This window comes from Balaenoptera ricei, chromosome 5 (genome assembly GCF_028023285.1).
Source record: "Balaenoptera ricei isolate mBalRic1 chromosome 5, mBalRic1.hap2, whole genome shotgun sequence".
NCBI classification, from domain to species: Eukaryota; Metazoa; Chordata; class Mammalia; order Artiodactyla; family Balaenopteridae; genus Balaenoptera; species Balaenoptera ricei.
Window position 1 is genome coordinate 103934399 of NC_082643.1, and position 72089 is coordinate 104006487.

The following is a 72089-nucleotide window of genomic DNA, read 5'->3' on the forward strand; positions in this document are numbered from 1 at the left end:
TTCTTTACCAAACAAATGACAGCAGAGAGATCTTTTACTCCTGCCAAAAACCTAAAGGAAAGGGGGAAAAACACAGGTCATGAGCATCTCAGTGAGATTAGAGAATCTGAGATTAAAAATTAGATTGGGTGATAAAAAGCACATTCTTCATAAATATTTAACCTCCGTCAGCATGACAGTAATTAGAGAGCTGAGTGGAGTACACTGCTTGCAATGGGCTGTCCTGATTTCTGAAAGGAAAATCCTCTTTTTGCAGCTGTATAATCCTTCTAGGAGAAATAAATGATTGAAATCCAAGGAAATGAAATACTGCATTGGCCACCAACATTTTATTTGAAATGCCCCCAAAATGATGCTTTTTAAATTGCTGAACTCTTCGCAAATCTGCCTTCCATTTTCAAGCTATAATGGACCTGAAAGCTGTATATAGTCAGCTCAAACAGTTATCCCACTTCATTCTTCTGCATTCATTCGCTATTCCTCTTGTGGTGGATTGATCATTAATGGTCCTGATTTGTTCAAGCCTCCCTGAATGCACACCCCTTGGTAATGCCCTTCAATACTGACTCTGACTCCAGTCTTGGCCATATGCCCTGCTTTGGTCAAAAAGTAGTAACAAACAAGACTTGAAAAGTGCTTGCACATTAGGGCTTGCCCTCTTCCCTTTCTTAGAATCCTGAGTGTGGCAAGCTTGGACAAGCCTATTAGATGATAAAAAGCATGTAGTCCAGTTGTCCTATCAACCTAGATGGCAGCAAGCCAACTGGCACACATGAAATGTGGCCATCTTACACTATCCAGACCCAGAAAACGAGAAGCTGCCTGCTGACCATTGATATATGAGTGAGACCAGCCCAGCCTAGCCGAATCATCTGGTTGAACCCAACCCAAATTGCCAATCTGCAGAATCAGGAATGGAAAAAAATATATATTGCTTTAAGTCACTAAGCTTAGCTCGACTTGTTATGCAGGAAAGCAAAACTAATATACTTCGCATCAGTAGTCAAGCATGCTCTTGGGTCTTCACTATTAATTTAGCACAATAAAATAATACAAGCAAAAGGAAACAAACCCACAGCTCATCCTTGCAAGGCAGCTGCTTCAAGTAACAAATCTACACCATTGAAGGGGAACAGCTTTGCTTGGGGGTCACTAGATGTCTCTAATTTACTACTTAGACATTAGCTCTGCCCCAGCATCACTTATACAGCTTCACTTGTACATTTCTTGCTTACTCTTGCTATTCTTTAGTTTCAGGTAACTCTTTATTCACTTCAGTCTGGTTTCCAGTCCTAACACTTCACTGAAACTGTTCTTATTGAGGATTGGTTAGGACTCTATAATTTAGTGACAAGCAACAGAAACCCAAATTGGATAACTCACAAACTAAAAAGGAAAGTTATAATTAGGGCATAGAGTATCTTGAAGAACCCAAGAATGGGGTCCACCAACACCTCAGCCACCACTGGAACCAAGTCTTGCTCTCTTTGGGTCTCCCCTTTGGGCCTCTCCACATGTTTCCTTTTTTATTCTCTCTTGCTGCAAGCTAATTGGCTCTGTTCCTGAATCTGTAAAACAGAAAAAAACCCCAAAACGGTAGCAGCCAAAATCCTCTGGGTTGCATCACTCAAGTTCAAGAGAGTAGCCAGGCCTAATTGTCATCTCTTAGATGGATTTCATCTTCCCTGAGTATCTTTCTATTAACCCAACTTGAGGGAGACACCAATTTATGAAATGACTTGTTGTGTCTAGGGTTTGGGGTCATACTGTGTAATCACACAGAATCTCTTATGACGACCATGCAGCTATAAATGAGGGAGGGAGGGACAGATCTCAGAAAAGGAGAAGTTCCCAGAAATGTGGTAGAACTAGGCAGACAAAGCAATTTTTGTTCACTAGAGCTTACCTCTTGGTTTCCAATCATGTATTCTATCAATACACACATTTTTAAAACTTTCCTACCCTAAATGAGCAAACATCTTCACACTGTGGGTCTTAATATCAGCTCTCAGAGTTGTAGTTTTATTCTTTTTTTTGTACAATTATGTGATTCGTGTCTATTTTCCCCACTAGTTTATATCTTCATTAAAGCAGAGTCCAGTTTGTTGTTTAGCTCAGGATCTGGCTCTAATGGTAGGAACCTAATAAATGTTTGGGAATGGCCCAAGGAACACCGAGTCATTTTTAGGTTTGGCATCTAGAAATAACATCATGGGATACTATGTTCTGATCCACGTTACCTGTATTGTCAGGTGAGCAAAATAAGACATCAAAATATTAGATAATTTACCCAGGTTCATGCAGCTAGTCTATGATAGACCCTAGACTTTGATCCTTACATTTTTGCTTCAGAATCCACACTTTTAACCATTCTTTTCTGTGGATTCTCAAACATACTAATATACAATAGTGGAGGAAAAGCAGGATAATGGCAATAAACTTTACCAGGAGAAAACAAGGAGGAAAGGTGACGGAGCATATGCTGATCATTGATCCAGACCACAAATCACATTTGGTTGGACAAATATAGTAAGGTCATTGAGAGGATGAATGGAGCTCATGGAGATAAATTTTCTGAATTACCTCTTCGATCAGGGAGTGAGATTCGTGGTCAGCCATATGGCTTCATCTAATTCTGTCAGTTGGGAGGATTTCTCTTGCATATAAACTTTTACTGGAAGTCTTTATCATCTACTGTAGAATGTTGTCCCTGCTTTGAATCACATTCTAACTGAGTACTTAAGGAAGAAGACTTCACCACCATAGAAAGAAGACTTTAACACATTAGTCCCACAGGATAAGGGAGGGGCATAAGCAGGAGTCCTTTGGAGAGGCATGCTGGTTCAGATTGTCAAGTCATCTGACTCCTCCCACATATCCCCAATCCACATTTCCATTATCATACACAGTGACCTGGGCTCTCAGATCTCTAGGAACATTAATAAATTGATGTTCCTGTCCTGACACTCAATTCCTTGTCTTAAGGTAAAACAGCTTGAATTGGAGAGTATTTCTCTTATAGTATCTCACAGAATGCCATCAATAACTGCACACACACAGTATAACGACCTGATAAATTACTTTTAAGCTTTAGTCTCAATGCACACATCCAAGACTAAAAATCAACAGATAATAGTTTATCCAGTTAGTTCACTAGAACACAACAAGAATGGCAAGCTTCCTAGTCCAGAGTGAATATGTTGTCATTGTTTCCATACCCACTTTTCTTCCAGTTCTGAGCATCTGCTACTTATAATTCTGCTTGTGGTGAACGTATGAGGTAGTGGTTAAAATATATGAAATGTGGATATAGAGTATATGTGTTAAGTCCTAGCTCTGCTACCCACTGGCTGCATGACTTTAGACAAGTTACTTGACCTCTACATGCCTCGTTTTCCCTGTTATGATGAGTTAAGAATAGGGTTATTGTGAGAGTTTAGACATATTAAATAGCATGTGACTGTTTCATAATATTCCTTAACTATCATAGTATAAATTTATTTATTTGTTCAAAATATTATTTTTATTAATAACAAAGTCATACTTGAAATAACTGAGGCAAAAATGACATGAGGTTTGTGGAAACTAAGGCCAGAATGAAGCTAGAAATTTGGGAAAGCTGGGTATATAAACTCATACACTATCATACATTCTTGGTGAGAACAGGTTTTCTCTTTTCTATAGTCTGGATGCAGCAAAAATGGCCACAGTCAATGCTTTCTTGGTTTACTTCTCTTCAATTCAAAATATCAGTCAAGCTTAGCTTAAATATTAATTTAATTCCCAATTGCCAGCTAAGTATTCTTATTGGCATGTTTTGGGCCAAGTGTCCTTCCTTGACTCAAACAACTGTGGCTTGGAGATGGGATGAAGTTATACTAGCGGGCATCTGCCAGAGTAACCATATAGGTTGAGTAGGGAGGAAAGGAGATGTTTCACAAAGGGGAAAAGGTGAAGAGAACAGTTGTCAGTAAAGACGAGTAGTAAAGACAAGTACTGTGTGAGGAAAAGGATAATCATTTTCTACCACAGACTCTGATAACAAGGTTGTGGCAAAAATCTGAGAAACAGGGACTTCCCTGGTGGTGCAGTGGTTAAGAATCCGCCTGCCAATGCAGGGGACACGGGTTCGAGCCCTGGTCCGGGAAGATCCCACATGCCACAGAGCAACTAAGCCCGTGCGCCACAAGTACTGAGCCTGTGCTCTGGAGCCCACAAGCCACAACTACTGAGCCCACGTGCCACAACTACTGAAGCCCGCGCGCCTAGAGCCTGTGCTCCGCAACAAGAGAAGCCACTGCGATGAGAAGCCTGTGCACCGCAATGAAGAGTAGCCCCCGCTGGCCACAACTAGAGAAAGCCCGCATGCAGCAACGAAGACCCAATGCAGCCAAAAATAAATAAATAAAATAAAATAAACTTATAAAAAAAAAAATCTGAGAAGCAGTTTTTAATGTTCTTAGTGCTTGATTTCTCAATAGTTGACTCAATTAACCAAATTCCCTCAAAATGGTGTCTTTCCTTGGAGACTGTGACATACTTATTTTTTGACTCTTTCATCACCCTTTCTATGCCTCTGCTCTATGATCCTTCTCCACCATTCCACAGTTGACTATTGGTACTTTTTTAAGATTTTTTTTCCGGGTATTTTTTGCTTTGTATATTTTCTTCTAGGTAATCTCATCCACTACCAGTTTCAAAAGCCATGTGCTGATGACTCCAGATTTATATGTAGAATTCCGGACTGTCCACTCAACCTCTACATTGGATTTTCTCAGAAGGATCTCAAACTAAACATGTCCAAAGCAGAGCTCAAAAGCTTCCCTTTTGAACTAGCTTCTGATCCATTACTCTGCCATTTGGTATTTTATGCATACTTTCTCCAGAAACAGGCATAACGGAGCATAACTGACAGCATTAGGGCTTCTATTTTATTGAAAGCCCCATTTATAGTAATTCTAGAAAGATGAAAGGGAATTCCTTGAACTCACAGTAATAATATAGTGGAAAAGATCTTATCAAATGTCAAAGAGGTAGTTAATTTAAGGTTATAAATTTGGATTTGTTTCTGCAAAGCTGAGTTGTTGCCTGATAGCTTAAGTAAATATAGGCGATATAGAGCTTAGCTGTTTATATATTGTCCATAAGCTTTCATGAAGATTCTTACATAAATAAAAATTGTTCTGTGATATTCAGGGGTGCTGAGGGACATAAAGCAAATAGCTAATAAAATAACAGAACTGGGATTTGAAGCACCATCCATTCAATACCAAGGGAGATGTGTCAGAAACAAAACAAAATACAACAGTGAGGGAGTTTCAGAGACAGAAATTCACAGAAATGCCTAACCCATACTTGAAAAAGTTCTCCAGCCCGTGCACCTAGGGTAGGGTGTGGTCCTTAGTAGAAGCTAAGTGCTTGTGTATTGACCAAATAGAGAGCCACTGCATCCTAGAAGTCCCTGAAATTCATCATGGAAGCATAGTTACCAAAGAGGCTGGAAACTAGAGAATGGACTTGAGGATATGGGGAGGGGGAAGGGTAAGCTGTGACAAAGTGAGAGAGTGGCATGGACGTATATACACTACCAAAGGTAAAATAGATAGCTAGTGGGAAGCAGCTGCATAGCACAGGGAGATCAGCTCGGTGGTTTGTGACCACCTAGAGGGGTGGGATAAGGAGGGTGGGAGGGAGGGAGACGCAAGAGGGAAGAGATATGGGAACATATGTATATGTATAACTGATTCACTTTGTTATAAAGCAGAAACTAACACACCATTGTAAAGCAATTATACTCCAATAAAGATGTTAAACAAAAAAAAAAAAAAAAAGAGGCTGGAAAAAGAGGATCCTGCAGGTAGCTTCCAGACGGGCATTTGAGATGGAGGGAAAGATGAAGTAACACTCTGAGATACAGCTCTTTCTGTGAAGAAATTCTCTCTCTCTCTCTCTTTTTTTTTTTTTTTTGGCCGCATGGCTTGTGGGATCTTAGTTCCCTGAGCAGGGATTGAACCCAGACCCTCGGCAGTGGAAGCAGGGAGTCCTAACCACTGAACAGCCAGGGAAATCCCTATGATGGAATTTTTAATTTACAGAAAACATAAAGGAAAACATTTTTGCGTAGGAAACCCCAACATTTTCAAAAAGCGTATACTTTTATTGAGGAAAAATAGATATGTGATTATCGGGGCACAAAGTGAATTCTATAGTTGGAAGTTAGCCTAGAAATAATCTAGTTCAGCCACTTCATTTTCCATTTATGGAAACAGGCAAGACAAGTGAGGCATGAGAGGAGTCTGCAGAGAGAGAATTTTTGTGCCTCCTCTGACTCCAAAAGTTACCATGTGAACCTCCCCTCTTCTATCAGCTTGTTAGAGCAAGTTATATATACTTGTTACATCTCCTCAAATGTGTAGCAAAGAAATCCGTTCCAAAAATAATCACATGTGACTGACTTTTTCTTATTTCCTCATAATACAAAATAAACAGTGAAAGCGTATTCATTAAATACAACCTAGAAAATACAAGAAGAGAGAATGATACTGAGGATGATGATAGTATGATGATAATGATATTATTATCAATAATAATAAAATCATTCCTAGTCCTATCCCCCCAAAGATAGTCATTATTATTATCATTATTTGGGTATGTATTTTCTTTTGTTTCTTCTAAAGACATAGATTCAAAGACATAGATTAAGAGTGTGGGCTTTCCTTTGAGGGAAACAAAAGTCAAATCTCAGTCTTCTGCCAGAAGATGTCTGACCTTGGATGTGTGTTCTGATGTCACTATGGTGGTTTCCTCATCTGTGAGCTCCAGGTGCTACCAGCACCTGCCTGATAAGGCTGTGAGGATTTAATTGTGAAGCGTTAGTCCATTCCAGGAAAAAGCATGCAAAGCTCTCAGCTATTGTTATTTTAATATATGCTTTACAACCTATACTTGAAAAATACAGCATACACCAAGAGCTGTATGTTAATACATACATGTCTAACATATATGGGTAATTGTATGTTCTACTTTAAGTTGTCATTTATGATAAGAAATGTTCATGATATAATATTCACATTCAAATATCATTTTATGGCTAAAAATAAAAGAATATGTGAAATCAAACGTCTCTCTTGACATTTAAGGTCTTTCAAAATTTTTGCAATTACAAATAATGCTGTGATGAATATGTTTATATATAGTCTCTTTTTATGGATACATTTCAGAAATGGAGTTATCACAGCAAATATCAGGGGTATTTATAAAACTTATGATGCATCTTGCTGGATTGCCCTCCCAAGGGGTTATACCAAAAATTAGCAACACATGAGATTTTTTTCCATCTTTTGGTACACGTGAAAGCATTCCATTCTGATATTTTAAAAAAACTTTGCAAATTTGATATTTAAGCAATGAGATTTCATTGTGATGATTTCAATTTTGCATGACTCAGACGACTGGTGAGTTTGAATATCTTCCCATTGCTTTTTAAGCAAATGCCTTTCCACCAAGGGAGACATATTATTTTCTCATTTATCTACAGATATACGAGTACATTTCTTATTGATTTGTTTGGGCTATCTGCTTATTATTGATAACAATCCTATTCTGTGTTTCCTAAAAATATGATTTACTAGTAATAAATTTACAATGTCTTTTTATATACTTTAGGTTTATTTGTTCATTACTTTGTTTTAACTTATATGCACTCTGATCTGAGTATTTTGATAAATTTATCAAATAACTAGAAAATTATTATGATTTAGGAATTATGTGTCTGGTATGTATATTTTGTTCCATTCATTTGTTTGTTCAGGCCTGGGTCAGAATCACACCCTTTCAATTTCTGTAGCTTTATAAAATTTTAATTTCTGATTAGATTAATTCTCCCCCATGGACTTCTGTTTTCAAAAAACTTCTCTGCTATTTTTACAAGCTAATTTTTTACAAGATAAATTTGGATTAATCTTTCTTAACTAAGTAGACAATCTGTCATGATTTTGAGAGAAATTACATTCTACTTTAAAGCTACTTGAAAATAAATAATAGTTTAGAATCTTTAGTCTTCTCATCCAGAAATATGATCTATATGCTGATGACTCAGTATTATCTTATATTTTTCAAGAATATTTTGTTGTTTTCCACAAATATCCCTGCATATTTCTCATTGATATTACTTCTAAGTATTTTATTCATTTAGCTATGGTTAATGAGATATTTCCTGATTAAGTATTTTTAAATCCAGTTTTTGCTAAATATATGTTTACCATTCATTCAGTTTACCGAACTCTGATTCCAACAGTTCTTTGGGTGATTCCTTCAGGTAAAAAGTGCCTATGTTAGTTATCTTTTGCTGCGTAGAAAACTTCCCCCAAACTGAGTGGCTTTAGACAACACATTATCTCTCATTTTCTGTGGGTCAAGCATCTACACACAGCTTAGTTGAGTCTTCTGGATTAAGATCCCTCCCAGACCGTAATCAATAAGTTGGGCAAGACAGTCTAAGTCATCTTAAGGCTTGACAGTGGGACGAACCTTTTCTTGCTCACTAACTTGGCTTTTGTCAAGATTCAGTTCTTTGTGGGCCGTTGGGTTGAAGGCCTCATTTACTTGCTGACTCTTAAATAGTGGCTAGCCCTCAGGTTGTTGCAACCCAGATCTTTCCATGGGCAGCTTGCTTCGTAAGAGTGAGAATAGCCAGAGACATAGAGGGATGGAGAAAGTCAGCAAGATGGAAGTCACAATTTTTATCACCACATCCCATCATTCTTGCCATATTGTATTGGTTAGAAGTGAGTCACTAGGTCAGGTCTAGACCACACTCAAGGGGAAGGGGTTACACATGTAGCAAAAACCAGGAAGGTGGGGACCATTGAGAGTCTATTCAGAAGTTGCCTACTGTAGTACCTTTTGAGTGATTTAGCAAATAAATAAGTTCAACTGCAATTTTAATTCCAACTAATCTACTACATCTCCTGCCAATTAATAAGAATAGCAGTTCATTCTCTCAGCCAAGACCACAAAGGTTGGGCCTCTTCATATGAGAGGTCCACAGCTGGTTGTCTGAACTTTGGACTCTCTTGCAGAACTTCTAGACTGGGCTGATCACAATGTCCTCAGACCACGTCAAACCCAGAGGATGGCTAGCCATTAAGTTACCACGTTGGACCAGGGTACTACTCTGTGTTCACAGCTCTGTCCTTTCACACAATCCCAGACAGGAAAAATGGAGTTCAGGGTACATAGTTGAAGAATTATGTATAAAATTGCAGCGTATATTTAGTGGAGAATGGTATTTTTCTCTTCAGTCTCCAAACCAGAGTTAGATTGTACTTTATTAGTGAAGAATTAAGTTGCTATCTCTCATTTCTTTTGAAATAGAGAATCAAAAGTTCAAGGGGTCTTGCCAGCTCCCAGAAGTTTGCAAGCCAGGACTCCAGAAGCACTACACAAAATGATACTAATTGCTTAAGGGAGTTCTTCAAAACTGAGTGCTTTAGTCCGTCTTCAAGGAGAAAGAAATGGAGTCAGTGATTCCCTCTTGCGACAATAGACACTTTCTCCTGCACCCAGTTGAAAGGAGAAAATGAAAGAAGTGTTGAGAATTGACAAGTGCTTGCACAGACTGTCAAAGTAAGATGATAATGAGCTTCAGAGTTTTAAAAATTGTCTCTCCTTATTACCATATTCCTACTATCATGATACATATTTCCTGAACCAAACACAGACAACTAACACCAGATTCTTCCTTTTTTTTTTTCCTTGAAAATTAGGAGGTTGAGTTTAGGAATAATAAAAGTTACTTAAATTGGATTAGAAAGAACCTTGCAATGGAGGGGATACACTGTAGGGTTTGCAATCCAGACCTGGATTTGAATCCAGCCGATCTGCTCTAAATTCACTGTCTATGCAACTTTGGACAATTTTGCCTTTCAGAGCCTGTCCCCATATCCAACAATGATAATGCCTAACTCAGAATTCATTCAACAGACATTTATTGAGAAGCCATTATGTGACAGGCATTCTTCTTTATTCAAGAGGCATGATAGTAAATAACCAAGGTCCTAGTAAAGAGCTATAAGTAAACAGAAGCCTATATAAATTCTGTAGCAATATGTGATAAATTAGGTTAATGTGATAACTCAACTGGTCAGAAAAGGCTTTGCTGAGGAACATAATATATGTAAGATAAGACACATGGTCCTTAGAACATCATAGGGGCTCAAAAATGCAAATTCCAGTTTGTTCCCAGTATCATTGCTCTGTTTATTAAGCAAAGGCACAGCATAGGAGCAGCATTAGCCATCCCATCATACTTTTTATATTGTGTAAAACTCTGAAAATTTTAGAAGCAGCCTTAAAGTTATCCTAGCCTAGCTCTTATAGTTTATAGATAGGGAAACAGAGGTCAGTAGAAGAGACTGAGCTGAGGCAATACGGGTTGATTTTCATCCAGAATACTCCACTGCAGAGTTAACTGAGCTGTTGTGTATCAGTGAATCAGCCTCTTCCCTGGGCAGCTGAAGACATTAAAGTCCTGGCATCTGTGAGATCAGCTTTTCCCAGTTCTGGAAACAAAGAAACCCTGGCCTGAAAGTCTCCTGACCCCTGACTGAGAATTCCTCTATCTTTAGAGTTGTGATAATGCCCACACCCTTCCTAGCTCCAGCCCAGGGCAGTGGGGAGCGGCCAGCGAGGTGAGAGCCGTGGAGCAGTAAGTTGGGGACAGTGGAGCCAGGAACAGGAAGTCCTCCGCCCACAGTCCTGTCCCCTTTCATCCACTCTCCCTACTCAGGTCAGCAGGACATCATTCTGAAGCTCAGATCTGATCTGTCACTTCCCTGCCGGGTGGGTCCTCTTCACTATCAGGATAAAGCCAGATTCCTTCTGGGATGAGATGACTTCACAGTCTGGCTCCTGTATTCTCACCATTCCTTTTATCAGTTTGTCCGTACAAACTGAGCTCACTGCCACTTCAAAAATATACTATTCCCCCTTGTGCCTTTTGCACATGTTCTTCTCTGGCTGCAACATCCCTTTATCCCACTGATGCACCTGAAAAATACCTATTCATCCTTTGAGGTCTGGCTTTGGCATCACCACCCTGGCCAGCCAATGGCACTCCTGCCGCCCAGGCCAGGTGCTTACCGATGTTCTGTGTACTTCCCTTTCACTCCGTGCTTAGCCCCATCACTGTGCCTGTCACCCTGCACCCCTGCCCTGGATTTTGTCTCTTTCCTTGTTTGTCTCTCCCACTAAACCATAGTAAGATCTGCTGAGTTCACTGTGGAACCTCAAGGGCATTGCACTGTGCTTGACACAGAGTGAGACACCAAATACATATTGTTGAATAAGTGGAGGGATGAATGACTGGATGGAAACCATAATCATCACTAGCTCTGATCAATAATTTAAGAATCTGAGGGGTCAGGGAAGAGCATGATTGTGTTATAGTTCTTGGGGTCTGCATTGGTTTTCTCTAGGACTAGACCTTGATCCATGGACCTCTAGCAAAAACTGTGTTGAACTTTTTTTTTTTAAAGTTTTTTTTTTTTTTTTTTTTAATTAATTAATTAATTTATGGCTGCATTGGGTCTTCGTTTCTGTGCGAGGGCTTTCTCTAGTTGCGGCGAGCGGGAGCCACTCTTCATCGCGGTGCGTGGGCCTCTCACTATCGCGGCCTCTCTTGTTGCGGAGCACAGGCTCCAGACGCGCAGGCTCAGTAGTTGTGGCTCACGGGCCTAGGTGCTCCGCGGCATGTGGGATCTTCCTAGACCAGGGCTCGAACCCGTGTCCCCTGCATTGGCAGGCAGATTCTCAACCACTGCGCCACCAGGGAAGCCCTGTGTTGAACTTTTTGATCTAAAATGTAGGCCCATATTAGACCTTGTATTCAATTCTTAGGGCTGATGTAACCCTGCTTAAGGAAAGACCTGGTCATCTCTGTTTCATATGGCTGTCCTCCCCAACCCCTTTCTGGCTCTTTGGCTGACCCCTTCTGTATTAGTTTCTTAGGGCTGCCATAACCAAGTACCACAAACTGAGTGTCTTAACAAAAAGAGATGTATTGTCTCACAGTTTGACCGGCTAGAAGTTCAAGATCAAGGTGTTGGCAGGTTTGGTTCCTTCTGAAGAATCTGAGGGGAGGATCTGTTCCAGGCCTATCTCCTTGGCTTATAGACAGCTGTCTTCTCTTTGTGTCTTCACATTGTCTTCCCTCTATACTTGTTTGTGTCCAAATTTCTTCTTTGTATAAGGATACCAGTCATATTGGATTAGGGCCCCACCGTATTCCAGTACATCTGCAATAAACCTATTTCCAAATAACATTACAATCTGCAGTACTAAAGGTTAAGACTTGAACATATGAATTTTGGGAGGATACAATTTAAACAGTAACAAGGTCCATAGTGGGTTGAATAATGTCCCTCTAAAATTCATGTCTATCCAGAGTCTCAGAATCTGGACTTATGTAGAAATAGTGTTTTTGCAGATATAATGAGTTAAGAACTGTGAGAAAATATGTTTCTGTTATTTAAGTCCCCAGTTTGTGACACTTTGTTAAGCCAGCCCTAAAAGACTAATACAGAATCTAACATGTACCTACATTTTAGATCAGAGAAGTCCAACACAGTTTTCACCAGAGGTCCAAGGAGCAAGATTTAGCCCTAGAGAAAGGGAACATTGGAACTTAAAGATCAGGACTTAAAGATCATCAGACCCAAGAGAACAGAGTGACTAATGGTTACAAGGGTGACTTTGGAGTTAAAGTGCTCTTGTTCATAGCCTAACTCTACCACTTGCTGACTGAGGATAACAGTTCCTCTGTCCCATGACCAAAGTGAGGAATAAAAGAGATAATGCCTGTAAAGTGCTTAGCAAGCACCTGGCTCAAAGTCAGCAAGGTGTAGACAGGGAACTAGGAACCTGCCCAAGATGGACCAACCATAAATGGAGATGCTCAATAGGGCCCTGTACTCTGATACCCACGTGGCCCTCCTGGGCTCGGTCAGTCCTGCACCACTGGCAGAAGGACCCTGGACTCTTTCCAGGCCCCTGAAGGGTGGGGAAGAAGCTCTTCATACGAGCAAGTGGGTCAGACTCTTCTAGCTGTGTTGGTGGGATGGGGTGGGGCTGGGGGTGGACCCAGCCCTTCAGGAGGCTGCCATGTATTCCGCTTCTGGGGAAGGCAGGAGGGGTGCCAACGCTCTCCTTACTGGGCTCCCCACCTTCAACCAACCGACAGAAGAGTAAACAATCCCAACTCTTGCAAAACCAAAACCAATCCTTTTGCCAAATTAATAGTTCTTTTTTTTTGGTTTCTTTGTGTTCTAAACTCCCAGGACACTCTGTTTCTACGTACAGCATTTAACAAAGGCAAACATAAACAAAGGCAGCCTCCATAGCAATGATTGGCCCAAGGCTGAACCCCTTTATCAGAGAGCACTCTGCCTTAGGCAGGATGGGCTCTGACTCCCTCAGGTCTATGTACATTCACCTCCTCTGGCTACGGAGCCCTGGGAGAGTCCAGTGATTCTCAAGAAGCCTCTTTTAATAAGGAAGGTGCTAATGTGTTTATTTTACTGTATTACTTAGAATCCCTTTTTTGGTCTTATTTCCTTGAATTTTTCTTTAACACTACTACCCCCGGTTAGACTTTAGGAGTGACAGGAAATTACTCGAGAGGAAAAGAAGGTTTGGCACCACATTTTACCGTTGAGACATTTAACTAACCATGCATCCCCCACCCAGCTTGTGATAAACAGCTTTAAATCCCCTCCACACTCAGCAGCCTTTGTCACCACCGCAGCAGATGAGTTCTTCAAGGCAAGATGGTGAGAGATGTCATGAGGATGCCCCCTCAGCCCTGGAAAAGGGGATCTGGAGTGAGAAACTCATCCCTAGGCTGTCACATGGCTCTCTCAAGGGCCTTCAAATCATAGTCAAACCAACTTCACCCCTACGTGCTGCGTTACGGTCGGCCTGCCGTTCAAAACCAGGGGCACTGACAGAAAGATGAGAGGAATCAGCATCCCGGGTGGGCAGTCTATGCAGAAGGGAATCCCTGCCTTTGCAGCAGAGCAAAGAACCAGGCCCCAGATGCACCTGAGACCCACTGGTTTCATTCTAGGACTGTGTTGGGTGGTAACTTTTCCATCATAGTCATAATAATAATCATGATAATAAGACTTAACTTTACACATTTACTTATCCAAGACCTACTGTGTGTCAGAGACTGCAAATTCTTTAGCATATGTTTTCTTAAAAGGCATGCAATCTCTGCAGAGTTGATATTGTTATGACCATTTTGTAGCTAGAGAAACTGAACTTGCCCAAGTCACACAGCTGTGTTGATCAGAGGTCAATCCAGGGCCTGCTGATTTAGAGACCTATGATCCCCAAGCCATTGTTTCATCTGAAGGCAGTAAGGAGAATGGTATGTGCTCAGATCTAGGGCCAGACAGTGGACGGCCTTTGAATAACTAGTCCTCTAGTGACTTGCAGAATGACATTGGGCAAATCATTAAATGTTTCTCAGTGTCCTCATATGTGAAAAGGGGGTTCATTGTTCATGCTTCCTATCAACATTTACTGAGTGCCTACTAATGCCAGGTGCTGAAAATATAGGAGAAAACAAGAGACAACAATTCCTGAACTCTACCTTCTGGGAGTTGGAGAAATGGAGGGAAATGAACAAATTCATAAGCAAACAACATTGCATATTACATGGCTGTTAGGGTAATGGGGGAAATAAAACAGGGAAGAATGAATCGGAAGCACAGGGCTAGGAAGGAAGGAGTGGTGTCATTTGTAGTCTCTGGGAATGTCTCCCTGATAGGGTGGCATTTGAGCCAAGTATGGAATAAATCATGTAGATATTTGTGGGACCAGCATTTCCTGCAGAGGGAACAGCAAATTCACAGGAGCATACCTGGCAGATCTGAGAAGAATGGGGTTGGGGGCAGTATGGCTGAAGTTGACTGAGCAAGAAGAAGAGGGAGTAGAGATGGATTCAGAGATGGGGGTGAGATTGCTCAGGACCTGCACAGACCTGTAATGACTGGTTTTTAACTCCAAGAATAGAAAACACTGGAGGGTTTGAAAGGATGACTAACAGGATATGAGATGTTTTCAAAGTATCATCCCGACTTTTAGGCAGAGGATTAACTAGAGGGTAGCAAGATCAGCGGCAGGGAGGTTGCAGCCATAATCCCAGCAACAGATAACGGTGGCTTGGATGAAGGTGAGGTGATGGGGAAGAGGTATGCAGTGGTTAAATTCTGGATACAAGATGATGTTAGTTGAATGCACTGCATAAGCTTACTGTTACAAGGTGTAAATGTGTTGATATAGGTAAAACACTTCCAATAATGTACAAAGTAAGTGTTAACTGTATTTTTCCTTATTGATAGACACAACATTATCGATAATAGCACACTGAGAAGTCATTCTATTATAAAGCGAATAGTTTCTCCTCCCTCCTTCCCTCCCTCCCTCCCTCCCTTCCTTCCTTCCTTCCTTCCTTCCTTCCTTCCTTCCTTCCTTCCTTCCTTTATGTATTTATGTATCCACTCAAGGACCAATATTTATATTGACTAAATTTGTAGGGTCTGGAATCATACAGATTTAAAGCCTTGGTTACGCCATTTTACAGCTGTGTTACCTTGAGTAAAATCGAGATTTTCAACTTCTCTGAGCCTCAGTCCCTTCATCTCTAAGGTAGATATAACAATGGTACCTACAGTAGAGGGTTGATTTGAAGATTGAGCTAATTTGTATAAAACCCTTAGACTAGTTACTTAGACTAGTAAATGCTCAATAAAAGCTGGGTTTTTTAATTTATTGTATTATTAAATTTGTATTAACAGCTAATAAGTACTGTATTATATGTTGAAGGTTAAACATTTATTTACAGAGTCCTAGCTCTCTAACACCTCATATCTAGAGGAAGAAGCCTGGGGAAGAAGCACAGATAAGTTGTACAGAACAGCATAGCAGAGGAAAATATGGTGTGTTGCCAGGGAATTATCCAGTGGTAACTAATCCAACCCATAAATTCAAGGTTGACTTTCTGGAGGAAGTGATGTTTAAACTCAACCCTAAGGGATCAGTAGAAGTTTGCAAGGAAAGTTGGGAGTTGCAAGAGGTTTCTCAACAATATTTAGGCAAAGGAAACATCATGAATAAAGGTCCTGAGGCAGGATATGGCATGTTCATCAGAAATTGTAAGCTGTTCTAAGAGATCAGTAGAGAATCCTTTGTCAATCAGGTGCATGTTAAACTGGTGAAATGAATTAAAAATTTGGAAATTGTGACACTGACTCTTTTCTTCCACAATTATTCTATTTGGTAGAATAGAGTTTCAGAAGGAATTCATGCTTATTTCACCTGTCTTAGCTAGTGTCCAAATAATGATGTCAGTTAAGGGGAAAGAAAAACAAATTTACCCCCCTCTACCCAAAACAGCTTCTCTTTCTGTGTCCCATGCCCCCACCCTTATTTTTGCTAATAGCATCCGTATCACCCAGCAGTGAAACATCTCTCCGAGTCTTCTACCCCTCCTCCCACTACAAGGGCACACATACACATACACACACACACACACACACACAAACATATACATCTTCATTTAACTAAACACAGAATTGTGTCATTTCTACCCCCAGGATGTCTCCTATCTTTTTCCTGTCCTTTCTAAACCCACTGCCATGATCCATGTTCATGCCATGACTCAGCTAGATTGTTGCAGTAGCCTCACAACTCATCTTCCAAACCCTTCTGTTCCTGGGACAGGTCAGGGGTTTGAAGACCATGGCTATCAGATTAGTCTTTAAAACAAGCATCAGCAAACTTTCTCTGTAAAGGGGTCAGAGAGTGAATATCTTATGTTTTGTGGGTCACAGGGTCTGTGTTGCAAGGACTCAACTTTGCCGTTGTAGTGCAAAAGCAGCCATAGACAATACAAAAAAGAATGAGTGTGGCTGTGTAATAAGCAGATGCCAGATTTGACCCTGTTCTAAAGCAAGACTCTTAGCATCACCCCACAACTGCTTCCCATAACTTCCAGAGTAATGTCTGTAGCCTAAAATTAAACACATATAATATATCTTTTCATCTACTGTTTCAATCACTTTCCTCTGGATCCCCCACTCTTTCCTCTCCCTGTAGGTCTTTAGCTTCCTGTCCCACTGAACATTCTCTATCTTCTGAACAGGCTGAATTTTCTGTCTCACTTGGGTGCCCTTTTCTCCAAAATTATCTTGTTAAAATTCCCCTTATCTCTCAGGACCATCTCTGACACTTGTTTCAGTTCCCAGGGGTCTTTTTCACAGTAAGTGTTCATCCCATCCCAAAGGGTCAAGAAGAAACTGTTGAGTGTTAATGCTCCTACTGGTAGTTTTCTGTGAGGAAGAAACTTCTGCCACCTTGAGTGAGACACTAAGACCCTTGCTCTTGCCTGAAAAATCTTTGACAAAAGTCCCATTGAGAACCAGGATCTGTGACCCCTCATCTTGAATCTGGGCAGGCTCTGTGATAACCGTGACCATAGAATATGGCCAATGTGAGTGTCATGTGCTTGATGTATGTCATATGTCATATGTGTGTCAGTGTCAATGCCTAAGTTTAAAAAACTGACATCTTTTACTTTATGCCTTTTAGAATACTCTCTTTGGGAGCCCTAAGCAACCATATAAAGAGTCTGACTACTCTGAGACCATTTACTGTCATACTGGAAATGCCAGATATTAGTGCTTAGATCAATAGTATTAGCTGAACCCGGCCATGCCTCTCAAGGTACCACATAGGTAAGTAAAGCCATCTTGGAACCCCACATTAGCCCATCCAGCAGCCAAATACCTCTATATGACCTCCATCACCACCACATGGGGCAGAAGAATTGTCCAACCAAGCCCTGCCCAAATTCCTCACCCACAAAATCAGGAGATAAAACAAAATGATTGTTTTTTTAAGCCATTAAGTTTTGGGCTGGTTTGTAACAGAGTGATACATGAGAACATAGGCTTCTAGATTAATCACCCTGTTCTCCTCAACTTTTGTGAAGGGGAATGTCCTCAACTCTTTTCCAAGCCAAGAGACTTCACATTCCCGTTTACTTGTGGTTGCTCTTCCTCCTGCTTGGAATGCTTTTCGACTGTGACTTCCTTGTATTCTTTACTTTTTGCCCATTAAAAATCCATTTTTACAGACCCATTTATAATACCACTTCCCTATGAAGACTTTTCTGATTTCTCCAGGCAGTTATTCAGCAAGGCCTTGAAGTTCTCCCGGCACATGGTTTAAAAGCTCATCACTGTAGTGATTTCTTTTGTGAGTTTTCTTTTAATGTGGCTGCCTTCTCCAGTGGGCTGTGACCTCCTCAGAGGCATAAACCATGCCTTACTCTTCTACACAGCTCTGTTTGTCGTATGGTTGCCGACAATTATTAGCCACTTAATAAACATCTATTGAATAAATGAATGCAAGAGCTGGGATATGCACGCTAGTAGTTGCCATGTTGGATTAAAGATGATGAAGGCAATCTGAGAGGAGTAGCCAAGATGGTGGAGCAGGAAGACCTGAACTCACCTCCTCTCACAGGTCCACCCAAATTACAACAATCTACAGAGCAACTATTGATGAGAAAAACTAGAAGATTAGCAGAAAAGATCTACAACTAATGATGTAAAGAAGGAACCACAATGAGACCAGCAGGACAGTAGGAGGGGCAGGGATATGGTATAGTTAAGACCCATACCCTATAGTAGGTGACCCACAAACAGGAGGATAGTTACAATTGCAGAGGTTTTCCCCAAGGAGTGGTCTCAAATCCACATCAGGCTCCCCAGCCAGGGCTCTGGCACCCTGAAGATGAGCCCCCAGCATGTTCAATTTTGAGCTTCAGCAGGGCTTAATCTCAGGAGACCCAGAGGGCTGTGGGAAATACAGACTCCACTCTTACTGGGCACACACAAAATCTACCATGCTCCAGGACATAGGGAAGGAGTAGTAATTTGAAAGGAGCCTCGATTAGACCCACCTATTGATCTTGGAGGGCCTCCGGGAGAGGCAAGAGGGCGACTGGAGCTCCCCCTGGGGACATAGATGCTGGGGGAAGCCATTTTGGGGAGCTCGTTCTACCACGTGGACACTGGTGCTGGCCTCCTTCCAGCTTATTAGCACCGGCCCAGCCCAGCAGCCTTTTAGCACTGGTACTACGTCTCAGGCCAAGGAACTACCTAGGTGGAGACACGGCCCCACTAACCAGTGGGCTGACACCCGCTCCAGGACCCCTAAGACCCTGCAGCTTACCAGACACCCATAGTAGTCAGCCCACCACGACATAAAAATTCACATAGCTCACAAAGGGGACACCCCTAGAGAGTATAGCTCTGGGGATCAGAGAGGAGTGAGCGGCTGGGACACATAGGATGTCTCCTACAAAAGGTCACTTCTCCAAGGTCAGGAAACATAAACAACTTACCAGATACATAGAAATAAAAACAGCAAATTAGGCAAAATGAGGCAACAGAGTGTGAAATAAAATTCATATTTAATGGCAAGATAAAAATTTAAACAAAAATTTTTCTCTGCCGTTTGGCCTCCTCTTTCTCCCCACTGTGCATTGTGTATTTGCATTATGCATTGATCAAACCTCCCCCATCAGCAGAAATACCTGCTCACCCATGAAGAGCAACATTCCCCACCCCCTCATCAACAACTTCTTAAAGATAACATTCCTTCTTGATCTTGTAAAGGGTCACATGGAGCTTAGATCTGGATTGTGTAAACTGTCAATAATACCTCATTTGATGTATAGCCCTCTGTCTCAAAAAACCTGTATGACTGCGACTTGATTTCTAACGTGTGAGACAGTTCTCAGAGCTTTCTGACATGGTCTACCCAGGTTATAATCCTCAAATTTGGCTTGAATAAAATTTTCCATTTCTTTCTTAGATCAGCTGATTAATTTTTTGTTGGCAAGAGGAATATATTCAAAATGAAGGGACAAGATAAAACCCCAGAGGAAGAATGAGCATAGTGTTGTAGGTCAATTACACTTCAAAACAAACAAACAAACAAAATCAAAGAAAAAGAGATCAGATTTGTGGTTACCAGAGACAGGGGGAGGGGTTGAGCTGGAATTGGATGAAGGTGGTCCAAAAGTACAAACTTCCAGTTGTAAGGTAAATAAATACTAGGGGTGCAATGTACAACATGATAACTATCATTATCCCTGCTGTATGTTATATATGAAAATTGTTAAGAAAGTAAATCCTAAGAGTGCTCATCACAAGAAAGAAATTTTTTCTATTTCTTTAATTTTTTATCTATTTGAGATGAAGGGTGTTCATTAAACTTAATATGATAATCATTTCATGATCTACGTAAGTCAAATCACTATGCTGTACACCTTAAACTCATACAGTGCTGTAGGTCAATTATATCTCTATAAAACTGGAAGAAAAAAAAAGATGTTGAAGGGAATCTGCTCATTTACTGACAAATCTAATTCAAACTTTCTCATTACTCATTCCAAAGGAAAGGATAAATGAGTTTAGTTTATTTCTAACATATGTCAGGAATGAAGACTGAGGCTAGGCTGTGCGGTGATCAGAAGTAAATCCTAACTCTCAGTGGGTTAAATGGCAAAGATTTATCCCTCTCTTTATGTCACAGTCCAATGCAGATTAGGCAACTCTCCTGAGCAGGACTCCTCCAACTGAAACTGTGCACCTCAGATTGGGACTTGAACCCACATGGCTGGGACTCGAACCCGGCCAAAACCCAGAGTCTTCCAACTGAGATCATACACCTGGTTTCAGGACTTAATGAAACTCAGGTTCTTGATGTCTCATCGCAGAAAGAATTCAGTGAATTCACAAAGATCTTGTGTGAAATTTCAGTTGAGCTTCTAGTCTGTGCTCTCACACTCTATTTAATAAATACTTGAGATAATTCAGTGCATTACAACAATGTATATTTATGAGTTCCTTTTTTCACAGAATATTCCCAGTGATTTGCAATGGTTCAGACTGTGACATCTGGTATCAAGTTTCCTGGGTTCAAATTCCAGCTTTGTCACTTCCTATTGAACATAGGGTCGGTAGCATAACCTCCGCACTCTGTTTTCTCATCTGTAAATCAAGAATAATAACAATAGTAACTCTTGCTAGGGTTTTGGGGAAGATTCAATGAGGTAATATATGTAAAATGACTGTGAACTCTCCAGAATATAATAATAGCTCACTAAATAGTGCTTAATTACTTGTCGCAGTGCTATTTCTCTGACGTGGGAAGGGGACACCCATGGGTTCTACATCCTTTGTTAGGATGACAGGAGTTTGCTTTTTTCTTTTTTCCTGCTTTTTCTCAGGTAATAGATGAAGAAGTGACAATGACAACTCTTTATTGTTATCTTCTGATAATGCAAGTGTTGAGTCAGCACAACAATTTTCTTTTAAGTCATTGGCGAGCTGGAGAAGAGAAGACAGAAAGGAACCTGCAGGTACCATCAACCATCTGAAAGCCAGTCAAGTGGAAGGGGATTAGAGGTGTGCTCTGTCACCTAAGGACAGAATAGATCTTTGGAAGGGAGTTATAGGAAGTCTAAGTTTTATTGAATGTAAAGAAAAACAATTTACTGAATGTAAGGAAAAATATTCATGGTGTCAAACAATAGATGGGCTGCTCTTGTGTTTTAAGTTGATTTCCCAGAAGCAGCCCCTGATATGATGAGCACAAAAGCAAATCAGAGACATGGGAAGTAAGATGAGGAAGGAGAGGAGGCCAAGGAAGTATATGATATCAAGTATAAGGTATACCCACTCTTGGAGGGTAGCTTTGGCTCAATCCCACAGGGGAGCCTTGGACACAGTGAAGGGCACATTCCAGAGTTCCTGAATCAGGGGCAAGGGAGCTGGAGTATTTACACTCCCACACTCATCATTAGTTAAGCCCTAGGATGACATACATTCCCAGGAACTTCTGGGTCTTTTTGCCATTTGCCTATAGGCAGTGAAGGCTCTGGTAGCCTGAAGGCAGCCCTCCAATTGCTGCTGTTGGTAGCAGAAGCACATGAAAGCTGGTGGACACAAAATTAGTTAAAGGGATCTGAAGGAATATAGATGGAACACTGACATCATCTGCTAAGCTTTGTCTGTAGTGAAATCCCATTTCTGAGGAGATCCAAGCAGAGGCTGACAACTAAAGATATGGTCTCTCGACACCTATTTTAACTCAGAGTCATTTAACAAAGACTTTCCTTAGAATGAAACATTACCATTGCTTGGTTTCATTTGGCACTTTTAAAAACCAAGTGCCTGGAGAAAACCTTCTCCTAAATACATAACCTGGTCTCCAGTTGACCTGCTCTTTGGCTACTCAATGGACTCTAGCTTCAGACAGACTTGGTTTCTCTTTCCTGCTCTACTCTCTTTGGGCTGAATCAGACAAATCACCTAACATCCTTGTTCTTCAGTTACTTCAGCTGTAAAATGGAGGAAATAATACTTACCTCTTAGGTCTAATAACAATATCTCTATATCTGGCTCACACTAGGTGTATATATATATATATATATATATATATATACATATATATATATATGTATGTATGTATATACTACATGCATTCCTTCATTCTCAATTTGAGGCAGTAGAAATTAAAGCAGAAAGATTAAGTCCCATCTCAAGTCTCTTGGAGAGAGTGGAGATTATTCCTATTCTACTGACTCTTTCTCTAGCACAATTTCTAATTTATTGTTTCATATGGAAATAAGGATATGGATAAGGCCAGATAGAGTGTAGAAAAACAATAAATGAAAACCCAGTATCACTTCTGGTGTTGTGGCAGTTTTTATCACCCATATCTTCTATTTACTAGCTATTGGACCTTAAGAAATTACTTATGTTCTCTGTGCCTCAGTTGTCTCTACTCCAAAACATGAACATTGGGCTACATGGACATAAAGTTCCTTTTGGTTCTAACCACCTACGATTCTAGGAGGCAAAGGCGGGACAAAAGCATGCAGGTGCTAGAAGTCTAAGTGTAGTGATATGGATGGAGTTGTATAATATTTCCTCAAGAGGTCAAAAGCTTCTGTTGCCCATAGGGGGAAAATGGTAAAACATAGCCTGCCTATCGATGGAACTTGCATTATCTGATTGCTGGTTGGATTTAGACTTATTTACTTGTTTCTTTTCAAGGCTATTTCCAATCCTGAGGTTAACAATTAACAAAACCGTAATTCTAACAAATTACCTGAGAGGCACTGAGTATATGTATCTAAGAGAGGAAAACTGTCTGCGAATGAAACAGAATATTTGTTCAGTGAGCGCCTCTTCCCACAGATGCTGGGAGGTTACAATGCCGCAACTGAATAGCTCTTTGAAATAGTTCACTAAATTACTCTGTTGGGTACCCCTTATTAAGCAATCTGCTTCAGAAAGTTCTTTTTTTTTTTCTTCTTTCTTTTCTTTTTTCCAGGGCTGGCAAAGTCTTACAATTTCATTATGCTGGGGGGCTTGGTGCTGTCTCTTTTGAGAGATGTGTCTGCCTGGCAAGTGGCCCGAATTACCTTCGTTGTTGGGCCTTGATAAGTGTCTCTGAACGAAGGGAAAACAATTTGTACAACTCTTCCAGTCAATTGGAGGCTGAACTGTGGGACTGAACAAAGCTCTGCTCCATCCCACAGTGCCAATTTGCCCTTATCAGGTGCAGCAGAGAAAATGTGATGGCCGTTGCTGTGAGAATAGGCAAGCACTCCCAACAAAATGAGAAAACAGTTATTGGACCAGTTTTATCAATCCAGAAGTAGCTCTGCAGCAATTTTCATACAATTATGACATGTTAGTATTGCCTCACCATATGGCTAGTCATTGGTCATTTTGCCATGATATTAATTTAATGTGTAGTGTGGATGTCTGCTTGTTCTGTTAATAAAATTTTCATTTTGGTGTCCTGATTCTATCATAGAATGTGTGAGCATTGATAGGCTTTTAAATAAAATTTGTTGACATTTGTAGAATAAAAATCTCTTTCATAAACCTCACACTATTTGAACTTTCATAAGAAAGTTATTGAGTCCCATATACAGAAAGACTGACTGAGGCTGAGAAGTTCCTAATTTGTCCCAAGGTCAAGCCAGTGGTAACTGGAAGGTCAGGGTTCAGTCCATTTTTGTTGTTGCTGTTGTTCAGTGCGATATTCTTTCTGGGCTGGGACACTAGCTTTCTTTAAATAGAATTCCTTTATAGGGATCCTGTTGTGACATATTCAAGACCTCTCCCAACCTACTGGAGAAACATATGTGGAACCAACTGAGTGGCTCTCCCTCTGCCCATGTGTGGAGATCTAGGGGACATATTACGTACTCTGGAAACCAGAGCCCAGCTCAGGCAGACATGAGAAAGCCACCAATGAGGCATCAAGGTTCATATAAAAGGCTGAAAAGCACCTCTGCAATGCTCTAGTTTTGAAATTATGTTTCCCAGAACTTCTAAGATTCTGTGCAGGCATCTCAGAGTCCACTGCAGAGGCCAAGAAGAGGGTTTGAAGCTTTCTGCCCTCTGCCTCAGCCAAAGCTGTTTAAATATAGCACTTTCATGAACACTTTCCTTTGGTAAGAAGGTTCACTATGGGACAAAGTGTTTGAAATAACTGGTCTAATCCAATACACTCTCTTTCTGAAGGTGGGAGAAGCCAGCCCTAGAGAGGCCATGGGTCCAGGAGGAATCTGCATCTTTCAGGAACCCAAGCTACATCCCATCATCTCCCAGCTCCTAGTTCTGTGGACCATTGTTGGCAGGGTCAATCAATAAAAAGACCCCATATCTCAATACTGTTAACGCTTAGACTCACATTTGCCCTACACTGAAGACCACATTTGGAAGCTGGGTTTGTAAGGTTGTTGTGAAATATGTATATTATGAGGAGATAAGAATTTTGGAGTGGTAGGGAGGAATGTCTAAGTACCTATTAAATCTCTAAGGTCTTTCTCTTCAATAACATTTTATTATTAATTCACTTTAAATTATTATTCTATGATTAATTTCCATGCCTCCTCTCCATTCCCACTGTGTTGCATCATCTCTTAACCAGTGTCTCTGTCTCCCCTTTTGCCTACATCAAATGCATCTTGTGCGCAATCACCAAAACATATATTTGCAACATACAAATCCAACTGCGCTACTTTCCTGCTTGGAACCTGCCTCTTTAACAAGATGACATCCTAACATCTTAGCTGTACTGCAGAATGGTTGTTTCTCCCTCCCTTATACTTACTGATTACTTCTCTGGCTTCATCTCACATTGCTGGTCCTCTTGTTCAACAAGTTCCAACCATAACCCTTTACTTTTTCCTCCACACACTCATCACTGTTTCACACATGGACTCCTAGGCACGTTCAGTGCCTCCTGTCTGGAAAACCCTTATGGCACTTGTGTACCTGGAAAACTCAAGCTTCAAGATTTACCCTAAGAATTGCTTGTATTGGGAATCTTTTTTTTTTTTTTGCCTATACCCATCATGTGTTAAATAAATGTTCTATAACATACCTTTATCTAGCAATTGCCTGATTCCAGTGAAATCTGCACATGATGTGATTATATCTCTCATTAGTGAAGCTTTCTAGGGCAGAACCTGCATTATACTTTCTTAATCTCCCCCATAGCACCCAACACAAAGAGTGCTCGATAAATACCTCTTGAATTTAAATGTCTCTATTTCTGATTCCATGTATTAGTTAAGGCTCTTTTGTTAAAGGAAATAAAACCACCTTCTACAAATTCAAACCAAAAAGGGGATTCAGTAGGAGTATGCAGGGGTAATTAATAATATCCTAGGATGTGAAGTTCAGCAGGACTTGATGGGGGTTCGAATGCTAGAGGCATAAAGTCCATTCCTCCATCTCTCTGGGACCTCAAGCTCGGTCATCCCTGCTTCTTTCTGAGGATCTGATGAATTCTTTTCTCATTTTGTCTCTGAGGATTGCTTTTCTCTGCTTCCGAATGCATATGGAGGGAAATGATCACCAGAGCCCTAGCTCAATGTACCATCTGAGCTGGACCTAAAACTTCTGAGTCCTGATTTGAAAGAGGAAGGATAGGACTCTTTCTACTTTTCTAAGCAAGCATTGTCAGATGGGGAAAGCATGGCTACGAAGATTAACATAGAGCCTATAATCACCCATTTGGTTGAGTCTGTTTGAAGAAAAGAGGGTTGCACAAGCATCTCAGAAGTATCCACCTTGAACATGCTATTTGTATCATGATTAGGAAGTCTAGAGTGAGGCTAGTTCCCATTGTGTTTTCCACTGAAAGTTAGTTCCATTGGGTGATGAAAGTTGATATAAGAAAAACAAAAACCTCTAGTCCCATAAGCTTGAGAAAATGCTCAGTTAAACACACTTATCCAGGTTTCTTTTCTTCAAGAGTCCTTAATGGCTTTTACATGCAAATGTGAGTTGTGGACCAGAAAGGAAGGTTATCATTTGTTGCATTCCCTAAACTTATTTGTCCACAGAAACACTTTTTCCCCCAAGAAACATCTTTTAGTATTAAAGTTCCATAGAGTATACTTAGAGAGCACTGGAGTAGTCTAGTGTTAATTATCTCACCCTCCTGGTGGAAATACATACTAACCAATATGTTCTACTCCACCAATTATAGTAGTGGCATTTCCTGGACTGTATTTAGGAGCCTTTGAGAGGCGATGAATTCCTCTTTCTCTCTCCCCTCCTCTCAGCAGGAGTGAGTTGTGATTTCCCTAGTAACCATCCCTCAGGTGGAATCTTCTCTTTCTTTTCAACTTTAGGCCCAATTAAATGTCTGCTATGATTTTAACAGATTCCACTTAGGATGTGAGTACTTGTTCTTCTTGAGAAGTTGTTTCAGCAAGTAGAGATGAGCTGGGAAAACAAAAGCAGCAGTTATTTACAGGGCACAGCAGAGTGCGTTGACATTATGTCTCCAGGTTAATGATTGGTTCAGGTCCATTCATCTCATGTTTATTGAGTGCTTGCTTGATTTTGGGCTCCAGGCTGGGCATTGCTGATACCAAGGTAAATAAGACTAGAGCCTAAACTGTAGCAGCTCTAATTTTAGTAGAAGAGACAGACATGTCACCAGATAACTTCTGAATGTGATAAACACCTTGGTAGAAGAAAGTAAATGATAAAAAGCTAGCACAGAGACTAGGACCATTTACTCCGGAGGAGGCTGCAAGAAAACACTCTCCAGAGGAAATGACACCCATTCCCTATTTTGATGAAAGGGTAAGTGTTTTCTTTTCTTTCTTTTTGTCTGCATTGGGTCTTTGTTGCTGCACGCAGGCTTTCTTTAGTTGGGGTGAGCAGGGGTTACTCTTCGTTGCGGTGCACGGGCTTCTCATTGCGGCGGCTTCTTTTGTTGCAGAGCACTGGCTCTAGGCGTGCAGGCTTCAGTAGTTGTGGCTTGTGGGCTCTAGAACTCAGGCTCAGTAGTTGTGGTGCACGGGCTTAGTTGCTCCGCAGCATGTGAGATCTTCTGGACCAGGGATTGAACCCGTGACGCCTGCATTGGCAGGCAGATTCTTAACCATTGAGCCACCAGGGAAGTCCCGAAAGGGTAAGTGTTTTCAATGAAGATTAAAAAAATAAACCTTTTTATGCATGACTGAGAAGAGAAAAGGGTCAAGGACAGAACCCTGGGTTATACTCACAATTAAGTGGCTGACAGAGGAAGTGAATCCAGGCCAAGGAACTGAGACAGGATGTCCAGAAAGTTTGGAGAATTAGGGAGAAGGGTAGAAAAGAAAGAAGAAAATTTCACGGAAAAAAGAAAACAAAGAAACAAAACCAGAGCATCAAATGCTGCTGCAGAAAATCCAACAAGATTCCAAAATCAGTGGTTTTAAGGTTAATATTCTCAACCTTGAGCTTGAATATATTGGAGCAGTTTGGGCTCCCATCAACTTTTTCCACTCACCCAGTGAAAACCTTAAATGGACCCATGATAAGATAGTATAGACTGTTATTAATGAAATCAATGCAAACTTCAGTTAACAAAGATACAAAACTTGAGAATAAAGAGAAGGGAGGGATGGAAATCAAAGGGGTCTTTGGTGGGTTATGGGTTTGTAAACATTTATATTTGTTAAAAAACATGCATAAGAATAAGGAATCAGGAGACCTGATATTGATACTGGATTCTACCATTAATCAATCATGTGAGCTGGATCTGATAATGACTGACATCTAGTGAAGAGACCAGGCTGCCATGTTGTGAGCTGCCCTGTGGAGAAGCCTATGTGATGAGGAACTGAAATCTCAGCCAATCAGCAGTGAAAACCTGAGACCAGCAAACAGCTGTGTGAGAGACAGTCTGAGTGGAACCTGCCTGTGGAGCCTCAAGGGGACAGTGGTCCCTCCCAGTGACCACCTTGATTCCAGCCCTGGGAGAGACTCTGAATAGAGGTATCAGTTAAGCCACACCTAGACTCCTGATCCACAGACACTGTGAGATAACAAATGTTTGTTATTTTAAGCTGCTACATTTTGGGGTAAGTTGTTACACAGCAATAGATAACTAATACATGTGTTACCCTTACAATGATCTACTTAACACATATGTTTTCAAATCAACTTACTTTTTTTACATGACTATATTTATTTAGATGGAAAACTTTATATAACAAATGTAAGAGAATGGTATCAATTTCCACAGATGGAGGTTGAAAGCATCCCATTTTTATATACCTTGAAGAATAACTAGCTAATCGGAAGAACAAAGGTTTGTGAGAGAGACCCTGGTTTGAATTCCATGTTCACTTCTTGTTAGCTGTGTGATACTAGGAATGTTTTTTATGCTCCAAGACTTAGTTTCTTTGTCTGTACAAGAGGAAATTTACCTCTATATTTTAAGAGGTTTTTGAGGATTAAAAATACAGTATTGTGAAAGTACCCAGTGATGATAATGATGATGATGACAATGATGATAATTGCCATCTTTTTAATCCTTAACTCTGTACCAAGCACTATGTTAAATGATTTATATTCCCCCAAACTTTATTATATCATTATAAACATTTTGCCATCCAAGAAACTCTTCTGGAGAGGTTGGATAACTTGAGGTCACCCAACTAGTATAAGGGTGGGGTAAGAATTCAAACACAAATCATTTTCATTACGAAGCTCCTATTCTTCACCATAATAGATTACAGAATACACACAGTTAAAAATACGCTGCCAGTGTTGGTTGCCTCCTCTTGCTTACGAATGATACTTTTTCAGTTTTCTGCCTCCTACTTTAAAGTAACATTGAATGCTTGTTTTTCTAAGCCAGATTTAACTTCATCTCTTGGATCATCCTCGGTTTTCTGATGGAGCAGTGGTCAGGACCCCATTTTTCTAGGTTCACAGCAGCTCGTCAGACATCACCCAGGGTCAATTGGAGCTGCCTGTAGTAATGACAAAATCCATGCCTTCAATTTCTTAATTAACTAAATACGATGAAGCCTATAAATTGATCAAAACAGGATCTCATATAGAATTAATTAGGAAATTGCAGGGGAAGACTTGGTAATTAATTTAGACTTTATAAATCTTACTGGGAATTTTATGGAAGCCCCAAATAAAACACTGTTTTTAAAAAACATTAATTTAGAATGTGATATTCACTTCAGCATTTTTTCTTTATTTGGGAGCATGAAACATCTCAGCTTCCAGATGCTGTGTTAAGAGGGTGACATTCTGGGGTTACACTGTGCCTTGAAAAATGCCCAGTGGCAGTGCCGTAAGTGGGCAGATGGGAGCCTTTTGTAAATTTCATGATTGCCCTTTCCCAGCAGACGCCTCTAAACATTGCTCTCGACACAATCATTTTAAGCAAGCAGCGCCATTTTTTTCTCATCTTAGAGAAAGTGTAAATAAAAGCATTCTTAGAAGACTTTGCAATGTTTCTCACCTGTTACAAAACAATCTGCAAAACCAGAATGCTTAATATTATGGTTCCAAGAAAAGTCCCCCAGCTTTTCCACCCCAAGCCAATGTGTATGAAAATTCCGGGGCCACCACTCTACTGAAACCCAGGCTTCACTGGTTTCCTCCATCCACAAAGGATCGTACCCATTTGATTCATGGCTCTGTGCCTGACACTTGTAGAAGAGCAATGCATGGGGCACCTGTCTTTGCCTTCAAGGAGCACACAGGTGAGTGGAGGATATGGACGGGAAAATGGGCAAGTTCACAAAAGCGAGTTTGATGGTGGGGCCAGCAACCTTGTGTGGAGCACTGGCGGGGGTGGGGAGCTGAGACTCTACACTGAGGTGCCAGCACTTGAGCTGAGCTTTGAAGGAGGAGAGACTGTCACCAGGCAAGCTCGAGGGAGTGGCATGAACCTGGAGGACTCAGGGACAAGGTCACATCTAGCACATTAAAGGGACTTGGGTCTATGATGGCTGGAGCACTTTATTTTTTGAGGTCCTGACACGTTGGAGGTGATGATTGTTCCGTAATAGCACTTCTGTTGCATTGGCTCAGCCAGAATCTTTCTGATAATGAATTAAAAATGCAATTATTAAAAAAAAAAAAGAAATGCAGTTAGCTATTTTACATTGTGTTCATATATGCAAATTAGAGAAGAGACTTGATATAATTATGTAGAAAATGGAGGTTAATAAATACCTGTTTGGGCTGTAATTATCTGTACATTCCTAGAGGAGGATAGTTTAGAGTCTGATTTAATGGAGTAAGAGAAAGGAAGAACTGTATGTCAGCTGCTGGGCTATTTTTAATTGACTCCTCTGACCATGATGCTGAGAAGGTCACATTATCCCCGGTTTACCAATAGGAAATCAAGACCCAGAAAGGGAAGGCAGGTGTTGAAATTTGCACAGCCATGCCTGACCAGCCTGGATCACGCCTGGCTTGGTCTGACTCTTAAGTTTATGTTCCTTCCTTTTTCCCTCACTTTGTTTTATTATTATTTGAATTTTTCATGATTTTATGGTGTAGTGATAGCTGGATTCAAATGCTAACACCTGAAAATGTATTAATCATTTTTTGTTTCTTTCAGGTAATTTAGCTAACAGTATACTTTGACAATATGACCGTCAATTAATGACATCATAGTATGTGCAACTTATAATATTTGATTTCCACAATCTTAGTTTTTTTTAAGGAAAAAAAAAACCCCAATAAATTCAAAGCATAAAACTAAGCCAGCTTACATTTGCCCTTCAAAATTGGAAACTTTCAAAATGTACAATAAGGAAAATTGAGCAAATTATGTTATACTATTGGGTTGGCCAAAAGATTCGTTCCGGTGATTAAGAGGCCTGATATAGATAACTGGGGAACTGGCAAACAAGCTATAAAGTCTGCTCTGCAATTGGAGAAAGCATTAAACAAACTGCTGCCAGAACTGAAGACCTTGGCTTCTAAGAATAAAGAAACCAATCTCTCACGCTTCATGAAAAAGTTCCTGGATTAACAGACCAGGAATATAAACTATCTGGAATACCAGCTTAACTATCACAAGGAGTTAGAAAAGGCGGACTAGAGTGAAGGACAGCCTGAAAAGGCTGCTGAAGCATCTGAAACACCAAGTAAAGAGACAACATCTGAAGGCAACACAGCAAGTCTTCCCACCCAGCAGGTCCCAAAGTCAGCTACTTAAGAATCTTGATCTTCTCCATTTGACAGAAGTGTGCTTTCCTTTTCACCTCACAAATGAATCTGTTTTGCACTATAAAAGATATCTTATGGAAAAATCCGAACAAACCTTTCGGCCAACCCAATACTTGCGAGGAGTATTAAGTAGCAAATGGAAATATTGTGTTCAAAGACTATAAAATATACACAGAAAAAAAAAAGAATTTGCTCTGTCTGCATTTAAAATTTTTTTTATAATAGGCAAATATTTTAATAGAAAGTTATACTTTATTATTACTTTTAACTGAGCAGACGGGATATAAAGACTCCATGTTGATTTTACGTTCCTTTGAAATAAGGTCCTGTTACTTTAAGAGCAAAGTACAATAAATATCTCTAAATAATAATATCAATGCATGATTAATTAGCCCTCTGATTTATACAAGCAAGGTGAATAAATTCCAGGATATTTGTAGTAAGAGCAACAAAGCAGGCGTCGGAATGAGTCCCAAAGCCAGCAATTACTCCCAGACACCTCTTATTTTCAGCCACTGTTTCTGCATTTACTTTTGTCACTTTTTTTGTCCTTTTGGGTTCATCCTTTTTTTGCACGGACTTGCGCTATGCCCCATCTGCTGTGACTCACCCTGTTCTAATTATACAGCACACATCCTGTCTCTATGAACCAGAATTTTATCAGGTTTTTAAAAAATAATTAATCAGGGCCTCCCAGGTGAAAGATAGGAATGCAACATTTTTAAAAGAGATGTTATTGCTGGAAGTAACTTGCACAGGCCTGAGCACATTTGATACTTGTGATTATTTGGGACAGAGGGAGAACATATATTGTAAGTAACTCAGTTTCCTGGAAGGCTGCCTGGTCCAAGGCAGAATAGTGGCCTGAGAGGAAGGACCCCTGACAGCTTGCCACAGTTCTGCCTGTTACTAGCTATGACACTTTGGCCACTTAACCCCCTACCTCTCAACTTTCTCCTCTTTTGAGATGAGGGATAATCTCTGATCTTCCTTCCAGGTCTGATCTTTCTTCCAGACCTGACCCTTCCTTCTTAATTGAATCACTTTTCCCCACTCATTTGTTCAACAGATATTACTGGAGCACCTATTTATATGAGACCCCAGGTTCAGAGACTTGGAATCCACTTGTAGTTCTGTCGGGAAATAGCTAAGTCAGGCCTGAAAATTCATTTCTATATGTTTCTACTTTATTTACTTAGAGAACATTTCTATCACATCTACTAGGTGTCAGGCACTGTTCTAAGCACTTTATAAACAACTTATCCTCTCCATTTTACAGATTAGGAAGGTTCAGTAACCCAGTGCTGTTGGCTGAATTGTGTCCCCCCCAAAGTCATGTGTTGAAACCCTAACCCCCAGAATGTGACTGTAATAAGAGATAGGACCTTCAAAGTGCAGATTAGGTTAAATGAAGCTGTTAAGGTGGACCCTAGTCCAATATGACTGGTGTCCTTATAAGAAAAGGATATTTGGACATACAAAAAGATGCCAGGGATACGTGCAAACCGGGCCAAGACTATGTGAGGACACAGGGAAGAAGTGGCCGTGTGCAAGCCAGGGAGAGAGACCCCAGAGGAAACCAAAACTTTCCACACCTTGATCTTGGACTTCTAACCTCTAAAAGTGTGAGAAAATAAATTTCTGTTGCTTAAGCTGTCTAGTCTGTGGTATTTTGTTATAGCTGCCTTAGAAGTCTAGTCTACCCACCCAAAGTCCCATAAATAGTAAGCATTGGATCTTGTATTCATTTAACCATAGTTTTATGCTATCTCTCAAAGATATAAATATACCTTCTCCTATTGCCCAAATCTGGGATAGTAGAAAGAGCCTACTTTTCAGAATGGAGTACATCCAAGAACAATTAATCCCTGCCTGGGCAGTCCTTAGCTGTGTGACCTTAGGCAAGAAACAGAAACACTCTGATCTTCGGCTTTCTCATCTGTAAAACTGAGATAATAGTACCTACTTCACTGAATTGTTAGGTGGGTTAGAAGACATTGCATCTGTGTAAAGTACCTACTAGGGTATGTGAACATACAGAAGGTTCAAATGCAACTCTTTTTCCCTTCCGTGAGACGATGGATATGGAATAGAGATGTGAAATTTGCAAGTGAAAGTCTACAAAAGGTATTGATAATAATATCTCCTTTATACTGCATGCTTTTTACCTGCCAGGCCCTTTGCATATGCCATCTTCAATCCTGTGAGGATGCCCAGGATGGTTTGCTGTAACTCTCCCCATTTTAGAGTTCAAAAAATGGAAGCTCAGAGAGTTTCAATAACTCACTAACATCATAGAAAGTCACTGACAGAGGGAAGTTTTCCCCATGGTGATTCTTATGCCAAAGCCTGAATTCTTGCTGAAATTATATTTCCTCTTAGACTCCTTCCTGTTTCCCAGTCAACTCCTTAGCCCCCAAGGCCAGGAGCTATATTTAATTTGTGTGTGTGACTCCTATTCCAAACCAGCATTACGAATGGCATAGGCACAAAGAAAATTAGTATTTAAATGGCGGTGTAAATAAACACATTAAAGATGCTGGGTGTACACACCCCTGATTCTGCTTGCTTTCTCAGGTGGGTGAAGGACTGACCATGGACCTCTGCTGGACCATCTGGAGTGGATGTGGCCCCCACATCAGGAATAACAGGACCAATCAACTACAATCTGGCAGGCACCTCACCAAGCCAACAGGGGGCCCTTCTGCAGCTTCAAACAAAGCTGAAAGTCCACCATTTTAATGCTGCCCCAGAGCTTTTCTGCCTGTTAGATCCTCCAGGGGACAATAAAATAGGAAACCTCCTGTCTCTCCTGGCCCCAACTTCCCAACAGTTACTTTTTAATATTCAGGCCCTCTGGCCTCCAACCAGATCAATATAGCATGATCTCTCACAGAGAATCACTTCAAAATGACTTGCCTTTGGCAAAGCAAGCTGCTCATCAGACCCTCTGCAGATCAATGACGGTACCCTCAGGAGAGAGGCACGTGTTGTTTCCTTATTACAATTTAAGGATTGTGTTTAACCTTACAACAAGGGTGCCCTTGAATGCTTAAGTAGGTGGCTTTTGATCCAGGTCTTGGAAAGTAAGAACTTTGCAAGGGGTGGCAATTAAGCCTGGGAATGGCAGAAAGAGGGACCACCATGTCCAAAAAAACATGCAGGTGAGAGCCTAAATAATAAAAGGAAAATTGATAATTTACTGAGCGTCTACTTTATGCCAGGGACTGTGTAGGGAGATTTACTTCCTCACAAAAACACTAGAAGTTAACTATTTTTATCTCCATTTTTTAGAAGGAAAATCTAAGGCTCTAGGAGTTCACGTAACTTTCCAGAAGTGGCATAGGTGTTTGTTTGTTGATGGAGAGTGTGAATGTTGAGTTGACTGATCCAAAGCTCACTCTTTCTAGAAGGACAAACATAATACAGAGGCTGGCCTGCTAAGCCTCCAGGCTCCGTTCTTAGATACTTGTTTATGGGAGTTTTATTTGTTTGTTAATGTTTGTTTATATTTCAAGTGATGGTTTTAGAACTTGATGAATGAGATGGTCAGGAGTTACAGGCAGGGATTTAGAGAGATTTTATTTCATGAGAAGTTGTGGTCCCTCTGTTCTTTGTTTGTGATACTTGGAGAAGCAGACTGCTTTGATGAGGCTAAGAGGGGAGAATTTCAGATATTTAGATGGAACCTTCAGAAGAAATGCTACATTAAATATCCGCCCCTGAGTGTTGCATAGGCCTCCATCCAGTAGGCATTTATTTTTTCATTTATTCATCCTTTCCTCACCATCTATGTATGTAACACTTCCTGGGCACCAAGCACAGGGCTAGTCCTTGGGGCACTAAGTGGCCAAGTGACCCTCCTTCTCTGTCCCTGGAGGACTCACTCTCACATCCAAGGCAGGCAAAGGAATTGACAAAAATGAGAATATCGGAGAAGGCTAGAGAAAGGAGTAAGTGATGATGTCCCAGGTGGATCTGCAGGGGAGAAGGAGCCCCAGGATGTAATGTTCCTGAAGATTCTTGGAGGGAGAGATGGGCTGCTTGCCAGCTGGATTCAGAGCTGGGCAGCAGCTCCCGAGGACCTGGGAATAAATCCGAGGACAGCAAAGTGGTTCCAGCCTGGGTACTTGAAAGACAAAAAGCCCCCAGACTGTGACTTCCTGTCTCAGAGACCACCTTGCACTTTCTTACTTTGAAGATATAGGCTTCTCATGAACAATAAAGTTCACACTTTCCAGAGTGAGAGTCAATCTGCTAGTGTTGGTTCAGGTTAGAATGTAAGGGTTCGAATAGAGTCCATTTGATGTAGCTCCTCAAAATTAGTGTCAACTCATTTAAAAGCAATTTTTATTGAGCACCTCCTAGGATGGGCAGGTATCTACAGAGATCCTTGCACATAGGAGGGCTTTGTAAGCGTATTTTCTGTGTTATGTACGTGGATTTCATCTCTTCCCCCAAGTTATTGCCTTAATCTCTACAATCCCCTGTGCATCGGATTGCCTTTCCCTCCCTCAATCTTTGTTTCTCTCTCTTTTTTCTCTCTGACACACACACACACACACACACACACACACACACACACACACAGAGTTCCATCTGATTTTGCCACCTTTGTTCCTTCCTCCCTTTGTCCTTCTGTTTCCTCACTTTCTTTTTCCTCATTATTCTTTAAGTGTAGAGTGATACCGTCCTAGAACTAGTTTACTGTGACTGTAAAGACCCTTGTGCTAGGCAGTGGTCACCGTCTGTCTCAAATCAGGGCACAGGAGAGACAATCCTTGGCACGTGCACAGGCCTTTGCAATTTAAAGGAATTCTGCCATTTGCATCAATTTTCTCCATTAATTTTTGCCATAGCCTGGAAGGGAGGGATTCAATAACCCTCCCATATGAGGACCCTCCACACAAGGATATAATGAGTGAAGTAGACGTGCAGAAGAACCACCTGGAAATCTGCTAAAAATCCAGTTTTGGGGGCTCTGCTATAGGAATTCTGATTCAGGAGAAGCCAGAAATCTCCATTTAACTAACTCCTCAGGTAACTCTGATGACGGGGGCCTACACTTAGAAAGATGGTTCAGAAAAATAGACCTTGATAAAATGGGGTTTTAGATTCATCAGGGTTGTGATGGGGGTGAGACTTTGCATTTCTAACAAGTTCCCAGGTGACGCCTGGGGTACTCAGGTCCAGGGACCACACTGGATGTAGCAGGGGTTTAGTAGGGGTCTTTATTATTCTCCTACATTTCGCAGGCCTGGAAACCATGAAGGTAACTCCATTTCCTCAAATCTGTAGAACTAGTAAGTAACAGAGCTGGATTCACTGCCGTGGGCATATTGTTTTACTTCTACACATGGAGATTCCCTGTGAGAGAACCAGGAAATGCAAAGTATCAAGACTTTTGATATTTAGATCATGTGAAAGACACAAGATGGAGATAGGAAGTCAAGTTTTGCAGTCTTTTGACAGTCTTGTTCATTCTACTCTTCTGATTGGACCAGCCAGCCCACCTGGGCTCACACCACTGCCTTGTTTTCCCCAAGGCTGGTCACCATCTTTCTCTCTGGGGAGCCAGGTCCATAGAAAGCTTATGGCCTATGGAATCCTGCAGGCCTGAATTAATATGTTGGTGTTGCCAACTCAAATCATGCCGGTAGGATATTAATATTACTTACTAATGCGGAAGTTGTAGTTCATTTCCCCCAACTTCAGTTTCCTTTCTCACAAAGCAAAGGTCATCTTCTGCCTCCCAGAAGAGCTATAGCAGGAAGTGTCAGGGAACTCTTAGATCTTACTTCTGTGGAGGTGAGAGCAGGGGGTGATGCCCAAGATGGTTACAGATCGTCCTCTGACCCAAGTCTTCGGCTCTTCACTGCTTCTTGTCTTGGCCCTGTAACTGGTGAGTTCTTGAAGTGCAGTGACCGTGAGGATTAATCATTGTAAAAGCATTTAGAAAGGCGGCTGGTACATAGCAAGTGCTTGATAAAGGTAGTACCACTGCCATCATTGTTATTAACATGACTTATCTGTGTTTCATACATGGTACCTGGCACACAGCTGAGGAGAAGCCTGCTGCTGGGGGTTATATAGTAACCATAGAATGAGATCAAGAAACAGTCAATGACTACTTAGCCATAAAAAAGAGTGAAACAATGCCATTTGCAGCAACATGGATGGACCTAGAGATTATCATACTAAGGGAAGTAAGTCAAAAAAAGAAGGACAAATACCATATGATATCACGTATATGTGGAATCTAAAATATGACACAAATGAACTTATCTACAAAACACAAACAGACTCACAGACATAGAGAACAGACTTGTGGTTGCCAAAGGGGAGGGGGAATGGGGGAGGGATGGGTTGGGAGTCTGGTATTAGCAGATGTAAGCTATTGTATATAGAATGGATAAACAATGTCCTACTGTATAGCACAGGGAACTATATTGAATATCCTGTGATAAACCATAATGGAAAAGAATATGAAAAAGAATGTATATATATGTACAACTGAATCACTTTGCTGTGCAGTAAATTAGCACAACATTGTAAATCAACTATACTTCAATAAAATACATTTAAAAAAAGAAAAAGAAATGTTCGATGACTTTAGGACATATTTCCATCTAATTTCTGGGCACTGGATGAATTCTGCTTGGGGACATGTATTACTATGTAGACATCTGGCTGTTAGAATTTGAGTGGCCTCTTTCCAGACACTCTCAAATTCTCCTCAAGGCCAGGCCTCCCTGCCTGGAGCTTGGTCCCAAAACTGCAGCTTCCCTGTTCCCAGTGGGTAGTTTCCTTTCTTTGGCCTCTTTCCAGGCAATCCTCTGGCCCCGACAGGGATGTTGCCCTGCCCCCCATTCTTACCTGTAACACAGCTACAAGTCATCTCTTCAGACTCAGTGTATAGAGGAGGCTACGTAGGTGATTACTATGAATTCTCCTGTGGTCTAACATAGTCCCATTGTGTAGTGGTGTGCCAGTCCTCCAAGATGCTCTCAGGCTTCTCAACTGTAAATATATGGATGATCACACCAATCTAGTAAGGTAATAATGGTGATCAAGCTGTAATTAAAGTACTAGCTATGGTTACTGGATGCACAGACACTGTGCTAAACAGTATTGGGATTCTCTCCTTGAATCCTAGGAGATCAGTCTTATCAGTCAACCCACTTACAGATGGGAAAAGGATTTAGAGGTTAAGTACCTTTCCCAGGTCACAGAAGTGCTACATGTGTCTTGACAATATTTCTCAGGCAATCATTCCCATTGCACTTAGGACAGAAACAAAATCCCAGCTCCTCAGTGAAGCTGGGTGCATACGAGGTCCTGACCCAGCCAATGTATCTCTGTCTGACCTTGGCTCTGATCTTGGTTCTTGATATTTCTCTTGGGTGCTTGAGCTGTGGTGCTCCCATGGCCGAAAACACTGGTTGATTGTTCCTCTCTCTCCACTCTCACCTCTGCTCTGGTTACTGATCTTTTAGGGACTGGAGGAGCCTAGCTGTACTTTTTCGGGAGGAAGCCTTCATATGGTGCCCATGCATGGAATTCTACCTTGGCAGAGAGTGTGTTTTTAAAAATTTTTTTTTAACATCTTTATTGGAGTATAATTGCTTTACAATGGTGTGTTAGTTTCTGCTGTATAACAGAGTGAATCAGCCACATGTATACATATATCCCCATATCTCCTCCCTGTTGCATCGCCCTCCCACCCTCCCTATCCCACCCCACTAGGTGGACACAAAGCACCGAGCTGATCTCCCTGTGCTATGCGACTGCTTCCCACTAGCTATCTATTTTACATTTGGTAGTGTATGTATGTCAGTGCTACTCTCTCACTTCATCCCAGCTTCTCCTTCCCCCTCCCCGTGTCCTCAAGTCCATAGAGAGAGTACTTTTGAGGTTGGATTCTTGCCCATTTCCTTGTCAGCCTCCTACTAGGTCGTGAGCTTCATGAAGGCAGGGTCCGCATCTGTTTTGTTTGTCATGTTACTCCTAGTATTCAATAGACATTTCCTAAATACTGGAGTGAATGAATCCACTACTGCTTTCCCTCCTGACCCCATCCCTAGATCCTGAGGTTAGACCTCACTTGAGTCATGGGCCATGACAATACCATTTATATATGTTTTTATGAGTTACTTTTCTGGAAGCCAGGAACCCTACTCATCCTCTTCATTTCCTCCCATGATGTCACAAAACTGGTGCTCAATGATTAAATGCTTATAATTGAATCAGACACTAGTACACTTGAAGGAATTATTCACAATCATTGAGTATAAATACCTCTATTCACAGATGGGAGAATTGAGATATGTTTGTTGAATTGATTAATTTGTTTATAAAACTTGGGTTAAAACACACACGCACACAGAGAAAGAATATCGAACGCTTTGGTGTCATACATTACACGTTTCTGGGCTTGGATTCTGATTCTGTCACATCTAGTTTCATTGCTTTGCATAGTTTTTCTTAACTTCATTGAATCTCAATGTTGTCATCTCAGAAAAGTGGGCTCATAATAAGTAACTCAGCAGGATGTTGTGGGAATTACATATTGAAAGCATCACTTGAGAGACAGCTTCTGAAAACCCTCGAAGCCTGCAGTACAGTGCAGGTTCCATCCAGTTGTCAGCCTAGCTAGGTTCAGATCCCTGCTCTGCCCCTCACTAACTGGGTGAGCTTGGACAAGTTACTTAACCTCTCTGTGCCTCAACTTTCTCATCTGTAAAATGGGGATTATAATAATCCTATCTACTTCATATGATTGTAATGAAAATGAAAGATCTAAATATTATAATCTCCTTTCTCTCTTTCTCTCTCTCTCTCTCTCTCTCCGGGCAAATAAACAGGACTTGCCACATCATAACATTCAGCAGATGCTGACTGCCACTAGGAAAAGGAAGGAATTTCTGGACTACTCTAGACAGAAATCTAGCTATTCGGGCTCTTTGATCACTGAGCATGGGACTTACCATAATATGGTATGCCCACCTCAGAGACTGGTCTATCCCAGGAGAAGTTATATCATTTTTCTACCTGACACTCTGCTTATGGGCCTAGGAGACACGATATGACAGATGTGCTCTCTCTGAGACACTGACCCCAAAGGAATCACAGTGCATGGCCAGCAGCAGGGAGACAGTGCACTGTTTTGTTTGTGACTGTTATTGCCATGTCTGTTTCTAACTCAGTGTGAGGGGCGATGTTTGCAGAGGAACCCTTGCGGATCTTGGGAGATTGGCCCTGTAGAGGTGGTGATGTGGGCCGGGGAGGAATAACGCCTTCAAGCTGCTTCCTCCAAGTTGCTCAGTCAGATGCGTGCATCAGGGCCCGATGCGCAGAGACACTCTGGGGTCCTAAGTGCTGATCGACTTTCCCAGGCATTGTTGTCTTCTTGGGAGCCGTCTTTATGTACCCACATAGTCACACTTTGATTCATTCAATAGACATTTGTTGGTAACTGCGACATGCCAGGCACTGGTCTGCTCTAGCAGTAAACACGCAGGAGCCATCGGCCTCGGGGAACTTAGAACAATAGGAGACACAGTTACAGAGCAGTGTAGGAAGACATTGTAACTGCAGAGGGAGGGCCGGGGGAGCACAGATGAGGTGCATAGAATCAGCCTGGGGAAGGCTTCCTGGAGAAGGTGGAATGGGATGGGATAAGGTACAACTACCCACGCAAGACACCAGATGTCACAGTATCATAGGTGGTTATGTGGCTTGGGCATTACCTCCCCACATAATGGATGGAGACAATGAAGGAAGCCAAGTAGGGGAACACCGCTACAGTGTCGAAGGCTCTTATCTAAAAATTGCAGTTCGAACTACATCCAAGTAACCTCCAATGCCAGTGACGTCTTGAAATGTGTTGATATAAATTTGGTTCTTACATAGTGAGTGGTTACAAAGCAGAAGAAAGACACTTAGGAGAGTGAAAGGGGGAAGGATAATTATGAGGTGACAACGGGCAACAAACTAAGGCCTGTCTTGGCAAAGGAAGACACGTGTCATCTGTTTAATGGTTAACAGTGGGAGGTAGGGAATCAGGCAAACTTGAGTCCAAAAACACATTTCCACCAACTCTGTGTGTGGCCTTACGGGGTTGTACTCTGTAAATCTCAGGGGAATGCGATGCTTGAAAACATGTGCATGATTGTCATCAGATGTCCTGGGTTTCAGGTTGACAGATTTAGTGAAGAAAAATACAGGGTACTCAGAAATACATAAAGGACTCTTCAAACTCAACAATAAGGAAGAAACACCCGATTAAAAATTGAGAGAAAGACCTGAACAAGCACCTTGCCGAAGAAGACATACAAATGGAGAATAAGCATATGAAAAGATGTTCCATATCATTGATCATCAGGAAAATGCAAATTTAAGCAACAGTGTGATACCAGTGTTAGAATGGCCAGAATTGGAGCACTAACAACGTCAAAGGCTGGTGAAGATGTATAACAACAGTATCTTTCATTCATTGCTGATGGGAATGCAATCTGGTACAGTTACTTTGGAAGACAGTTTGGCAGTTTCTTACAAAACTGAACATGCTCTTACCACATGATCCAGCAATTACACTTTTTGGTATTTACCAAAAGGATTTTAAAACATCTACCCACACAAAAACCTGCACACAGATGTTTATAGCAGTTTTATTCATCACTGCCAAAGCTTAGAAGTAATCAAGATGTTCTTCAGCAGGTGAATGGATAAATAACTGTGGTCCATTCAGACAATGGACTCTTATTTTGTGCTGAAAAGAAACGAGCTATGAAGTCTTGAAAGACATGGAGGAACCTTAACTGCATATTACTAAGTGATATAAGCTAATCTGAAACACCTATATACAGTATAATTCCAACTGTATGACTTTCTGGAAAAGGCAAAACTCTGAAGATAGTAAAAAGATAAGTGGTTGCCAGGGGTTGAGTGGAGAAAGAGGAATATACAGAGCACAGAGGATTTTTAGGGCAGTGAAACTACTATGGATGATTCCATAAGGATGGATACATGCCATTATACGTTTGTCCAAAACCAAAGAATGTACCACAAAGAATGAACTGTAAGGTAAACTACGGACTTTTGAGGATTCTGATGGGTCATTGTAGGTTCATTAATTGTAACAAATGTACCACCATGGTGTGGGATGTTGATACTGGGGGAGGCTGTATATGTGCGGTGGCAGGGGTGCATGGGAATCTCTGTACCTTCCCTCAACTTTGCTGTGAACCTAAAACTGCTCTAAAATAACAAAGTCTGAATATTTAAAAAAAAGAAAAAGAAAAAAAGCAAACTGCTCAGTAAATTTGAATTTCAGATAAACAACCAAAAATTGTTTTAGTATAAGTATACTAATAATCAAATAATCATTGTTTATTTGAAATTCATATTTTAACTGAACATTCTATATTTTATCGGGTGATCTTACTTGGGTTCAAATCCTAGTTTCTCCATTTCTTCATTATATTACCCTCAACAGGTACATCAGTTTCTTCATCTGTGATCTTGAAGCTGTCATGAACTCACAGATATAAAACTTTCAGTAAAGTCCCTGACACAAACAAGAAAAGTCAGGCACTACTATTCTTATTATTCATTGTACATATATTTTCAAGGGCCTGCTAAGTGCCTCATCTCTCAAATGGAGGTGTATCGTGTCCTTGAGGATTTATTATAGGGATTAAATGAGGCATTATATTCAATGTGCCTGGTGCAAGGACTACTTGGTAGACGCTGGCTGGTAGCTGTATCAGTATGTGGGTCCAACTGACCACTTCCTATCTCTAAGGAGCCCAACTTTGTTTTCTCTATTCACATCCACCCCAGGACTAGGGTGAGAAAAGCAAGACATTCACCTTGAGAACAAAATTTAAGCAGTGCCAAAAGGTTCAGTAATAAGATAAATAATATCTTTATAGATTATTTTAATATATTTAAAGAAATGTTAAAATTCAAAATTAATGCAAAAAAAGTCTATTCTGAACAAAATATGATGTTTTAAAAATACAGACAGGATCAGACTCTATACTTGCAAGACCTAGATTCATTTGATTAACCTTATTTCTGGTCCTGCTAATCACTTTAATGAAATGATTGAATATTTTCTTCCTGAAAAATGATCTAGAAAAGAAAGAGAGGCATCTTCAATTGCTGGTGGTAGAAATAAAGTGAAAAAGACGAAGTTTGAAAGACTGGTGGCTCTTTGTTACAATATAACATGCCACAAAATTTCTTCTTTTTTTGGATAAAACTTTAGAGGCACATAAGTTTGACAATCTTTTTTTTTTTAACATCTTTATTGGAGTATAATTGCTTTACAATGGTGTGTTACTTTCTGCTTTATAACAAAGTGAATCAGTTATACATATACATATGTCCCCAAATCTCTTCCCTCTTGCATCTCCCTCCCTCCCACCCTCCCTATCCCACCCCTCTAGGTGGTCACAAAGCATGGAGCTGATCTCCCTGTGCTATGCGGCTGCTTCCCACTAGCTATCTATTTTACGTTTGGTAGTGTATATATGTCCATACCACTCTCTCACTTTATCCCAGCTTACCCTTCCCCCTCCACGTGTCCTCAAGTCCATTCTCTAGTAGGTCTGTGTCTTTATTCCCATCTTGCCCCTAGGTTCTTCATGACCATTTTTTTTTTTTTTTTTTTTTTTTTTAGATTCCATATATATGTGTTAGCGTATGGTATTTGTTTTTCTCTTTCTGACTTACTTCACTCTGTATGACAGACTCTAGGTCCATCCACCACACTACAAATAAATCAATTTCATTTCTTTTATGGCTCAGTAATATTCCATTGTATATATGTGCCACATCTTCTTTATCCATTCATCTGTTGATGGACACTTAGATTGCTTCCATGTCCTGGCTATTGTAAATAGAGCTTCAGTGAACACTTTGGTAAATCACTCTTTTTGAATTATGGTTTTCTCAGGGTATATGCCCACTAGTGGGATTGCTGGATTGTATGGTAGTTCTATTTTTAGTTTTTAGGAACCTCCATACTGTTCTCCATAGTGGCTGTATCAATTTACATTCCCACCAACAGTGCGAGAGGGTTCGGTTTTCCCTACACCCTCTCCAGTATTTATTTTTTGTAGATTTTTTGATGATGGCCATTCTGACTGGTGTAAGATGATATCTGATTGTAGTTTTGTTTTGGTTTGGTTTTTTTAATTAATTAATTAATTTATTTATTTATTTATTTTTGGCTGTGTTGGGTCTTAGTTTCTGTGAGAGGGCTTTCTCTAGTTGCGGCGAGCAGGGGCCACTCTTCATCGCGGTGTGCAGGCCTCTCACTATCGCGGCCTCTCTTGTTGTGGAGCACAGGCTCAGTAACTGTGGCTCACGGGCCTAGTTGCTCCAAGGCATGTGGGATCTTCCCAGACCAGGGCTCGAACCCATGTCCCCTGCATTGGCAGGCAGATTCTCAACCACTGCGCCACCAGGGAAGCCCTCATTGTAGTTTTGATTTGCATTTCTCTAATGATTAATGATGTTGAGTATTCTTTCATGTGTTTGCTGGCAATCTGTATATCTTCTTTGGAGAAATGTCTATTTAAGTCTTCTACCCATTTTTGGATTGGGTTGTTTGTTTTTTTGATATTGAGCTGCATGAGCTGCTTGTAAATCTTGGAGATTAATCCTTTGTCAGTTGCTTCATTTGCAAATATTTTCTCCCATTCTGAGGGTTGTCTTTTCATCTTGTTTATGGTTTCCTTTGCTGTGCAAAAGCTTTTAAGTTTCATTAGGTCCCATTTGTTTATTTTTGTTTTTATTTCCATTTCTTTAGGAGTTGGATCAAAAAGGATCTTGCTGTGATTTATGTCATAGAGTGTTCTGCCTATGTTTTCCTCTAAGAGTTGGATAGTGTCTGGCCTTGCATTTAGGTCTTTAATCCATTTTGAGTTTATTTTTGTGTATGGTGTTAGGGAGTGTTCTAATTTCATTCTTTTACATGTAGCTGTCCAGTTTTCCAAGCACCACTTATTGAAGAGGCTGCCTTTTCTCCACTGTATATTCTTGCCTCCTTTATCAAAGATAAGGTGACCATATGTGCATGGGTTTACCTCTGGGCTTTCTATCCTGTTCCACTGATCTATATTTCCATTTTTGTGCCACTACCATACTGTCTTGATTACTATAACTTTGTAGTATAGTCTGAAGTCAGGGAGCCTGATTCCTCCAGCTCTGTTTTTCTTTCTCGAGATTGCTTTGGTTATTCGGAGTCTTTTGTGTTTCCATACAAATTGTGAAATTTTTCGTTCTAGTTCTGTGAAAAATGCCATTGGTAGTTTGATAAGGATTGCACTGAATCAGTAGATTGCTTTGTGTAGTAGAATCATTTTCACAATGTTGATTCTTCCAACCCAAGAACATGGTATGTCTCTCCATCTATTTGTAACATCTTAAATTTCTTTTATCAGTGTCTTATAATTTTCTGCATACAGGTCTTTTGTCTCCTTAGGTAGGTTTTTTCCTAGATATTTTATTTTGTTGCAAAGGTAAATGGGAGTGTTTTCTTAATTTCACTTTCAGATTTTTCATCATTAGTATATAGGAATGCAAGAGATTTGTGTGCATTAATTTTGTATCCTGCTGCTTTACCACATTCATTGATTAGCTCTAGTAGTTCTCTGGTAGCATCTTTAGGATTCTCTATGTATAGTATCATGTCATCTGCAGACAGTGACAACTTCACTTCTTCTTTTCCAATTTGGATTCCTTTTATTTGTTTTTCTTCTCTGATTGCTGTGGCTAAAACTTCCAAAACTATGTTGAATAATAGTGGTGAGAGTGGGCAACCTTTTCTTGTTCCTGATCTTAGAGGAAATGGTTTCAGTTTTTCACTATTGAGGATGACGTTTGCTGTGGGTTTGTCATATATGGCCTTTATTATGTTGAGGAAAGTTCCCTCTATACCTACTTTCTGGAGGGTTATTATCATAAATGGGTGTTGAATTTTGTCAAAAGCTTTCTCTGCATCTATTGAGATGACCATATAGTTTTTCTCCTTCAATTTGTTAATATGGTGTAACACATTGATTGATATACGTATATTGAAGAATCCTTGCATTCCTGGGATAAACCCCACTTGATCATGGTGTATGATCCTTTTAATGTGCTGTTGGATTCTGTTTGCTAGTATTTTGTTGAGGATTTTTGCATCTATGTTGCTCAGTGATATTGGCCTGTAGTTTTCTTTCTTTGTGACATCTTTGTCTGGTTTTGGTATCAGAGTGATGGTGGCCTCGTAGAATGAGTTTGGGAGTGTTCCTCCCTCTGCAATATTTTGGAAGAGTTTGAGAAGGATAGGTGTTAGCTCTTCTCTAAATGTTTGATAGAATTTGCCTGTGAAGCCATCTGGTCCTGGGCTTTTGTTTGGTGGAAGATTTTTAATCACAGTTTCAATTTCAGTGTTTGTGATTGGTCTATTCATATTTTCTATTTCTTCCTGGTTCAGCCTCGGAAGGTTGTGCATTTCTAAGAATTTGTCCATTTCTTCCAGGTTGTCCATTTTATTGGCATATAGTTGCTTGTAGTAATCTCTCATGATCCTTTGTATTTCTGCAGTGTCAGTTGTTACTTCTCCGTTTTCATTTCTAACTCTATGGATTTGAGTCTTCTCCCTTTTTTTCTTGATGGGTCTGGCTAAAGGTTTGTCAATTTTGTTTATCTTCTCAAAGAACCAGCTTTTAGTTTTATTGAGCTTTGCTATTGTTTCCTTCCTTTCTTTTTCATTTATTTCTGATCTGATCTTTATGATATCTTTCCTTCTGCTAACTTTGGGTTTTTTTTGTTTTTCTTTCTCTAATTGCTTTACGTGTAAGGTTAGGTTGTTTATTTGAGTTGTTTCTTGTTTCTTAAGGTAGGATTATATTGCTATAAACTTGCCTCTTAGAACTGCTTTTGCTGCATCCCATAAGTTTTGGGTCGCAGTGTTTTCATTGTCATTTGTTTCTAGGTATTTTTTGATTTCCTCTTTGATTTCTTCAGTGATCTCTTGGTTATTAAGTAGTATATTGTTTAGCATCCATGTGTTTGTATTTCTTACAGATTTTTTCCTGTAATTGATATCTGGTCTCATAAAGTTTTGGTCAGAAAAGATACTTGATACGACTTCAATTTTCTTTAGTTTACCAAGGCTTGATTTGTGACCCAAGATATGATCTATCCTAGAGAATGCTCCATGAGCACTTGAGAAGAATGTGTATTCTGTTGTTTTTGAATGGAATGTTCTATAAAGATCAATTAAATCCATCTTGTTTAATGTATTATTTAAAGCTTGTGTTTCCTTATTTATTCTCATTTTGGATGATCTGTCCATTGGTGAAAGTAGGGTGTTAGTGTCCCCTACTATGATTGTGTTACTGTGGATTTCCCCTTTTATGGCTGTTAGTATCTGCCTTATGTACTGAGTTGCTCCTATGTTGGGTGCATAAAAAATTACAATTGTTATATCTTCTTCTTGGATTGATCCCTTGATCATTATGTAGTGTCCTTCTTCGTCTCTTGTAATAGTCTTTGTTTTAAAGTCTATTTTGTCTGATATGAGAATTGCTACTCCAGCTTTCTTTTGATTTCCATTTGCATGGAATATCTTTTTCCATCCCCTCACTTTCAGTCTGTATGTGTCCCTTGGTCTGAAGTGGGTCTCTTGTAGACAACATATATACGGGTCTTGTTTTTGTATCCATCCAGTCAGTCTATGTCTTTTGGTTGTAGCATTTAATCCATTTACATTTAAGGTAATTATCGATATGTATGTTCCTATTTCCATTTTCTTAATTTTTTTGGGTTTGTTCTTGTAGGTCTTTTCCTTCTCTTGCGTTTCCTGCCTAGAGAAGTTCCTTTAGCATTTGTTGTAAAGCTCGTTTGGTGGTGCTGAATTCTCTTAGCTTTTGCTTTTCTGTAAAGATTTTAATTTCTCCATCAAATCTGAATGAGATCCTTGCTGGGTAGAGTAATCTTGGTTGTAGATTTTTCTCCTTCATCACTTTAAATATGTCCTGCCCCTCGCTTCTGGCTTGCAGAGTGTCTGCTGAAAGATCATCTGTTTACCTTATGGGGATTCCCTTGTGTGTTATTTGCTGTTTTTCCCTTGTTGCTTTTAGTATTTGTTCTTTGTATTTAATTTTTGATAGTTTGATTAATATGTGTCTTGGCATGTTTCTCCTTGGATTTATCCTGTATGGGACTCTCTGTGCTTCCTGGACTTGATTAACTATTTCCTTTCCCATATTAGGGACATTTTCAACTATAATCTCTTCAAATATTTTCTCAGTCCCTTTCTTTTTCTCTTCTTCTTCTGGGACCCCTATAATTCGAATGTTGGTGCGTTTAATGTTGTCCCAGAGGTCTCTGATACTGTCCTCAATTCTTTTCATTCTTTTTTCTTTATTCTGCTCTGCAGTAGTTATTTCCACTATTTTATCTTCCAAGTCACTTATTAGTTCTTCTGCCTCAGATATTCTGCTATTGATCCCTTTTAGAGAATTTTTAATGTCATTTATTGTGTTGCTTATCACTGTTTGATTGCTCTTTAGTTCTTCTATGTCCGTGTTAAACGTTTCTTGTATTTTCTCCATTCTATTTCCAAGATTTTGGATCATCTTTACTATCCTTATTCTGAATTATTTTTCAGGTAGACTGCCTATTTCCTCTTCATTTGTTAGGTCTGATGGTTTTTTGTCTTGCTCCTTCATCTCCTGTGTGTTTCTCTGTCTTTTCACTTTGCTTAACTTACTATGTTTGGGGTCTCCTTTTCGCAGGCTGCAGGTTTGTAGTTCCTGTTGTTTTTGGTGCCTGTCCCCAGTGGCTAAGGTTGGTTCAGTGGGTTGTGTAGGTTTCCTGGTGGAGGGGACTAGTGCCTGTGTTCTGGTGGATCAGGCTGGATCTTGTCTTTCTGGTGGCCAGGTCCACGTCTGGTGGTGTGTTCTGGGGTTTCTGTGGCCTTATTATGATTTTAGGCAGCCTCTGTGCTAATGGATGGGGTTGTGTTCCTGTCTTGCTTGTTGTTTGGCATTGGGTGTCCTGAACTGTAGCCTGCTGGTTGTTGAGTGGAGCTGGGACTTGACGTTGAGATTCAGATCTCTGGGAGATTTTCACTGTTTGATATTACATGGAGCTGAGAGGTTTCTTGCGGACCAGTGTCCTGAACTTGGCTCTCCCACCTCAGAGGTATGGCCCTGACACCTGGCTGGAGCACCAAGAGCCTCTCATTCACATGGCTCAGAATAAAAGGGAGAAAAGAAAGAAAGAAAGAAAGAAAGAAGATAAAATAAAGTAAAATAAGATAAAATATAGTTATTAAAATAAAAAAGTATTATTAAAAAATTTTTTTAAATGTAATAAAAAAAGAAGAAAGAAAAAAGAGAGCAATCAAACCAAAAAACAAATCCACCAATGATAACAAGTGCTAAAAAGTATACTAAAAAAACAAAAAAACCAAAAAAAAAAAAAAAAACGTACAGACGAACCGTAGGACAAATGGTAAAAGCAAAGCTATACAGACAAAATCACTCACAGAACCATACAGATACCCACTCACAAAAAGAGAAAAAGGGGAAGAAAAAAATATATATCATGGCTCCAATGTCCACCTCCTCAATTTGGGATGATCCCGTTGTCTATTCAGGTATTCCAGAGATGCAGGTACATCAAGTTGATTCTGGAGATTTAATCCACTGCTTCTGAGGCTGCTGGGAGAGATTTCCTTTTCTCTTCTTTGTTCGCACAGCTCCTGGGGTTCAGCTTTGGTTTTGGCCCTGCTTCTGCGTGTAGGTCGCCTGAGGGCATCTGTTGCTCGCTCAGACAGGAGGGGGTTAAAGGAGCAGCTGATTCGGGGGCTCTGGCTCACTCAGGCCAGGGGGAGGGAAGGGTACGGAATGCAGGGCAAGCCTGCAGCAGCAGAGGCCAGCATGACCTTGCACTAGCCTGAGGCACGCCATTAGCCTGAGGCACGCTGTTAGCCTGCGTTCTACCGGGGAAGTTGTCCCTGGATCACAGGACCCTGGCAGTGGCGGGCTGCACCGGCTCCCGGGAGGGGCAGTGTGGATAGTGACCTGTGCTCGCACACAGGCTTCTTGGTGGCGGCAGCAGCAGCCTTAGCGTCTCATGCCCGTCTCTGTGGTCCGTGCTGATAGCTGCTGCTCGCGCCCATCTCTGGAGCTCGTTTAGGCAGTTCTCTGAATTCCCTCTCTTCTTGTACCGTGAAACAGAGAGGCAAGAAAAAGTCTCTTGCCTCTTCGGCAGCTGCAGACTTTTTCCCGGACTCCCTCCCGGCTAGCTGTGGTGCACTAGCCCCCTTCAGGCTGTGTTCACGTCGCCAACCCCAGTCCTCTCCCTGCGATCCGACCGAAGCCGGAGTCTCAGCTCCCAGCCCCGCCCGCCCCGGCAGGTGAGCAGACAAGCCTCTCGGGCTGGTGAGTGCTACTCGGCACCGAGCCTCTGTGTGGGAATCTCTCTGCTTTGCCCTCCGCACCCCTGTTGCTGCGCTCTCCTCTGTGTCTCCAAGGCTTTCCCCCTCTGCCACCTGCAGTCTCCGCCCATGAAGGGGCTTCCTAGTGGGTGGAAACCTTTCCTCCTTCACAGCTCCCTCCCACTGGTGCAGATCCTGTCCATATTCTTTTGTGTCTGTTTTTTTCTTTTTTCTTTTGCCCTACACAGGTACGTGGGGAGTTTCTTGTCTTTTGGGAAGTCTGGGGTCTTCTGCCAGCGTTCAGTAGGTGTTCTGTAGGAGTTGTTCCACATGTAGATGTATTTATGATGTATCTGTGGGGAGGAAGGTGATCTCCATGTCTTACTCTTCCGCCATCTTGAAGCTCTTCCAAGTTTGACAATCTTTCAATAGTTTGTGAGAGAAATGGTATTTGCCAAAGTGATATTGCCAAACTTGGGACATTTCTGAAAGTCTTAGAGTTTGTCAACAGTTTCAAACGTTAGCAGTACCTCTCTTTTTGTACTTCTCCCTGTGTATTTAATTTGGGGGAGAAGACAGGGGGAAGAATAGTTTCCTCCCATGACTATGAACTTCTAAGTGTCACCCAGTGACTGACGCCTAACCTGGTATCGAGAAACAGTCAAGGATGTGAGGTGATTCATACAGTTTCATAGAAAGTGAATGGCCCAGAGTTAATGGTGGATAGTAAACTTAAAACATTTAGTCTTATATTCTTCCACACCTTTTTGTTTTTTTTTTTAATTTTTTGATGGCCTAATAAAACTTGAAACATGTAGTTGTTTATGTTACTATTTTTGTTTTTCTTTAATGTTTCATGAGGGCCTAATAGGAGTGAGTCACTGTTCCATACAGTCATAGGCCTTGTATAATATAACTTGGTCAAGTTCTCCCAATCCTATATAATTGATACTATTAATCCCAATTTGCAGAGGAGGACACAGGTTCAAGGAGATCAGCTAATTACCCAAGACCACAAAGTTGGAGTGTGGCAGAATTAGGCACCAAATGCCATCTGGCCAGATGCCATAATTTAGCATGACATATTCCATCACCCCAAGACCAGAGATAAATGAGATTGTCTTAAAATAAATCAATAGTGTGTGGGATGTTTATCCCTATGTGGCTCATCCTTCATGGCCCAGTTCATACCCACTATTCTAGACAACACCCAGTCTTTGTGAGGTTTTATAGATAACTATCTGCTTAGAATGACATTTGCCTTCTCTATAATCACAATTCACTGACAGTCTGTAAATATGGACTTAATTAGAGCTATTGTCTATATTATAACTTTTTTTTTCTTAGGTAAGACCTTTAGTTTCTCAAAAACCAATCCCATGTCACATCCTGGAAGCATGTTTTCCCCTATCTCAGTCCCAAATCATAAACTCAGGCCATAGGGTACAGATTTCATGTATCTAGGGAACTCCTCATCTAATGCTTTCAATTTATAAATGCGGATGCTGAGACCCAGAGAAATTAAGTAATTCAAGCAAGGCCATACAACTAGCTCATCCATTCATAGACATTATTTATTGAGTATTTATTATATGCCCAGCACCATGGGAGAGAATTAGGCAAAATTAAAATAAATGAGTGAATATACAGATCATTTCTGATAGTGACAAATACAATCTGGGGGGAAAAGCACAAGAGAGATATGACAGAGAATGGGGGGGGGGGCTGTTGCTGAGTTATGCAGGAGAGCCAGAGACACCATATTGAAGGAAACAATAGAAGCATGAAGACCTGACTGAAGATAAAGAGATGATTATGTAAACTTCTGGGGAGGGGAGGCATTTCACACAGTAAATGCAATGGTCTGTGGTGTGAATAAGGCTTCTGTGCATAGGAGTAGAAAGAAGACATTGAGTCTGGGGTGTAGGAAGGTTAGAACTTGACAACAAGGTAAGGGGAAAGCACTTGAGGGTCTTAGGTAAGGAAGCCACAGGATCTAATTTATATTTTACAACAGTCCTCTGGCTGCCATGTGAAAAATGGGTTAGAAAGAAGAATGAAACAGAGATCGATTGGGAAAACATGCCATTATTCTTTTTAACAGCTTTGTCGAGCTATAATGTATGTACCAAAAATTGCACATACTTAATGCACACAATTTAGTTTGGACATATGCATACACCAGTGAAAACATCACCATCCTGTTAAGATAATAGATAATATCCATCACCTCCAAAAGTTTCCGTGTGTGTGTTAAACATAAGCTCTACCCACTTCAGAAAATTTTAAGTGCACTATTGTTAACGGTAGGCATTGTGTAGGACAGCAGATCTCTAGAACTTATGCACCTTGCATAACTGAAACTTTATACCAATTGAACAACTTCCCATTTTCCTCACCCTCCAGCCCCTGGTAACCACCATTATATTCTCTGCTTCTATGAGTTTGACTTTTTTAGGTAGCTTATATTAAGTGAAATCATGCAATATTTGTCTATCTGTAACTGGTTTATTTCACTTAGCCTACAATGCCCTCCAAGTTCACCCATGTTATCACAATGACAGGAGTTTTTTTCTTTTTCAAGAACAAAATTTTATTTTGTTGAGCTAAGTTTCTTCTATAACTACTTTGTTGAGAGTTTTTATGATAAAAGTTAGCTGAATTCTGTCAAATGCTTTTTCTGCATCTGTTGAGATTACCATGTGGTTTTTATTTTTCACTTTCTTAATGTGGTGTATCACATTGATTTTTGTATGTTGAACCATCCTTCTCTCCCAGGGATAAATTCCACTTGGTCATGGTTAAGATCCTTTTAATGTACTGTTGAATTCAGTCTGCTAGTATTTTGTTGAGGATTTTGGCATCTGTGTTCATCACGGATATTGGCCTGTAGTTGTCTTTTCTTATGGTGCCTTTGTCTGGCTTTAGTATCAGGGTAATATTGGCCTCATTAAATGAGTTTGGAAATGTTCCCTCTTCAAATTTTTGCATGAGTTTAAAAAAGATGGGTGTTAATTCTCCTTTAAGTGTTTGGTGGAATTCACCAGTGGAGCCATCTTGTCCTGGGCTTTTTGTTGTTGTTGTTGAGAGGGTTTTGATTACTGATTCAATCTCCTTATTCATTATGGTCTGTTCAAGTTTTCAATTACTTCATGATTCATTCTTGATAGGTTGTAATTTTTAGGGATTTATTAATTTCTTCTAGGTTATCTAATTTACTGGCATACAATTGTCCACAATTGTAGTCCCTTATGATCCTTTTTATTTCTGTAGCATCACTTGTAGTGTCTCCTCTTTCATTTCTAATTTTATGTATTTGTGTTAAAAGAACCAGGGTTGGCATTTAGTCCTTTGGATTCCTTGACATTCTCTATCTACTGCTCTGTGTTTCTTTCTGTTGTCTACTCTGTTTTTTCCTTCATCCCAAAATATCTTTCTATGAAGTTCTCTCACTACAGATATTGTGTTTTACTTCAGAGATGACCCTGATGAGTAGACAATGAGATGGCCCTCTTTAGGTCTATACACTGAGTTGGATTTGGGGTACATTTCTGAATGAGAGGTGCTGCAAACCTGTGAGGTGATATTGTGCAAGATGTCCATTCTTGGCAAAGCTCTGTACCTTTAGCACATAGGCTACATCCTCGTATGTAATCTTTTCAAAACAAAACAAAGCAAAACAAAGAACCAGGGGAGAACAAATGAAGTTCCTATGGGACACACTTCTCCAGGCCCTACAGCTCAGTGTCCATTTGGCACAATGTCTAGAGATTAGCCAGATAGTCAAGTAGGTTGAAGAATAAACAGTGGTCACATTGCTCCTATGCATTTTAGCCAAAGGTTATTGATATACTCCCTCCATTTTCCAAACAAATCTTATTATTTCCTATATTATTATTATTATGGACATCTTCCATGTTGAAGAGTGAACAAGTATGCTTGCATTGGGATGGGCCCCAGGTGCCAACAGACACCCACACTCTAGGCAGAGGTTCTAGCTGACTCTGAGGATGGAATACCAGCTAAAATTATCGTAGTTTCCATTGAGAAGAATATTTTTATAGCTTCCTGATCTGCATACCTCTGCTCCACCCTCAATATTAATCTTGAGTTAACTGAGGTCTCAAGGAGCCCAGTGAGGGCAAAGATTCCAATATTTTGGGCCAAGGTCATGATCTGTGGAGAGGGATGGAGGAATGTATAGGTCTCTGCTTTGTTGGTACCAGAAATCCTGGAGTGAGGAAGAGGCCTCTAAAGAAGGCAAAAGAAATTTCTGGTCAGAATGGCATATCAGAAAAGATTAAGAGCAAGTAAAAAACCCAGACTGTGAAATGGGAAGAGGAGAAGAAGGAGACTTCTCAGAGAATGTTGTTTACACCTCTTAGTAGCTCCACAAGGATAGATCGCCTGCCCTGGCCTTGCCGATATGGCAGAGGAGGCTGTGAAGAGTGAATTTATCTGTCCAGACCATGCAGACAGCAAGACACAAGGGTAGACTTTGAACTCAAGTGTTTCTGTGACATGGTTCTCTCCTAGGAAGGGCTATAATGTAAAAGGAATGTGCAGGAATGTAAAGTAATGGTCCTTCTATGGGGGGCACATAGTAGGGGAGCCTCTCCCTAGAGCCCCTCCTTTCAGAATAAAAAGGCAAGGAGCTCAGTGGATGAGGGAGCTTGAAGTGCTTGGCTTTCCTCTGCCTGTGCAAGTAGCTGAGGGTTGGTGGGGTTTTCTGGTAGGCCTGGGAATCTTCAACTTTAGGCATCCAGATAATTCTGGGTTATTAACCAATTTCCATTTCTCTAAACTCTTTGCCTTCCTATAAGTAATCCTTTCCTAATCCTTCCCAATAGGAACTGTATTCACCAAGACTCTTCTGGTTGCAAGCGACAGAAGCAAAACTAAGAACTGTATTGGTTCATGAAATAGAAAAATCCAGGCGGTTGACCTAGCTTCACATACAGTGGATCCAAGTATTCAGTGTTGTCATTCAGAGGCAGACATTTTCTCTCTCTAGACCTATCTTCCTAAACACTAGTTTCCCTCTCAGGCAGCCGTTTTAAAGGATATAATGGCTTCTGTGTCTCCAGGTTTGCCTTCTCAGTGAGCCCAGCCAAAAGAGAATATCTGTATCTCAGTAATACTAGCAAACTTTGGAAAGTCTCTAATTTGTATGGCTTCTGTCTGTCACACACCCATTGTTAATATAACCAATATGGCACGGGGCTAGGGGGATAGAACATACTAGTTGGCCAAGCTTGAAGCACAAGTCCACATCTGGATCACTAGCCCACACCTGGGATCAGAAGCCCACACCTCGACCATAAGCCCGTGCCTGAACCACAAGCTCACTCTTGAAGCACAAGACCACTCCTGGACCACAAACGCATGCCTGGAACTGGGATGTGGGGAAGAATTAGACAGACCTCAGGACCCTGGACTGACAGTGTGTGGTGGGGCATGAGAGACCCGCCTGATGACAGAAGATGGAGGAAGGGATTCTGGAGAGAAGTACAAAAGATGGGTTGATACATCTGAGCCCCCTGTGGGAACCATGTTATTCAAACCTTCAGGAACCTTTTCTAAATCGTAGCTATTCCAGGAGTGGTCTAGGGACCAGCCGTGTCAGCATCACCTGGGAGCTGCTTGTAAATGAAGAACCACAGGTCTCACCAGGACCCACTGGATCAGAATCTTCATTTTAAACAAGATCCTTCTGAGAGCTGTGTGCCTATTGAAGTTTGAGAGGCACCGATTAAACTTCTTCAATCATTATTTTTATCAATGAGCAAGTACTCTTTAGGTAGAAGGAAAAAAACTCAGTTTGGGAATGAGGAGAACTGGATTCTGGAATCCAGGCTCTGCTACTAAGCTCAGGAATTCTGTGATGGTCCTTTTTTGCTTTCTACCCTTTGTTTCTGTTTCCTCATCAGGAAAGTGAGGGATATGGACTAGCAAACCTCCGAGATTTCTCCCAGTTTCTGACCTTTCAAAAGTCTGGATTTGTTAAGTCCCAAAAGAAGAGTTAATTTGGACATTACACCAACCATAATAAAGGGTTTTCTGCAACTGTCAAAGAAGAAAGATGCATCCAGAAGTAATCTTTGGAATATAAAGTTTAGATTCTCCAATGTATAAATGAAGCAAAGATCTACACTAGTGGTTTTAAACTATGGGTCCAAAGAACCCTGCAATTCCAAGAAAGAGGGCATGCAAAAGCATGAAGATTCTGGACGAGTCACACGGTTCTAAGGAGAAGTTCTTCAGAAACTCAAAGAAGAGGGAGCAGTTAGCATCTGCTACAAGAATCCAGACATCCTTCCTGCAGGAGACAAGGTATAAATTATGCCTTGAAAACTACATAGGACTGGGTTCTGGGAAGCCTAGAGAAAGCTTTTAAAAGTTCAAGCCCACCTCTCCTCACTCTATTAATTGCTTTTCAGAATATCAAATAAATTAAGTAACAACAGCTCCAATTAAATAATAGCAGCTACCACTTCCCGTGGTAATTAGGGAGATAGATCACATGTAATTAATCCAGAGCCCCCAGAAGTGACTTTCACCCTTCAGATATCAGCTCTCAGCCATTCTCTTTTCAATGGAAGGAACACTGAGGATTTCTGGTTGCCTTTTATGTTCAGTGCATTATTACTACCCAAAATACCTCTGTGAGAAACATTAATTGCCTGCCTGCCAGCTCACACCTGAATCTGAACACTTGGTCTGTTGAAACCAAATCCATCATCGTGCTTTGCTGGGTAACTGACCTCACCCGTGGAACTTTAATGGAATCCTTGATGAATTTGATGTACACTCTTCATCCCAAACAGAATATTTGTCAGTACAACCATTGCCCTCAAGAAGAAAAATACATTTTAAAAGAGAAAGCAGACAAAAGCATGGTTCCATCCCATTTGCCAGTGCTACTTGTTTATGAGCTAGCATCCTGGGGAGCAAATTAAGGAGATAATGACTTTGGTAAAACTCGACTTGAAATGGCAGTTTGGAAGGGGAACACTGCTAACAGCTTGTCACTGCCTTTGTAAGAGGAGCTGAGGGGAAGACAGAAGAGGGAGGAAACCAGGGTGCTCATTGCCTGGCCAGATTAAAAGCATGGAGCTCTGTTACAAGTGACTCTTCAAGGTTCAGGAAAATTTTCCCAGGATGAGCTAACCTAGTGCTGTGACCTGCAGCACTATTTATGAACACATGACCCTCCAACCTTGAACTCCAGGCTTCTCCCCTTGCTCTAACTCCTCTGAGTGTCTGTTGGTCTTTCCAGTTCACTCTTGTATCACTCAGGGACCTGGCAGCAAAGAGTTGGCATATGATGACCAAACAAATTAAAATTCAGGTTACCTAAGCATTCCTTTTTTTTTTTTTTAAATAAAAGGACAAAGGTATAGGCAGGGTTCAGGAAAACCAACAAACGGCTTGGCTCTACTTACATCCTAGTCCTGAAAGGGTAAGAAGAGAACAGAGCGGCTACACGCGATGATGGAGAGAGTAGCTGAGGACAGGACCTCCAGCAGGAGCTATGGCCTTTGGAAGAGGGATGGAGTCTGCCATTGCAGGCCATACATCCAAGGAGCCAGGGCCATGCACAATCTGCTTGCACTCTCCTTCCACTGTCTGCTATTCTGGAGCTTTCTATTGGAGAAAAACAAAACAACTGGAAGAGAGAGGTCAAGGAGGCCCATTGAAGCACTGTCAGCTCTCAGGGTGCAGAGCCTGATGGAAATAAGGGAGAGTCATTGGGAAAGTCAAATGGAATACATTCAACACAGCTTGCTAGTAGGTATTTCAAACCTACCAAGCCCCAAACTGAACTCTAGATTTCTTCTTACTCTGCCCCAAACCTTCACCATCCCAGTCTCCCCCATCATAGGAAAGATACCGCCAACTACCTAGTGAGCCCAAACCTCAAACCTAGGAGCTGCTCTTGAGTCTTCCCCTTTACCCAACCCCCAACCTGCATTCTCTCAGCAAGTCCTATAGATCAAGTTTCCAAATGCATCATTATATCTTGTCCCCAGAGACACTTTTATCTCTCTAGTGGGTTATTGCAATGGTTTTCTAGTTTGTCTCCTTGCTTCTGCTCCTTCTCCTCTAAAATTCATTACTGACACTTAGAATAAAACCCAAACTCCTTATTCATCATTACAAAGGTCTGTGTTGTGGTTCCTGCCTGTCTTTCCACCATTATTCTTTATCCCTCATTGCCTTAGACACTCTCTTCCACCTTATACTCATCTCGCCCTGTCTCTCAAGCAGGTCAAATATATTCCTGCGTTAGCACCTTTGTGCCAACTATTCTTTTCGCTTGCAAAGTCCTTTCTGGAAACTCCAGGCATGTTCCTTTTGATATTTGAAGATCAAATTATATGTCACCTTCTTAGAGATATTTCTAGACCATCTATTCTAAAGTTGCCACTGGATCAATCTCTATTGTGTCACCCTGTTTTAGTTTCTTGTACATTCATTAACTTGTTTGTTTACTTATTTGTTGTTATTGTTGTTTTTGTTTCTCTTTCACTCTAATACAAAGCCTAGGAAGTCAATGGCCTTTTTTCTCTTGTTTGTCTAGGAGAATAATAGGGGCTCAGAAAGACATTTCTTTTTTTTTTTTTTTTTTTTTAATTATTTTTATTTATTTATTTATTTGGCTGCATTGGGTCTTCATTGCTGCACAGGCTCTCTCTAGCTGCGGTGAGCGGGGGCCACTCCTCATTGCGGTGCACGGGCTTCTCATTGCGGTGGCCTCTCGTTGTGGAGCACAGGCGCCAGGTTCGTGGGCTTCAGTAGTTGCAGCACGCGGGCTCAGTAGTTGTGGCCTGCAGGCTCCAGAGCGCAGGCTCAGTAGCTGTGGCACACGAGCCCAGCTGCTCTGTGGTATGTGGGATCTTCCCAAACCAGGGCTCGAACCCGTGTCCCCTGCATTGGCAGGCGGACTCTTAACCACTGTGCCACCAGGGAAGCCCAGAAAGACATTTCTGATTGAATGTTTGAGAGCAGTTAACATCAATATATTTTTTAAATTATCCAGAAGGAGAGACAAAAGGAAGCATTTTGACTTTTGGACAGAGACAACCTGAATTTAAATCTGGGTTCTACTACTTACGAGATCTGAGAAACTATGGGGAGATTTCTGTGTTTTTATGCCTCATCCTTTTCGTCTGTTAATTGAGATCACAATATTACTTATTTCACAGGTTTCTGAGAGGAGTAAATTGAAGGATGAATGTAAAATGCCCAGCAAATTGAAGGATGAGGAGGTTATACCCTATCAATACTAGCTGTAATTTTATTTAAAACAAAATTAATAGTGTTATTAGGGTAGGAAACCAAAACAATTTATGAAGAAAAACTAAGAATGCTCTATATATTTCAATCTAGTTGACAAGTGAACTTCATTCAGGCTATGTCTGTTTTACTCACCACTGTAGAACTGGAGTATCAGATACATTATAGATGCTCACTTGTGAATGAATGAATGAATGAACAAATGGGTAGTGTAACAGAGCAATAAAAAGTGCAATAGAATGGAAAGGAGCTTTGTAATACAAACCATATTAATGTGTTCATTCAAAAAATGATTTTTGAGCACTAGCTGCGTGCTGGTGATTGTTCTAAGTCATGGGGAGACAGCAGGGAAGAAAACAAGTGTGCTTCATGAAGCTTACACTGAAAAAAGTAATTCAGGAAAAAGAGATACAGTTGTAGTTTTAGAGAAGTGTCACTGGAGGCCTCATTGATAAGGTCACATTTAAGAAAATACCTGTAGGAAGTGAGGGATCCAGCTGGGCATGTGTCTGGAGAGCAATCTTCCTGCTAGAGAGGGAGCACATGCAACGTCCTGAAGTCCAAGTGTGCAGACAGGAGTCTGCTAGTTGGGGTGTTGGAGCAGGTAAGACAGTGTAGGGATTAGGGGAGAGATCAATGTGGGCAGAGAATACAGGACTGCCAGGACCATCATAAGGACTTTGGCTTCTACTGCATGCAGGCAAGAAATCCTCGGAGGGTGACTACTGGAGGCATAGAATCTGACTGCCTTTAGCAGGAGCACTCTGGATGCTCTGATGAGAACCGACAGAAGGGGTAAAGGGTGGAAGCAGAGACACCAGTTAGAAAGATTTGGACCAGGATGAGAGCAAGGACAGTGGTAAAAAGTGGTCATGTTTAGAATTTTCTGGGAGATGGGATGTGATTTTGAGAGAAAGAGATAAGTTCAAGAAAATTCCAGGGTAAAAAGGCACATTAGGAGTGTGTATATGTTAATCCCAAATTCCTAAATAATCTCTCCCCGGCACTCCCACTACCCCCTTTGGTAACTGTAAGTTTGTTTCTCTGTCTGTCAGTCTATTTCTGTTTGGTAAATAAGTTCATTTGTATCATTTTTTTTTAGATTCCACATATAAGTGATATCATGTGATATATGTCTTTGTCTGACTTACTTCACTTAATATGATAATCTCTAGGTCACTACATGAGCTCTCATTTGGTGATGTGTCCATATCTACTTTTCCTTTCAAAGATGTTATCTTTTGATTTTAGTTGCTATAAAATTGTTGAAAACTAAATTCTGCAAGAGAATCAGAATGAATATAATACGACTCCAAGTGCTCTAGCATGTCTGGACAGGATGGCAGTTATTCCTCAAAGTTTTTTCCCTGTAACATCTTCTCCATGAAATTTTAATGAATGTTATAAAAAAAAAGTCAAGTAAGTTTACTAAAAGACAAAGATAAATAATATATTTGCTACCAGATTGATCAGAGCCTCTAATATATTACTGTGCACTGTGAGTCTTCAAGGTCACAGTATCACAAGAATGTACCAGGCTGAATTGTGTCCTCTCCCAAATCCATATGTTGAAGTCCTAATCTCCAATTTCTTTGCATGTGACTATATTTGGAGATAGGCTCTTTAAAGAGGAGATTAAGTTAAAACAAAGTCACATGGATGAGTCTTAATCCAATTTTACTGGTGTCCTTATAAGAAGAGTAGATTAGGACAGAGACACACAGAGAGCAAAAACCATGTGAGGACACGGGGAGAAGACCTCCATTGACAAACCAAAGAGAGAGGCCACAGAAGAAAGCAACCTGTCCACACCTTGACGTCAGACTTCTAGCCTCCAGAATTGAGAACATATATTTCTCTTGATGAAGCAGCTTAGTCTGTAGTATGTAGTTATGCAGCCCTAGGAAACTAATACACCATGTATTTGTCCCTTTTACTGAACTTACCAAAGGCACTGCAGCACTATGCATCAGCACTAATAGGAGCTCAAAACCGCTCAGGAAGTATCTGAGGTGATAGGTAGGTGACCGAATAGGAGGGAGGTCCCTGAATGATAGCAGAAGTGACTGTATAGTTGCTAACGGTAAAAATCCATCAAGAAGGAGAACATGAAAACATATTAAGGTGGGGGGACATGAAATTTCACATAAAGTACACACAAGACGCCTTGCTTAATTACTCTGAGGACAAGAAATATGATGAGGGTTTTAAATTACGGCAAGGAGACCACACCCAGCTGAAGATGCACCATGGATCTTGAGATACCCAGAGATGATGCTACACCATGATCCAGTAAGTGGATTTCTCTATTTAGCTCCTGGGATTAGGATGAAGGACTGATTGAAATTTGGAAAGAATGCGGAATTACAGAATCCATTTTTATTTGGTAACCTAGCACTTAACATGCTTATGATATGCTCTGCCCTGTTAATTGCATTTTATTTTGAAAATCTCTTGAGATAGAACTGCTAGCAAAATTCTGAGAAGGTGTGCATGCATTTATGTGCACTGGGGGTGATGAGTAATACACCATCATGGGCTACATTCCATGAAAATAATTCCCTGGAGAATTTGCAGAAGGGAGCACTAATACAGGTGTTACTTGAAAAAAAAAAAAATTTGTACCAAGAAGTTTTCTGTCATTTCTGCCATCCAACTCAGTTAATTCACTACTCTTGAAGGGTTTCCTATAATTTACCAAGAGAAGAAATTAAATACTCTTACTGAAATGTTTTTTTAAAAAAGTGGCATGGGCTGCAGAAATAATTCCTTCCCTGTAGACTTGTCTTCCACACCTGATGAGGTGCTACAAAAAGAAATTTCATGTCTCATACCAGCACTTTCAGATGGTATCATTGAGTACCAGACTAATCACAAAATGGACCACAAGATAGAAACGAAAACAGAACCAGTAGGGCGTTTCTAGGAAGAAATGAGCGTTAAAAATTGCATGTACTGAATTCCTTTAAAGCAAACCTGAACATGGAGAGATAGTAGATGGAAAAACATAGGTCAATGGTGAGCTAATTTTAAAACGATGTTAATTTTGAGGACCCTTTCCCCTGAGCATACATTAATTAGCCATATGTAGATATTATGTTAAGAAGTCTTGTCTTTATGCCTCATACAATACGTTCTTGTGTATGCAAGTCTCACAGCTCTTTCCCATTCCTAATCTGTTGTTCTTACCGAATCCTTCACAACCAGCGTTAATCTCTGCCCTTCTTAGCCATCTGTAGGACTTACATTTGATATGCTCTGTAGTGGTTTATGTATCCTGTAGTGTTCTAAGTAGTATTCATATTCGTACTTCTTGTAATAAATTAGGTACCTTTGGAACTCCAGGGGAGCTCAGAAATAAAGTCTGTTATCTCTTCTGTAAAAGAGGAATAATAGTAACTTCCACGAAGTGTTCTTATGAACGTTAGAGGGAATGTTTAAAAAAACAAAACAAAACACATGATAGTATCAATAAATGCTACCTATTTTTGTTTCTGATTAAATTAACATCCAGACTTATTTTAATCTAGTTCTAACCTATGCTTCTCATTTTATAGATGTGTGAACAGAGGCTTAAAAAATATCTCATTTTAGTACTCCAAAAATTTAAAGGGGAAGTGGTAGCAGATAGACCAGGGTTTGAGAACACTAGCCCCCTGGATGCTGTGAGAGGTATTTCACCCTTCTGACTTGCCTCAAGGAAAACCTCAGGTTTTTTTTTTTTTTTTTTTTTTTTTTTGACTTCTATTTTGTAGGATAGTTTTGAATATAAAAATGATAAAACAAACATATTTGGTCATGTGGTACTTGGCATATTTTAGACCCCTAATAGTTATTAGAAAAGAAAAAATAAAAGTCTATAGATAAAATATTAGGAGTATGAAAAATCTCTCTTCTAGAACTTTGCGTGTTGTAAGAAGAGCAAGAGAAGAGTGTGAGAGAATTTATTCTAATGGTCTGAGCCAGTCAGTCAGAAGCACAGGTGACAACCTGGACTTGGAAGTGGTGTCTGAAGTTGGGGAGAGGGCAGTCTTGCTGGACTGAGCCCTTAACTCGTGTCATCTGATGACCTGATGCTAATTCCAGGTAGATAGCCTCAGAAGTGAGTTAAATTGTAGGACTTCCAGATGGCGTCCGGAGAGTTGGAGAATTGCTTGGTGATGTGTCAGAAGCAAAGTGCTGTAAGTAGTGGAATTGCAGCAGAATAGAAACACAGAGTGTTTTTCTTTTTCACATAGTGTTTGGTGTTTAATTCATAGTTCAGATTAAAACAAAAATAACAACAAGAAGGCAAATGAAGAAACAAAGCAGTTTTTAAGCCATGAAAATGTAAGTCGTATATGAGAGGAAATATAGCCAAAGCACTGCTTAGAACAATCAGAGATAGAATGTCCATAAGTAAAATATTATAAATTCTGGATACTGGATTATCCAAAACAGCTGTTAAAACTTTATTGGGTGGATGAAGGAGATGGAGGTAATGAAAGTTTATGTTTGGAGGTGGGATTAGCCACAGCATTTTCTCTCTCATGGTAGAACATCAATAGATAATATCGAAGGCCAAGAATCAAATTATGGATAGTCTGTTTGTCTACAACATGTGTGTCTTGTGGGAATTGGCTTATACATGTTTGCTGTGCACATATGTGGAGATTTTGTTGGTTTACGGGTGATTTCTCTCAGTAGTTATTTTGAAGCTATCAAAGGCAAGCTTTCTCAAAATTTAAGAGGAGAGCATTAGCATCATATGAAAACTTAAAAAAATAGGAAATCCTACAGAAATGCCTTTCTTTGGATCAAATTGTGACATTTTAGTGCTCTAAGAATCATTGCAATTTCCGTTAACTTAAGGTATATGGGAACACTAAGGAGGTATTGATGAAGAGACTGCAAAGATATCTCTCTTTGTTAAGAAAGGAAAAGATTGATGATGAAGTCTACACCTTGGGAAAGATTTTTAATCTTGATGAAAGTGGTATTTTAGAAGCAGATACCCTTGAGCATCGACATTTTGGAGGAGAAAGTATGAGCCTCAGGGTATAAAACTTTGAGAATCCAGGAATGTCACCCTGGGTGCAAATGCCACTAGAGATTTAACTGGGTGACTCTTCTTAGTAGGGTTGCTATTGTTTTAGTTGATGCTCTACATTTTGACATCCTTAGATTTTGAGTGGTCTGCCCTTAATCCTAATTTTCTCATGAATCTGTTAGGCTTTTCTGGTAATACATTTAACATTATAGCAGAAATGTCTATGCTTAGAAATATGGAGATAAATGCCAGAAGAAAGAGTTAAAATAAATGAATTTATTGCCTTCGAGAGCAAAAATTGAGGGAAGTATGAGAACATGGGCATTGTCTTTATAAGACTACTATGTATAACATTGATAAAAATAAACTTTAAGCACATTAATAATTTTCAATGAAAAGATTTAAGCAAATGCATATGTCTAGCAATATAACGGATTAGATAAATTTACATCCTCTTATTACAAACCACTCAAAAATACTGGGTACATCATAACAAACAGCCTTTGAACACATAGTTGAGTGCTTAAGAAAGTAAATCAGGCACTAGAAATAGATAAGGAATTAAAAATCAAGGTGGCAGATGTGAGCTCCTGAGGGAAGTGAAGAGTTGATTAGGGGTCTCAGTAAGTAGAGACGTTGAGATTGAGATCCACACATAAAGCTGAAAAGCTCAACTGGCTCTATCCACAATTTTATATATATTCTCCTCTCAACACAGGAGAATTTTTACAAAGCTTGCCTGTCCTTGCCTGGATGCTACATGAGAAAAAAATCTCCCGAAATTTTATCACAGCTCTCATGAGAGTTTGAGGGTTACATTCAGACTCATAAGCTGGTTAATTAAACTAAAATGTGGTCCTGAGCTGGGGACATCCTGGGGTGCTTGGATAAAGCAAACACTAAGCACATCCTTAACTGGGCCACTCAAGTGATCCACATATAAAACTTAGATGAACATGAGCTCGCAGACCAAATTACAAAGCCCACAAAGAAAAAATCCACTACTTAGCGGTTCATCATATATGTATCAAGACCAATTGTATGCCCGGCATTGATCCAGACACTGGGAATACAGCAAGGAAAAAAATGTTCCCAAAGGAACTTTCATTCAAATGAAGGAGACAAAGTGCAAACCCACCAAAATTCCCAGCAGAATTCAATTTCCCAAAATTCAAACAGAACAATTGAGTAGGCTTTAGTGTGCAAACATTGCTAAGATGGCTAAAATTAAGAGAACACCAGGGTCATGTGATAAAATTACTAAATAGAAACCAAAATGAAAAATACAGTCACTGGAAAAAAAAAAACCTCAACCCATGGCTTGAACAGCTGATCCCACAGGGCTGAAGATTAATGAATTAACAGATAAATATGAAAAAAATTACTCAGAATGCAAGATAAAAAAGTGAGAAAAATACGAGAGTTTGAAATTTGGAAAAGGTAATAAAAAGGTCCAATTACTGTAGAAAGAATGAGAAGGAGGCAATGTTCAAGAAATAATAGGGTGTTGATAATTTTTCAGAATGTATGAAGTTTCACGTTAGGAATAAACTCTGACATTTCCTCTCTGAGTCGATATATCTATAGCATTTTGTGCATTATCATACAAATGCAATTTTTATATTCTATTATAACTTTTTGTTTGCTATCACTTTTCTCCCTCCCTCCTTTCCTCCTTTCCTCCCTTCCATCCTTCATTCATTCCTTCCTTCCTCCCTCCCTCTCTTCCTCCTTCCTTCCAACTTTTCCTGAGTACCTGCCACTCCTGGTCACTATGGAGAATGCAGTACTGAGCTCTGAAGGATCGTCTCTTCCAGTGGAGAAGAGCTGCCATGTATGTTAGTAAGTTCTGGAGAGGGAAGCTGATGAAAGGATTGGTTCCCGGAGTCACGCAGACCTAAGTTCAAATCCTGATGCTTGTTAGGACTCTGTGATATTGGGCCAGTGAACTTCCATTTCCTCATCATAAAGCTAGGATAATAAAGTCTTATCAGTGTCAGTGACGGTTCAGGCAGGAGACAGAAACCACACTAGTGAATTTAACAGAGAAAAATTAATATAAAGAATCATTAACTAGGTATTAAGCAAGTGAAATGCAAAAAGGAAAACATTGAGTTATGGAGGTTGAGAAAAAAAGAGAAGAGGTTGGAGTTATGTAATGCAGAAGCTTGCAGTAGGGCTCTTGCAGAATGGAGGTTCCTTGGTCCCTCAGGAAGGGACACTGTCTGGTTCTGGCATCTTTGAAGTTCAGGGAGGGTCTGTGAATCTAATATTCAACCTTGTTTCTTTGTGTGTGTATGTGTAGATGGAGGAGGGTAGGGAGGAAGCAAAGAAGGGGCTTTTACTACTGTTTGGAAAACTACAAACTAGAAAACCAGAACCAACTGCTGCTGTGAGAACAAACTACTGCTGTCAAAGTGAAGAAATTGTGTTAGGGTGACGCTGACCGGAGCAGGAAACCCCATGAAGGAGCAAATCTCTCCTTCTTTCATCTTCCCATCTGCCTTAGCACCTTCCATTACCAAAATGGGAATGTGGCTTGCAGAGTTCCCGCCCCACTGTCCAGACCATGAAGTCACAGACCAGAAGGATCGGCTTGAAGTTGAAAGTCAGTAGCTTAATCATTGGTCCAGTGTAGCCCTTTGGCTAATCCAGCAACCATCCATACATATATACTCATATTTATAATGCATATGATGACAAAAACAAAGTTATGGTTCTCCTAACAAGATGCTATTGTTTTATGTACAAATAAACACATTTCCACCTTCTCCCCTAAATGAGGAAATAGAAAATTCTATCAGTCATTGTATCCATTTCTGGGGAACAGTCACAGCTATCCCTCTCTGGACTATGTTAATTATGGCGCAAATTCAGTCGTAGTCTCACCTGAATATTTGGTTACCCGAAGAGTCAATTGTGTTAGCCTCTAATAAGGTTGTTTAACAAATAAAATAATAAATTTAAACTCCAATAAAATGTGTATAAAGTAATAAGGTAAAAGAGGAGAGAGAAGAAAAAAATTAGGTTAATATATATATGTTTACGCGTGTATGTGTATACACTTAAATTTGTACACACACTCTCATGTACACACACACTTAGCTTCTAAAACCCTTGATTTTGTAACTGGTCACAAAGTCATAGTTAATATTTATAATTTTTTTTTTTTATTCCATTACCCATTCTGAGTTTCCCTTGACCTCAGCCAACACCTTAGCTGGTCAGCATTTTTTACCTTGTAGAGTGATCCAAACTTTCATTACTGAAGGGTCTGAATCCTTAGTGCTACTGACTTTTTTTTTTCTTTTTTTGATTGCAGTAGTTTTCCACTAACTTTTACTACTGGACATGGAAGTATGAAGGGGAGCCCCCAAGAATTCCCCATGGTTCTAAACATAGCCTCTTTACCCCCACTTCTCCTTGCTAATTGGGATCAGTTATTCCAGCCAGTAGGTTAATCCCTGGCTTTTCCTAACCTACCTCATTAGAACACAATAAGGACCAGTGTAGATGACCTCTGTACACCAAGTGTCAGATAGGCAGCAAGGTCTCTGCACATGTAAGTTCCGCCCTTTGAGTCTTCCTTCAGAAGACATTCATTTTTACTGAAGTTATTGTTGGTGGCCTTTTGGAAGGGATCTCCAATAATATCCCTCTTCCTTGATTGAGTTCTGAACAGTTTGAGAAATAATAATATTTTTTTCAAAACGGAGACGAAATGATCACCTCTATTAACTATTGAAGCCAAACTAAAGGATGTAACTCAATCTACCTTCTGAGCTCCAAGAAGTGGTGGCAGATTTACCCATCAGCCTCTGAAGCAGAGGGGAGCACCTGGGTCAGGTAAGACTTGTAGCATAAGGAGCAGAAAGGATGATGTGCTCCTGTGGGCAGCTGGCTCCCAAAAGAAAAGCAGAGGTCAGAGCCGGGCATGGCCGCCAATTCTTCCCAAATTCACCAAGTAGGCAATTTAGTTCACTACCCTCTTCCCCCTCCCACAGGAGAACTGGGAGAGGAAAGGCTGGAGGCAGCGGTGATATATACTTAGGGGAAAAACACGCTCTACAGGGACACTGGAGAGGGACAGATTTACACACTCTAACAATCATCATAAATATATTAGGATGGGCCAGACCTGTTCACCCCTCCTGAGTTTGCAGGAGTGAATGCAATACATCCAACTTGTCAGTAAGACACAGCCAGTCTGCCTTTCTGAGAGGAGGGGCATGAGGAACCCCAAAGAAGGGTGAAGATGCCAAGTCTGGGGTACTCCAGAGTCTGGAATCCTACTGAATGGGAATTTTAGTGCCTTTCAACATTGTTTAACCCAAGATCAGATGAATTGTCTCAATATTGTTTTCTGAAAACTTCATACATGATGCACACAGCATTCTGTTGGGATAGAGTTCAACTCTGGAGAGAGTTAAGATAAAACATAGATTAAATTATATTTTTAGTCATTTGACAGGAAAAATATACATGTACTATTTTATGTGTCAATACCCAGAAAGAGTTTGGATACTTCGAATGTTAGGGAAAAAAAACAAACAAATTATTCTGAAGTTCTTTCTTTAAATCCTTAAATCCCTGTATTTCTGCCAGGTGTAACAGTGCTTTTTATTTCAGCAATGAATACACAATGGCACCACTGCTGAGAAATCTTAGACCAAAGACAGAGTTATCTCCGCAGCTATCCATTTCTGCAAACTGTCTCTCATTCTCAAATTTCCCCTCCCTTCCACTCATCTCAAATGTGACCCATCCTGTTTTCCCAGGGCACCACGGTTGGAGAACTACCTCCTTTTCACACAGTCTGAAGGCCTATTTTCAGTGACAATTGTGCTGTGTCCCCTGAAGGAGGCCATCTGTTCACCCTGGCGATGTGAGTGTTTCATTACCTGTCAAGATTTTTAACCTGGATCCCGTTATCGGATTAGATTCCACACCTTTTGATTTTTCAGCTCAGGTCCTGTTGGTGCCAGAATCTCCCTCTGGGGCTGGGGAGATGGTTTCACAGGCTCTCTGGACCCCGCAGGAGATATTTGTTCAGGGTCCTAATTGCTTGGACATTGTTCTTCTTCTGAATCATCAGCAGTCAACTCACTCCTCATCAGCCCCGCATGGTGGATAAGCTGTAAATCACGGAATGTCAATGCCATTTCCCAATCATTCACTGTTTTCCAAATAATGCAGAGGGCAAAATAGTGAAAGGAACAGGGTGAGCTCAAGTTACCAAAAACTCTGCTAAATAAGCTCATCATCTGCAACCCAAATTAACTTTACCGTAGACCATATGTTGCCAGGTTAGTTAACAACATAAACAGATTCACCTGACTGGCCTGGACTCAGTACCCTGATTGAAATAAGAAATAGAAGATAATTGTAAACCATCCAACGCCCTTATTTATCTTCACAAATCCAACGATCGCCCTTTCTTCCCCAAACTGAGAAAACATGTTATGAAGTAACTAAATCACTTTTCATATCTCCAGAACAAACCAACCTAAGGCCAGTTTGCCAGGGAATAACATTAACTGGGGAAAGATCAAGGGGAGAAAAATAGGAGAGGGGCAATATATGGGTGGGGGATTAAGAAGTACAAACTATTAGGTATAAAATAAGCTACAAGGATATACTGTATAACATGTGGAATATAGCCAATATTTTATAACTATAAATGGTGTATAACCTTTAAACATTGTGAATCACTATATTTTACACCTGTAACTTACATAATATTGTACAGCAGCAACACTTCAATTAAAGAAAAAGGTGACAGAATTAGCATTTATTAGAAAGCTATTATAAATCAGTCATTTTAGGTTCCTTCTTGGTTTCTCTTTTAACCTCCGCAGCCACCTAGAGAGGCAAAGTTTAAAAATTGTAATTATAGATGAGGAGAGGGGAGCTTGGAGAAGTTAACTAACAAGCCCAAAGTTACCCAGGCCCAAAATTTGCAGAGAGTAGGTTTCAGGTGCTTTCACCACACACACACACACACACACACACACACACACACACACACACACACAAGCATAGTCTTTTAAGAGTAAGAATTCACGAATTTGAGTTTTTTTAATTTAATTTTTTATTTTGTATTGGAATATAGTTGATTTACAATGGTGTGTTAGTTTCAGTTGTACACCAAAGTGAGTCAGTTATACATATATTTAACACATGTTAAGCTCCTATGATGTGCCATGTACTCTACAAACCTTGGGAATATAGCTCTAACAAAATCCTTGCTTTCATGGAGCCTCCGTTCCAGCAGGGAAGGCCAACATAGAAACAATAAGCAGGGGAATATAGTTAAAGGCTTCTAGTTTTTGGTCTGACATGACTTGGAAGTCTTAACTCCTGTCCTTATAACAACAACAATAAAAGACTAAACCAGGTAAAAATTTACAACTCTTCTTAGATCCATCAGGTAATCAAGCTAGAAGGGAAAACCATCCCACCAGAAGCTGGAGAGACAGGCACATACAGACTCCCAGCTTACCAGGAGCAGAAGCTGCTGCTATATAGCCTGGTAGGAACAGCGCAGGCCTTAAATGAGGAATTGCTGGACATCAAGGATGCACCAACTCAAGACACAACATTCTTAGAGGTCTCCATACTTCTGTGACTTTTATCTCCAGGAGAAGGG